Below are 66,131 nucleotides of genomic sequence, written 5' to 3' on the forward strand. Positions count from 1 at the left end.
TGCCTTGCCCCACCCCCACCCCCGCGCAGACACTCACAGGCTGTAATTCCACATCTCTTTAATAATGAGAACTACTGTCCCCCAGAGCACAGACCCGCAGGCTGGGAGCAGAGGCCGCGTCTCCCCCCCAAGGCAGCAGAGCTGAGTGCAGCAGGCAGCCGCCCACCCCCCACTCCCAGTGACGGGTTGCCATGGGGAAGGCTGCTAGCTGCCCCAGGCCAGCCACCCCACACTCCCCAGGAGAAGCACTTTGGGAGGGGGAGGGGGCGCTGGGCAGGAATAATCTGATTCGTGCAATTCCACCGAAACCCAGTCCCAGTGGGAACTCTACGGGGGGAGGGGAAGTGCCCGGGCAGGGCAGCGCTACACATGGTACCCAACAAATGACAGCAGCACGCAGAGTGAGGGACACACATCGTCTACAGAGAGTCAGTTTTGGGGGACAGCCCCCCACAAGGGCACGCTCTCCCCAGGGGCTCCATGCCAAGAGTCCACACCCCAGGGAAGGGTCAGTCAGCCACGCGGTGCCGGTGCAAATTGTCCCCGAGCCGGCACACAGGGCAGAAGCAGAGCTGGAGGCAGGGCCCTGGGACAGGAGGGGTTTGGTCGCTGGGCGGGTGGGACCCCACGCTGCAGCTGGGAGCTGCCTGCTGTCCTGCCCGCCAGGGAGGGGAAAAGCCCACGCAGGGCGCTGGTGAGCATGGAGCCCCAACGCTGCCAGCCACAATCACTCAGGAGAGGGAAGGGCCCAGAGGCAGCTGCCCTGGCCCCAGCTCCCCCCCCCACTGCCCAGCATGTGGGGCAGGAAGAGGCCAGGGCACTGCCTCTCGAGGTACAGGAAGAGCCTCTACACACCCCACACCACAGGGCAGGAGTGCCAGGCAGCCCACCAGGCGGGATGTGCCCCACCCAAACAGGGTAAGGGCATGGGACAGCCTTCAGAGACCTCTGCCCCTCAGCCAGGAGCACAGAGGTGGGGGCTGCCAGGCAGGGAAAGGGAGCTGGGGTCACAGGGCAGGAAGTGGGGAGCTGCCGTCTGGGGCAGCCCCCAGCTCAGGGCTCAGACAGGCAGGACAGGCGAGCCAGGCTCCTCACTGCCCCCTTCGCTCTGGAGCCCACAGAGGCTCTTGCGCTCTGAGAGCTGGGGGGACTCGGGCCCCGCCTTGCTGAGCAGGTGCGTCTCCTCCTCACTGTCCTCCCCGCCCTCCTCCTCCTGGCAGCGCCCCACCTCAATGCCCGAATCGCCCGTCAGGCGCCGGTGCCGGAAGTGCTCACTGCTGTCCCCCTGGGCTGCGCCCTCCTCCTCCCCCATGCACTCCTCCTCCTCCTCCTCCTCGATGTCTGAGCAGCGGTGGTAGTCGGCCTCGAAGAAATCCACGTTGGAGGAGAAGAGGGTCTGCTTGGGTGGGGCCTCGCAGGGGGCTGGCTCCTCGGGCAGCTCCCAGCTGGCGCCGGTGCCCGTGCTGCTGCTGCCGCCTTCCTCGCTGGGCGTGCTGGCCTGGCTGCGCTCCGTCTCATCCGTGATCTGCACCGACAGCGATGTGCTGCTAGGGGAGGTGAGGCAGCTCGACTCGCACGAGCAGCTGGTGAAATTCTCCGAGCTGGGAGACAGGGTCAGGGGACTGGAGCCCAGGCGGCTATGCGGCCCGCCCAGCTGGGCTAGGATGGTGCTGTAGGGGGGAGGAGGGGTGCTGGGACGGTGAGCCACCTCCTCATAGGCGGGCAGCTTAAAGGAAGCCAGCATCCCTGGAGGGGAGAGAGAGAGTCACCTGGGAACCCAAAGGGAGCCAGCCACAACCACAGACCCCAGCCCCTCCTCCCCAGGCAACCCCACCTGCTTCCCGCCCTGTGAGCCCAGCTCCCCTCCAGGCCTCTGGAGCTGCCCCTCCTGTCAGCCCCTCAGCTGTGTGCTCCTGGCATTGCCCCCTCTGCCCCAGACACAGCCTGCCCGCCACCCTGCCCTCACTGTGCTTCCCAGGCTGACCGCCCCGTGGGGTCCAGAGCCACGCCACAGACGTTACACCTGAGCTGGTGAGGACGCAGCCTCAAACCAGGGCGCTCCCCCCTCCCCTCCCCAGTGGAGGATCTAGTTCCATGCACGACTTTCCAGCAACAGCGGGGTAAGACCTAGGCTGGCTTTCCAGCTCAGGGGTCTGAGAGCCTGTCTGGGTGGGGATGGCCAGCGCCATGCACACATGGCCAGACTGCCCGAGCTGAGCTCACAGAGGCTGTGCGACACTCACTGAGATCCATCATGGAGGTGGGGTAGTTGCAGGCACCGTGGTAGGCGATGAGGTTGATCTCACGCTGCCGCTGCTGCTGCTGCAGACGCAGTTTGGCGCGGCGGTGCCTGTAGGCGCAGCAGCAGCTGAAGAGGATGAGAATAGTCCAAAGGAGCCAGAACCCTACAGACAGGAGAACACTGGAGAACAACCCTCCTCCAGGAGCCCCCAGTACACCCCCACCTGGAAGAGGCTGGGACTGGAGCAGCCAGGAACTCCCCCCAATCAGTGCCCCTGCTGGACCAGGCCAGGGCTGGAGCAGCTGGGAACTCCCCCCACAGCCAGCACCCCAGCCCTGCTCCCTGCCAGGAGAGGCTGAGAGCTCCTCCCATCGCAGTAAGGATCCCGGAGAGGCAGGTGCTGGCCCCAACCCCCGGCAGCCTAGTGCCGCGCCATCACCTCCCCACTCACACCAGAGCTCGTAGTAGTAGGTGCAGCATCCAGTCTCTCCGCAGCAGTGGCCCGTCTCACACACGTAGGGCTGGTTCTTCACCCCTGGGCAGTATTCCCGAGCCTGCAGGGAGAGAACCTGGCATTACACTCCACAGCCACCCCACCAGTCCCCTCCCACCGCACTGGCACCGCATATGGGGCACAGCCCTGCCGGGACGTCTGCAGGAGAGCCTGGGAGCTCCCTACGTTGCGGGCTGGTTGGCAGCAGGCTCAGACAGACCCTGCCGCGCTCCCATGGCTGAGGGTCTCCTAGCTGCACGATGCCCCGCAGCAGCGCTCCAGGACAGAGGCCGGGCGTCCACGGAGTCTCTGGTGGAGGCGCCTCATGCAACTACGGGCAGGGCCAGGCCAAGTCCCCTGAAGCGCACAGAGGGCTCAGGCTGACGCAGGTGAACCCACCCCACCAGTCCCTCACCCCCAACACACACACTCCTCTATGGAGCCAGGGCTGCAGGTTAGCACGAACCCGCTTCAGCACCAGCTGCCACGGAGGGTGAAGTGTCCCCACCTGGCTAAAGGGATCCCACCCGGCTAAAGGGATCCCACCCGCTCCTCTCTACCCAAGCCTGGAGCCGGGCACTCTCCCGGGGCCCCTCTCTTCAGCATCCCTGAAGGGCTGTCCGGGTCTCGAAGCCGGGGTCACGGCGGTCTCCCTCCCTTCCCTGCACGGAGCCTGCTCAAGGCCTGGGCCCCGTCTACACAGACCTGCTCCGGGTTGATCTGAGGTGCGATGTTAAACCGCTGCAGGCCCGGTCTCATGAGCGAGCTGCGCCGGATTTCGCCCGGCCCGTGTGATGCTCTAGGGGGTTTACCTGGGGGTTGCCGTGGCAGACACCGGAGCGCCCTGGGCTGGTTTCAAACCCCAGCGCAGCCCGGGGCGTGTGACACGGGGCCGGTCCCGGCTACGCGAGGGCAGGTTTAGCCGCACGGGGGCAAACCCTGCCCGGGCAGCGGCTCCCCCAGGCCCGTGCTGCGGGACACGAGCCGGCAGCGCTCCCGCGCCGGGCTCGGCCCGCGGCCACACACCGCACACGGCCCGGGGGGGGGGGGGGGAGGGAGAGCGTGTGACCGACGCGCTCGTGCGGACACGGGGGGGGGGTCGGTGCAGGCCGGGCCCAGCCCCCCCCCGGACTCAGCCCGGCCCCGCTGCCCCCGGGGCCCCGCCGCCCCCGGGGCCCCGCCCCGCGGTACCTGCTGCTGCTGCCGGCCCAGCAGCGCGGCCCAGGCCCCCTCGGAGCCGCCGCCCCCGGGCCGCTCCATGGCGCCGCCTACAGCCCCCCGCGGCCCCGCTCCAGCGCCGCCGCCCCGGCCCCCGCCGCCCGCAGCAGCAGCCGCTCCCCCGGCCCCGGGGCCGCCGCCTCCATCCCGGCCGCCCGGCCCGTCTCCTCAGCCCGGGCCGCAGCCTCCGCCGCCGCCATCACGCCCGGGCCGCAACGCCCGCCCCCCGCCGCCCCCTTCGGCCAATCCGCTCCCGAGCTGCGGCCAGCCGCCAATCAGCGCCGCTACCCCACCCTGCCTCAGCCAATCAGCGGCAACCTTCCTGCACCCTCACGCCCAACAACAGGAGACAAAGAGACCGAGACCCGGCCCCGACGATGACTGACAGGAAGCTTGGCCAATTGAGATCGCATTCCCGCCTCTCCAAGACTGACTGCCAGTAGGTCTGGCCAAAGGCAGGGCTGAGCTCGGTCTCGGTGATAGACTGATAGTTACGAAAACCAATAGAAGATGGACACCCGCCCTCTGGGTGGAACTTAACAAGTACCTGCCCAATGGAAAGCGAGATCCACCCCTAGGTTATTACTGACAGGCGCTGTGACCAATGGAAACCACACACTGTCCACTGAGAACGTGACTGACAAGGGAGTCAGCCAACGGATCCACCGGGCAACCCTCTCGGGCACTAATTGCTACAGTCCGCCCTCTGCCGGCTGTTCCCGGGTGCTGTGGGCAGGGCTGGGCAGGGCAAGGCAGGGTGGGGGTCTGGGTGCTGTGGGCAGGGCGGGGCAGGGTGGGGGTCTGGGTGCTGTGGGCAGAGCAAGGCAGGGCGGGGGTCTGGGTGCTGTGGGCAGGGCGGGGGTCTGGGTGCTGTGGGCAGGGCAAGGCAGGGTGGGGGTCTGGGTGCTGTGGGCAGGGCGGGGGTCTGGGTGCTGTGGGCAGGGCGGGGGTCTGGGTGCTGTGGGCAGAGCAAGGCAGGGCGGGGGTCTGGGTGCTGTGCGCAGGGCGGGGCAGGACTGGGGTCTGGGTGCTGTGGGCAGGGTGGGGGTCTGGGTGCTGTGGGCAGAGCAAGGCAGGGTGGGGGTCTGGGTGCTGTGGGCAGGTCAAGGCAAGGCAGTGGTGCTGCACAAGGACTCAGGGCATGTTTCTGATTGCCCAGGCTGCTCCATGCACAGGGCAGAGCAGAGGGTGGCCAGGGCCCCATGTCTGGGGCAGAGGGTGGGGATGTCCCTTGGTGTTAGCACTTGGCCCAGTGCCCTCTGTACAGGCACCAGGCTGCTGCAAGTGGAGTCACTCAGACATCCAACCACTTCCAAGCCAGCAGGGTCTGGCTACAGGCTAGTCCCTATTTCCTCTTCTGGGGCCTTAGGGCAGGCACCCAAGCTTAGATCTCTTCTCTGACCCCCTTCCCTGGGATGTGGGGCCCAGCAGCCCTTGACCCCATACTCAGTGTCTCACACCTCCTTGTGTCACTTCCAGAGGCTCTCCCCACGTTCCCTCCAACTTGGGGTGTAACAATGCTGCCCGTGGGAGCCAGCTGAGGTCACTCAGTCAGGGTGAACTGCAAACAAAACGGGGCAGAGAAACCCCAAACACTGGTGGATATTCCAATACTGAGATTTACCAACCAGCACAAAACAGCCTGTGTATTACCTCACTGGTTACTCAGAAGTCCAAACAACGCAGTTCCCTTAAAGTACCCAGCCTCAGGCCTCCGTCCAGACACGCGTCAAATATAGGATGATAAATTCTGAAAATCGTATTTCATCATATCAAATAAAAGGTTCTCCCAATCCCAAAGGATCAGCCACACACCCAGGTCAAATGATACCTTAGATCTTACCCAAAATACACGCTTATAGTCAATTCTTATTAACGAAGCTAAAATTTATTAAAAAATAAAAGAGAGAGCGTTGGTTAAAAGATCAATATACATACAGACTTGAGTTCAATTTCTTGAGGTCCAGTTACATAGCAGAAATGGTGAGTCTGTAGTTGCCAAAAGTCCTTTTAGAAATAGTCCATAGGTTATAGTCCAATGTCCATATTCAGGGTGACTCCAGTCAGTGACTGGGGATCTCACTTCTTATGGCTTAAGGTTTCCCCCTCTTGAAACCCAAAGCAGATCCGAGATACAGAAGGATCGTGTCCCAGGGTTTTTATACATTTCCAGCAGCCTCTTGGCCTGAGACGACAATAGGCTCAACTTTCCTCTCCCAAATATCATGGCAATTAGCACAGGGTAATTTATCCATTAAACAGTTCAGCTACAGGTTACCACAACCTTCAAAGAGACATAGAGACAATAATACTATTTCACTCAAGTGTCTTCCTAAACATTACTATTCCTTTTTTGATCCTTGAATCAAATCTATAGCAATACACAAGACTTGTTTGCTTACATCACAAGACCTGAGCAAACATCTATCCTATCTCTGCATTTCCAAGCTCTATTCATTTACAGATCTTCCTAACCAGTCTCTAAAGTTCGGCCATGGATCAGGTCAGTCTGTGAGGTAATTAACTCTTTCTGGCCCTGTCACCTTTCAATGAGATATTATATTACACTCCTAACGTCACAGGGGGCACCTAGTTTGACCCCGGGAAAGCAAGGCACACAGCCTCAGCAAAGGGATTTCTTTACCCGGCAGCTTTACCCAGAAAGCCCTGGAATATTGAAAACAACAGAAGGCCTGAGACATCCGCCCCTCCTGCAGAGCTCACCCTCCTGGCTCATGAGTGAGTCCCACTAGGCAGAGAGTCCCTTCTGCCCTCTCGCATGAGGCGGCCCCAGCCTGCCAGCAGAACCCCACTCTTAACAGGGCCACCAGCTCTGTGCCGTGTGCTCCCACGCTGAAGTTCCCTCTCCCTTCTGGGCCCTTGTATGGGCCCCTGTTGTTCCATGGGGGTGGGCCACTGGTTGAGAGTTATAGAGAGTGGATGCCCCCCCCCCCATGCATTCTTCAGGAGGGCTCTTACTGCTGGTCCCTCGAAGGTGTTAAATACCTTTCCCAGGCAGGGCAGCCATCTAGACTGCAACCCAACAGGCTGGGCAGGTCTGAAGTAGTGACAGTGCCAATAGTTCAGCCCTGGCACAGAACACTTCACAAGTTGATACAGACATATCCCCCGCTGCTGTCTGGGGATGTTCATGGCACAGGATTGGCCCCAGGAACAGATGAGCTTTACCCTTATTGTAGAGAGGCCCATTGTGCCAGTGGAGTAGAGTTCTCCTCCTCCCAGAGACGTAAGGGATCTCTTCCCATCCTGTGCCCAGATCATTGAGTACCTTGAAGACAAGGATTGAAACCTTGAACTTGATTCGCAGACTATGGGAAGCCAGTGCAGAGAGCCAAGGACAGACCTGCTGGGCTCGCAGTGCTGGGGAGATGCTTTGCAGTCTTCCGTAGCAGCTGGAGTTTCCTAAAGTGGTGGCTTCACGTCCAGTGATGTTGTGTTGCTGTAGTCCCCTGGGAGGTGACGCAGGCTTGTCTAACCAGGCCCAGGTCACTGGCGTCTCCTAGCCAGAGCGGGTAAAAAGCTTTATTTGTGAGTGCTGTTATGTGAGAGTTCAGCTCCAAAGAGGAATCTAGGGGCCCCCTAAACTACAGACTGAACCAACCAATTGTGGGCATGAACTTTCCACTAACGGGGACTATACCATGGCTGCAAACTCTTCAAAGTGCTTTCCTCTGCCCGCCAGCGGCACCTCCGTCTCGCTGGGTTTCAGCTTCCGCCAGCAGTTCCTCGGCCCTGAGCCCAACTCATCCATGCCTGGCGCTAGTGTTGTGGTCGTGCATGACGATGGGTAAATAACAGAGGTGTCTTACCTGCATATTGCTGTAACCAGCTCACCTCCCATCCCCCTGGGCCCCTCTGCAGCATTCGACACCGTCGCCCGTGGGATACTGCTGTGGTGGCAGGGCCCAGGGTAAGGCACTAAAATGGTTTGAGGCCTTCCTGAGGAGAGAGGGGAATCTGCACCTCCACCGATGGACCCCTCCTCTGGGGAGTCGCACAGGGATCAATTCTCTTCCTGCTCCTATTAACATCTACCTGCAGCCAGGTGAACGGGTCGGACGACACCAAGTCACTGCCAGTGATATGCAGGTGACAGCTCTATTTACCCGTCCTCATGCACGACCACAGCACGTGCCCAGCTGGGCCCACTGCCTGGGTGAGATCAGCTCCTGGCCAAGGAACCGCTGGTGGGAGCTGAAACCAGGTTCTCTTGGCCTGGAATACAGCCTCAGCCATGGGCGGCAGGTATCACAGGCCAGGGGAGGCTGATTGAGTCTCAAACAGCCGCGTGGCCCCGCCCATGCTCCACCCTCAGGTCCCCTCCTTCTGCCTGTCTTCCCCCGTGGCTGGGCTGGGGGCTTGTGGCCCAGGTAGATGGGGTCGGTGCTCACGCCGCCCAGTGCTCTGGGCTGGAGGTGCTCGGGTGGCCCGGGGCTGGGGAACCGGCAGCTGCGGGGGGCTAGCCTCCCCGAGTTCACACGCCACCCATAGTCTCAGCAGAGGCTTGGAGGGATTTGGTGAAGTCTTTGTGGTGAGTCATGGCTCTCGTTGCTGGGGAGCTGGGAGAGTGCTGGCCGTACCTTAGTGAGGGGATGGTCAGGGCAGTGGCTGGGCTGTGATGTCCTCGACACTGACAGCGGAACCGCAGAGCAGGGCCCAGGCGTGAGCAGCTGGTGGGTGGGAGCAGAGGCGACCTGCGAGAGTCCAAGGGAGAGGGGAGAGACGGGGGCTTTGCATCTGTGACCTTGTCACCATGCACGGTGACATGTCCTGGGACAGGTCTCGGCGAGCGCTAGTGGGAAGCCTTTGCTCTGTGGTGGTCTTAACGAGCATAAAATCTGTTCGCATTGGCTCTGGTTTCTGAGCTTAGATGACTTTGGTTTACCTGAGGTGCCTCTGTTGGATCTGATGTTTGCCACCTGCTGCCTTGTCCTGTCTGGGTCTGCAATGGGCCAAGCAGCCTGAAGGGGCGAGGTGGGCATGCTGCCACCCAGCCGGGCTCGGAGCCAGGTCCCTGGAGCGCACCCCCCCCAACACGCACACAGGCAGCTTGGGCCCAGCCCCGGGCTACAGCAGCCAGAAACGGCAGGGGAAGCAGCCCTTTATTTAGAAAAGTTTCTGTCCTTCCTCTTTGCAACCCACATCAACTGCCGGAAGGGCCAGGCAGCCGGGCCACCCGCTTGTGGTAGGAGGCTGTAGGACAGAGAAGCCCATGAGGAACTTCAGAGCCAGCTAGGAGAAGAGGCAGCACCTGGGATTCAGGGCTGAGAGATGCCAAGTAAGGTCCACTGGAGGGTTTAATCTGACCCCCTCATGCCCTTTCTGGGGGCTCAGTTCTCGGGGGCAGGACCTGCTGGCACCACAGGCAGCTCAGCTCAGAGTGCTGCAGCCAACGAGCTGTCGGGGTGCAGAGAGAATGGGGGGGGGGGGAGAACAGGCAAACCGGGCTAGTGGCGTTCGATAAACTGGTGGGCCGCCCTGCCCTGGGGTCCAGTTCTGGTCAGGCCAGCTTGGGGAAAGGACAGAGCAGAAGCCAAGGGGGTTCCCGCTGGGGCCAGAGAGACCCCTGACTGAGGAGAGATGACAATGCAAATCACTCCAAGGAAACACACATCCCCCCGTTGTCCTGGGGAACACCCTGCCCCAGGGTGCCACTGAAATCAGGAGCTCTGCAGGAAACAGGCAAGAAGGAATGGCCGTGTCTATAGGCACAGAGCCGCTCCCCTACTACTCCCGAGGGGATGAGGTGGGTTAGGAAGGACAGGCAGATGGCAGCCGGGGGGGTTGTACAGACTGGGGAGGAGGCTGAGCTCAAGGTTAGCTCACGAACGTTAAGGGTGTTGACCTACATCTGCACTAGGGACAGGGTGGGGGCTGGGGTCAGCTCAGCCCGAGCCATCCCTGACCACTTTGAGCCCCTAACTGCGGGACAGGGGGGCGCTTCTCCTTTGAACAGCTTGGTCCATAACAGTCCAATGGGGGTGGGGGACCCTCTCGCATCTTCCTGCGAAGAGCTGGCCTGGCGCCCCAAAGCCCCTGATCCCCCCCACAGTGGTGCAGGCGGCCGTACGTGGGGAAGGGAAGCCTGCTACGCTGGAGGGTAAAACCATTGGTTCGGAATGCTGCACACAGCTGTGTTATTGTAGGGTCCCCATTAGCACCAGGGCTGCCAGCCCTAAGCCCAAAAGCTACACTCCAGAAGTCGCTGGGTGCAGGGGAGGTGCTGCCAGCCCTGGGCTTCCCACACCGAGTGCTCTGCAGAGGGTTGCTGGGCCCGGCGAGGGGGCAGAGGTGCTGCCAGCCCAGGCGCAGGACGAGGGGAAGAGTGAGGAATTGCAGCTCTAGGACGATACTTCATGTGCACCCAAGAGTGCGACTCTCCTGGGACACAGCCCCAGCAGAGGGAGCTCGGAGCACGAGGTGGGAATCCCAGCCTGGGCCACGGGCCAGGTCAAGCCCTGCGGCAGAAGCCAGGAGGCGAGTGGATGACACTGGGCGAGCTCAGAGGGGAGCGACCCTTGGCTACATCTCGGCTCTGGGATCAGGCCCCACAGCCTGGGCCTTAGCAACAAGACTTACTGCCCCAGCTGCTCCCCCGGGGACCTGATGATGAAATCAGGGGGCTCTGGAAGTGTCCCCTGGGGCCTGGTACAAGGGGCTCTGGAAGTGGGGTGGCCGAGGTCACAGGCTGGGTGCATGGAGCAGAGACCAGCCTGCCTTCCCCAACAGAATCTGAGAGCCCAGGCCTCCCCACCACGACCCACCAGCCCAGCCCCGAGATCAAAGAGAGGCTCCCACCGGAGCAACAGATCTTCCCTCTGTACTGTGGGGTTTAATGAATGTTACAGGTAACGAGCGTCCCTGGGCCCAAAGCCCCGGCCCCCAGGAGAGCAGAGGGGGAGGGCACGAAGGGGCCTGCAGCATCTCACCTTCCCACGCACACACGCTGTGGTCTGGAGAGCTACAGTGACACAGCTCGGCCAGGAGGAAGCAGCGAGCCAGGCCCAGGCAGCCCTGACCTCCTCCATCCGCTTTGACCCCACTCAACTGCCTCCCCACATCAATAGCTACTGAGCGTGAGTGGCAGCAGGGGGACCACCCACATCCCCGAGGGCCTCCCGCGGCCCCACAACACCTGCCCTGGGGGGAGGGGCTCTCTGAGCACATCCAGCAGAGACTTTCGCCCCAGCCAATGGGGCTGGCTGATTCACCTCTCCTAGACTGGGACGGAGGAGAGCTAACAGCTCCGCCGTGTAGGGGCCCAGCCAGTCCTTCCACTGACAGCTGGAAGAAGCTCCTCCTTCCCCCAAGCACAGCAGAGCTCAGCCGTGCAGGCAGGCACTGAAGGGCGGGATACGCCTCCTCGTGGCAGGGCCTGGAGACACCATGCGGCTGAGCCCAGGCCCAGCTTGGGCTGTTTCCCATCCCTCCCAGTCACCTGGGAGGGTGGGAGAGACACGGGGAGGCCAGGCTGCATGGAGCCATGTATGCTGCACTGGGGACCCCAGGCCAGCCTGGGGCAGACTCTGGGCTCAGACATGACTCAGCTCTCAGGGAATGAGCCAGTCCCAGTAGGGGTCCCGGACGCCAGGGTCCTCAGCTCACAGTCACAAGGGCAGCAGCTGCGTCCTGAGCTGATGGAGAGTGAACGTTCCCCCTATGGCCTCCCCAGAAGGACGCAGCGATCTTCAGCCAAGCCCTCGAAGAGGTGGCACCTGGCCAGGGTCGGCGCCAGGACCCCTAGCCGACCGCCTCCTGCCGCTGCAGGTTCTTCTGGTAGCAGGCGAAGCTGCAGAGGGGCACGCCGGTGCGCGAGCAGGAGTACCGCTTGCGGTTGGGGCAGCCGCTGACCCCGCAGGTGGTGGGTGCAGGCACGAGCGGGGGCGCGCAGAGCGGCAGGGGCAGCATGATCCCGGGCGGGAAGGACACGGTGATCCGGTCCGCGGCGTTGCAGTAGCGAATCATGGGGCACGGGGCCTGCTTGGCCTTGCGCTCCCGCAGCGTCTTCACCTTGGCCTTGTTGGTCTTGGTGAGGCGCTCGATGGTCTGGTTCTTGTTCTCCTCCGCCTTCTTGGCCGCCTGCAGGCGCCGCTTGCGGGCTCGCTCCTCCCGCTTCACCAGCATCTCCTCCGTCATCTCCTTCGCCTTGTAGCCCATGGGCAGCTCCAGGAGCGGCTGGCTCTGCTGCTTGTGCAGGAGGGCTTTCTGCGGGGGGGCACAGAGCACGAGGGACGGTCAGACCCAATGCACGGGCTGAGGGAGGGGCTCCAATCCTGCCCCAGCTGGGGAGAGATCGGCTGGCTCTGGGGAGTGTGTGTGTGTCAGGGCCTCCCTGTGCAGTGAAGGCAGGGAGCCAGGCAGGACACGGGCTCTGAAGCCCCACGCATGGGAGAGTTTTGGGCACAGGGGATTCTGTGCTACCCCGGCTCCTCTCTGCACCAAGCAGGCCGCTGCAGCCACAACCCCTGCACATCGCAGCCACCGCCCTGTGCACGTGGGCTGCAGGCACCTGCCTGGGAGGGAGGGACTGACCCCTACAGGGCTCCCAGACCCCCTCACCTGTCTGGCCGTGAGCAGCGACTCATCCACCTCCTTCTTGAGCTCGCCGTTGTCGTCCAGCTCGCCCTTCTCCAGCGCATCCAGCCAGCGCTCCTCCTCCTCGTCCTCGCGGGCGGGGAAGCAGCTCTCCGAGTCCAGGTCCGGCAGGGGCGATGGGTCCAGGTTACTGTCTTCATCTGCGCAGCCCCAGCAGGGAGACAGTGTGTTACCACCTCTCCTGGGCCCCCTGGAACGCCCAGTGGCTGGCCTGCTCCCAAGGGACTGTTCTCTCCAGGGGTGGACGCCCCAACAGACCCCGACTAGGACCTGGCTGCACACTTCCTCTGTCTCTCGCTCCCACCAGGGGAAACCCCAGAGCACAGCAGAGCTCAGCCCTGGCTCCCCGGGCAGCACCCACAGCCTCACCAGCCAAGCCGGAACAGAGCCAAGGGAACAGCCTCCGGCCTTCTAGAGCCAGACAGTTGGGGCAGCCCAGCACGGGGGAGAAGCTGGGGTCCCCCAAAGCTGTTTACAGCTATTTTGTTACTGCCTATGGGAGGGAAACGAGAGCACTTAGAGCTTGGCCGGGTGAATGTGGGATCGCCTGATACCTCCCTGCCCCAGGGGCCTCACCCCAGCCATGCGGCTGCCCCGGGGGCCCCTCCCAACCCTTATTCAGGGGCTGGGCTTCCTTGACTGCTGTTTGGGAATGCTGCGGAGCTGCAGAGCGAGGATCTCCTCCTTTAGCACTCACCCAGCCAGGCCCGATACTGCTCAATGGGGACCCCCTCCATGGGCTCGTCCTCGTCGTCCACGACCATCAGAGGGGAAGGCGAGCGCGGCACCTCGGGGATCACCGTGAAGGTCGGCACGCTGGAGAGACAGCCCACAAACCCTGCACGTTAGGGTGCAGCAGAGCCTGCACGTCCACAGAGCCGCACTAGGACCTGTGGGTGTGCGTCTTCCGGCACAACACCAGCATGGCCACTGTACAGCTCCAGGGCAGGGGGCCCACTGGTCTATTCTGGGGAGTGGGAGTCAGGGTGGGAACACAGGGCGAGGGGGGCCTGCTGATCCGATAGGGCCTGGAGGGAGAGACCAGGCTGGTCTGATCCAGGCATGGATCCTGGCCATGGTCTCGCCAGTACGGCGACTCCTATTTTGAAATATAAGTCTTGGCTCCGAAAATGTCGCACATCCCTCCCAGCGCCCCCGTCACCCAGAGCAGACGCTGGGGCCCCCCTTACCTCTTGGTGCCCAGAATCTGCCCCCCCAGCTTGATTTTGAGCTTGAGCTGGGGCTTGGGGAGCAAGGGGCTGGACTCCAGGGTCTCGGAGGAGAAGCTGGGGCCCACGTTCTCATGGTGATGCCTCTTCTTGTGCTTCTTCTTGTGCTTCTTGTGCTTCTTCTTGTGGGAACCGTGCCCGCTGGACTCGTCCTGGTCCCCTGGGGACACGCGCAGACGCTCATGTCACCTCGCTGCCCACGGGCGGCACAGGGGCACCGGGGCTGGGGCGTTCCCGGGGGGGACGAGCCGCCCTGATTCCCCAGGGGAGGGGATGAGACCCAACAGCCCCGCCAGCTCCTATGCCCCCTGTTCCGCTCCCACCCCAGCTCTGCTTAGCCGGGGGCTGGGGCCCCAGGGCTGGGGAGCAAGTGCAGGGCATATATAACCCCCGGGGCCCGCCCCCCCAGCAGCTCCCACCGGCCCCCCGGCAGCTCCCACCCCCCACCGGGCCCGGGCCCCCGCCCCTTCCCCCCCCACCGGGCCCGGGCCCCCGCCCCTTTCCCCCAGCGGGCCCCCTCCCCCCGGCAGCTCCCGCTCCCCCCCCGGCCGGTCCCAGCGGCCCCCCAGCAGCTCCCACCGGGCCCCCCGGCAGCTCCCACCCCCCACCGGGCCCGGGCCCCTGCCCCTTCCCCCCCACCGGCAGCTCCCGCCCCCCAGCGGGCCCCCACCCCTTCCCCCCAGCGGGCCCCCTCCCCCCGGCAGCTCCCGGGCCCCCGCCCCTTCCCCCCAGCGGGCCCCCTCCCCCCGGCAGCTTCCGCCCCCCAGCGGGCCCGGGCCCCCGCCCCCGCCCCTTCCCCCCAGCGGGCCCCCTCCCCCCGGCAGCTCCCGCTCCCCCCCCGGCCGGTCCCAGCGGCCCGAGACGTTCCTGGGAGGGGGGGGACCCCGGGCCCCAGGTGTCGGCAGCGGCCGGGGGGAGGAGGGGGGCTGGGGACCGCGCTCGCTCCTCACCCGCCTCGGCCCCCTCCATCCTGCCGCCGGGGGCGCCCCCTCTCCGCCACGCCTTGCTCATCGGGCCCAGGCTCAGCTACGGGCCGGCAGCCCGGGGAGGGCTATTCCGGACGGACCCGTTCTCCGCTTCCGCCCCGCACGGCGCTCAGTCACTGAACATTCCCCCGTGGCTGGCGGCCATCTTTGTTCGGGGCGCAGTCCCCTCCTAAAGGGCTCCCTCTAGAAACACGCCTCTGGGCACTTTGTGACCGGGATAGAGTAAAGGTCCTACAGCCCCCAACCGCAGCCAGGCTCTGAGCCACTGGCAGCCAGTACAGAATTCCCCCTTCCACCCTGTCCCAGCCAGCAGGACCCTCCCCCATCCCTGGCTTGACCCATTCCCATTGGGACGGGCAGAGCCTGCTTCCAACACAGCCTGCTGCTGGCGCTACTCCAGGGCATGTGGGTTTGGTGCAAGGGGGCTGGGTGGCTGCCTCCTGCACATGGAGAGCCACCAAGCTGGTGAAAGGGAGAAGGAGAGTCTAGATTGTCAGCTGTTCGGGGCAGACACCATCTTTATTTGTTCTATGTTTGTACAGTGCCTGGCGCGAGGGAGCCCTGCTCCGTGATGGGGCCCACACGCCACTGCAGTGCAAATAACAGGTAATGCTAAAAGGGCACTGGACGGGGACAAGGGATCAGGTGGGATCCCCACCCTGGGACTTAGGAGTTCAATTCCTGGCTCTGTCCAAGACTCCCTGTGTGACTTCGGCCAAGTCCCTTAGACTCACTGTGCCCCAGTCCCCACCTGCACAAGGAGGGTAGCCCTGGCCTGGCTCCATTGCGAGGCGCGTACCATGGTGATAGGGCCTGGGGAAGTGCTTACATAGAGAGAAGGGCAGCAGAAGGCACAAGTCTCCCCACCCCGCAGGCAGAAGCCCTAGGAATAGGGTGAGCAGATTTGCAAAGAGGATTGTAGTGGGGGAGGAGGGGCATGGAGGGCAGCCAGTGCAGTGAGCACTTTCACTGGGGGAGACCTCGTGCGAGGGCCAGTGGTTTCTCCAGCATTGGAAGGAGTGGTGGCAACGCAACGCACAGAAGCGTCTGATTTCACTGCCTTAAGCAGCTAATGACATGAGGGGAAGGATGGTCCAGGGCTTTGGGCATTAGCCTGTGAGGCCTGGGGTCAAGTTCCTGCTCTGCACCAAACTCCCTGTGACTTTGGTACGTCCCTTGGTCTCCCTGGGGCTCAGTTCCCACCTGTAAATGGGGGGACTAGCCCTGCCTGCGTGTGCGTGAGGATGTATTTGCTAAGAAGGTTCCAGGGTGGCCAGCTGCCCGGTAATGGGAATGAGGGGCATTCATTCACCCTGCCCGTGAACCCAGGGGCTCCCTTGGCCACACGCTGTCCCCACGTCTGCTTGGTGCAGTGTTGTCGGAACGGAGCTGGGCAAAGGGACCCGGCATTTCTGTGGGTGTTGACACTTCGGCCTTCCTGGGGCAATGCGTCTGCACTGGGCACAGGCCCTCACGTGCGAGGGTCAGTCTCCTGCCCCTTCGCTGCAGACTTGCTGCTGATCATTGGTCCTTCCCCCAGGCCTTGTATTGCCTGATTACATCCATCCCAGAGGGTCCAAAGTCTCCCCACGCACCCTCCTAGCTCTCTCCCTCGCCTCCCATTCAACACAGGCAAAGTCCCCAGCGCTCCCTCGGTGTGTCCCATGTGTGACGCTGCCAGGCCAGATGCCAGGTCTTGCCCAGGCTGCAGGCGTTAGCTAAGAACTGGCAGTATCATAGCCGGAGCCCAGACCAGGTCACCCGTATGTTAATCTTGCTCCAACCAGGTGTTAGTCTTCCAAGGATGTATTTAGTGTTTAGACTAGGAAATGCTTGCATGCTGCTGCCTGCGTTCCTCTCACTTTGATCTGTGGGTTCCAGGCTATAAGAAAATATGTAAGTTTTACTTTAGAACTTTGAAAATGTTTGCTCTGAATTTGTGAACTCAGGCATGGGAATCGGTTCCCCTCCCCACCACCCATCCAGAAGGCCTATCAAACTCAGATGGGGCATCAAGGAATATCCCAATACAAAGGATTGGTTAATGGCCCTATCTCACCTGGGAAATGCTACCTGCAAGGAAGCTCCACCCTCCTCTGGACTTGGAAGCTGAATGAAGGAAATAAAACCAAGTCACAGGACAATTTCCCATCTCTCTTGGCTGGGTCAGAGACTCTCAACTGAGACCCCCAGGGGTCTGCCCTGAAAGATACTTCGAACTGACAAATCACTACCACTTGGTCACTCTTCGGATGTAGATGGTAACTCATTTGTGTGCAGATGGTTGCTGGCTTTACCCTGTAAATAACGCGCTCATTCCTTTTTCCTAGTTAATAAACCTTGAGATGGTTTATTACAGGATTGGCTACTGGCATTGTCTTCAGTGTAAGATCTAGGCCAGGTACTGGCTGATCTGGGGTACGTGACTGGTCTCTTGAGACTGGAATGTGGTGTGAGTTTTGGTGTAAGTGACCGTTTATCACCGAGTCCATTTGTCTGGGTGGCAGGACAGACTGGAGAGTCTGAGGGGACTGTCTGTGACTCCAGGGTAAGATTGTTATAATGCTCCAGGAATTCACGTTTCACAAGCTTGGTGACACACACCAGCATGGGGTATCTGCAGAGGCAGATTAAGCTTTAGAGGGGCCCTGGGCCACAGCAAGTGGGGGCCCCTCCTCACCCCTTCCTCCTGCAGCCCCGCCCTGCTCCCCCCGCTCCTGCCAGGGAAATGGGGTTGGGGCGTGGGGGCTTTCCCCCGTGCCCCGACACTGCTCCCTGGCAGGAGCGCCAGGCGGGCAGAGTGGGTCAGGGCACAGGGATGCCCATTATTCCAGGGCTCCCCAATTGTCTGGGGACCCTGGGCACGGGCCCCATTGGCTAATCTGCTACTGGGTGGCTGCCCTGTTTCTCACGGTCTGCCCTGAAGTCGGTACTCACAGTCGTGAGCAGCTCCAGACCGCGGGACACCACGCAGGGGCTTTGGGACAGGGAACCTGGTGCTTGCTGGGCACAGCCCCACCAGCTGGATAGCACTAGGCGTGTTCCCAGTATTGCAGAAATGCCCACACGTACAATTGTGTTAATTTACAGGTGCGGCTGCTCGGGGGATTTTCCATCAAGGCACTGAGATCGGACCCATTAGCCTCCAAGCCAGCCTCTGCCCCCCCACCCGCCAGGAATTCCCAGCCCTTCACTCTGATGGTGAAAATCTCCCAAATTAGGCACAATTCGTTACCGGTGCAGGTGCTTAACCACTCCAACAAACACCCAAGGGAGGTTGGGGATTCTCCATCTTTGGATGGCTTCAAAGCCAGACTAAATACCTGTCGCAGATCCTACTGCACCCCCAGCCTGGCCACCCACTAGGACTGCTGTGAGAGGAATCCAGATCTCTGTGCTCTGGATCCCCTGGGGGTGTTAATGGCGTCCCGCCACTGCCCCAGTCTCAGGATCCCTCGGCACATTCTCCGGCCGGGTGCAGACCCTGAGTATTGAAACCTGCTGTTAAGCACTTCTGGGTGCAGCCCCGAGTCCGACCCTTCAGACTCCCCAGTACTTAAACACACCCTTCTGGTCAGTTTCACTCTCAGGGGCAAGCAGTAGTTGTGAAGCAGGCAACACACACCACACTTTGCACCGTCTAACACATTCATTCTCTTTTATACTTAATCGTGTAAAGCACAGGAGAGCACAGATCCTACAAAGCAATAAACACTCAATGCATGTCCCTGCCTCAGTTTCCTCACCACTCCAGGGCGTTCTCTGGGCTAGGGCATGAGTCCCTGGGGTTGTCCGGGATCACTGGGGCCATCTGGGCTCAGGAAAAGCTGCACGCCTCTGCTGCCCCAGGAAGCTGCTCCTGCTGGGTGAACTCTCCCTCCTGGACTGAAGAAAAGGCCCCCGGCGTGTTCCTGACTGTCTGTTTCTTGATTTAAACTCCCCTTGGTCACCTGGTCTCTTTTGTTCTCACCTGGAAAGTTTCCACTGCTCCTCCCTTCCCCCTCCCTCCAGAGGAATCAGCTGAACTAGTTTTCCTAAGGATGCTGCTGCTTTGGGGACTAACCCTTGTGAGGTCTAAGTGCTGTATTCACGTTGTTTCCCTTTGTGTCTCTCTGGGGCGTCCATGCGTCAGGCCCTGCTAGCGGTGGTGGAGCCACACACCGACCTTACTCCTGAGTCCTGACCCAGCAGATTTTCGTCATACAGCTTCACACCTTGTCCGTCTTTAGCCAGGCCCTCACCGGGCCCTTCCGGAAGGTGCTTCAGTGCGGCCCAAGTTCCTGGGCTCCCTGCGAGGGCAGCTGGGGGACAGGCGATGGCCTGTGCCACACAGGAGGCCCGACGGTCCCCAAATCGCTCCGAGCAGCTGTGTCAGGCTGAGTCACAGCGACTCATGAGCAAACGGAGATCGCAGGGCGAGTGGGAGCATTTTTCAATCAAACCAGCCCATGACTCAAGAGATGACAGAGCCAGCCAGCCAGACGGACGGGGCAGCACAAGGCAAGGCGGGCCGGGCACTGCGCTCAGCTCAGGCTTGTCAAGTTTTGTATGAGCACCAGGGCAAAGGCGAGTTGAATGGGGGGACTCAGAGGACAGAGCGCCCCTCCCTCACCTCACTCCCTGTAGCACAGCCCACCCCCCAGCACTGTGCCTGGGAGGGGAGAGCCCCCTACTGGACCCCCCACCCCACCTTGCCTGAAGCACCTTGGATTTTCCCTGGAAGTCGCCCATCCAGGCACTGACCCAGCCTAGCTGGTGAGATCTGAGACGCTCACAGCCCAAGGCAGCCTGGCTGCTAATACAGCTCCGAAGCGAGCTGCTGTCTGTGTAATGGTGCAGCCTCTGCCTGCCCTGCCCCATGCAGGGGGTTGTGAAATGCAGGGGGTGGGAGCGGAGCAGGGCTAGCAGTGTGTGTGTGTGTGTGTGTGTGTGTGTGTGTGTGTGTGTGTGTGTGTGTGTGTGTGTGTGTGTGTTTTCTGCTTCTCCCACCCCAGGATGCTGGATTTTCCCCTCCAGGCTGGTATCACATGGGGTATATTCGGGGAGAGTTTTTTCCCCATGTGGGTTTCACCGCTTTGTGGAGCTGCTGTGTGGCCCCATCCCGGAGCCGTGGGCAGGAGGCAAAGGAAGGGAATAGTCCCTGAGGCTGGAATTTCTAAAGATGCCCTAATTCACCATGCTCCTTCCTGTCCCTGGCAGAGCTAAGCTCATGCCTGGGAGCCCTGGCATGGCTGATCCTGACAATTGCTGCCCTGGAGCATCCAATCTTCTTGGAACCCCATTAAGCTCTTTGTTTTAGAGAGAGCCTGTGGCAGTGAGTTCCACAGGTTAATGAATAATCTCTGTGAGCTGCTGCAACCAACCATCACTCAGGGAGCTGCCCCCCGCAGGGGCCTCCCAGGCTTCCAGAGGGCTCAACCCTCCCCAACCCTGCCCCACTGCCATGACTGTTTCTGTTGCAGTGGGTGCCCGGGCCAGAGCCAGGGTCAGGCCGTGTTGTGCAGGGGGCCCTGCCCCAGAGAGCTCCCAGTCGAACTAGAGTAAAGGCCAGAAATGGATGGAGCAAAGGATGGCCGGGCGGGGGGCCCAGCTGCATGCAGCCCAGAGTTCCTCTCCGTGCAGCTCGGGGAGAGCCTGCCCAGGCTGGTGTGCTGCCCCAGGCCCCTCAGCCCCCAGAGAGGGAGGAAGTGCAGGGAGCTCAGAGAAGCGCCACAGAGCTGCCGAGGTTGGGTCACTGCCCGAGGACAGATTAAAGGAGCTAAATCCGTCTGGCTTGGCACAGAGGGGACATGATAAGAGTCAGCAAATATGTGAAGGGTGTGGGTGGAAATAGGAATTGTGGTGTGTGCCTTTCACGTGTGCAAACATGGGGTGTGTGCAAAGCTGTGTGTGTGTGTGTGTGCGCGCGCGCAAGGGTGTTACACATGGGTATGTCCAAGCATGCGGCTGCACACACACACGGGGCGTGTCTGGCACCGCAGGGAGGAGGAGTGTGATGGGGGCCCCGACCGAGCAGCTCCAGCCATTTCAGGAGGGGGGACAGGGGCACAGCGTTGTGCAGCCTTGGGCAGAGCCAACCCAGGAATCAGCCAGCACCTTTGGGGTCACAGTGTCTGATCCAATTCCATACACGAGTGTGCAGGGGGACAGTCACCAACAGACACGCGCTGGTGTACACACATGCATGGGCGTGTGCAGGCATCCATCTATGTGCATAGGCTCGCACGTACACACGGGCCCACATCCTGGCGTGCCACCCTGCACTCACATGGGCACACAACCAGGTACCCGCCCAGGTACCCCTGGCACACACACGTACGTCCCCCTCACAATGACACACCCACCCCTCATGCACTCACATGGGCACACTCCCAGGGACACGCCCAGGTACCCCTGGCACACACACGTACGTCCCCCTCACAATGACACACTCACCCCCCATGCACTCACATGGGCACACACCCAGGTACCCGCCCAGGTACCCCTGGCACACACATGTACGTCCCCCTCACAATGACACACTCACCCCCCCATGCACTCACATGGGCACACACCCAGGGACACGCCCAGGTACCACTGGCACACACACGTACGTCCCCCTCACAGTGACACACTCACCCCCCATTCACTCACATGGGCACACACCCAGGTACCCGCCCAGGTACCCCTGGCACACACATGTACGTCCCCCTCACAATGACACACTCACCCCCCCCCATGCACTCACATGGGCACTCACATGGGCACACACTCAGATACCCCTGGCACACACACGTACATCCCCTCACAATGACACACTCACCCCCCCACACACACACACGCTCCCATGTGCTGTCTCACACTGTCCCATTGTCCCCTCTGCAGGCCTGGCAGTGCCACAGGGCTCCTGCCAACTCTCTGCATGGGCTCCTCGGTGCCTGCTGCTGCCTAGCTCCGCAGGCCCCCGCCCCAGGGGATCCTGACCCAGATCCCCACCCTAGGGAACCAGCACCCCGGGGCCAGCCCACAGCAGCTGGCTTCATGATTCTCTGTGCCCGCCCAGGGAGGCCCTGGATGGTTCTGTATAAAAGCAGCCTGCTCCTTACTACCCACGTGTGCGGGACTGCAGCGCTGCTCGCCCCCGCCAGGTGCCGCCCGGGCCCGGTTCGGTTCGGGGCTGCAGCGCTGCCCGCCCCCGCCAGGTGCCGCCCGGGGGCGGAGTTTGACTCGAAGTTTGGAGACTTCCCTTGGGAATCGGGAGCGGGACTGGGACCGGGACTGAGCGCGCAGGTCTGGACCGGGGCACGGGGGCAGCGAGCTCGGAACCGAACCCGTGGGGACCGGGCCGGGGTGATCGGAACCGGGACCGCAGGCTCCCCGCCCCGGTGGGTTGCAGCCCGGACCACTGCGGCTCCGATCCCCCGTAGACGTTTGGATCGGGCCGGTCCCGGCTGCGCCAGGATGTTCTGCCGGAACCACCGGAGCCGAGTGACCGTGGCGCGGGGCTCAGCCCTGGAGATGGAGATCCGGAGGGGCCACTTCAGGCTTAGCCTCCTCGGGGACACCCCGCAGGTAGGAACCTCCCCCCCATGCAGCGCCCCCGCCCCCGGCCAGCCCCGAACCCCCGCTGCCGCCAACACCCCGCGGCGGCCGGGGTCCCCCGCGCTTCCCCCTGCGCCTCGCCCGGCTCCGGCTCCTCCTCCTCCGGGTCACTCTCACCTGCGTCCGGGGCCCGCCCCCGGCCCCAGGTGCTGCCCCTGCCGGCCTGGGCGGCTCCCTGGGCTGGGCAGTGTTGGGTCCGGGAACTTTGAGTGACCCTCTGTGGGCTTTTGGGGCTCCCCGAACAGACGTTGTTACAGCCCCCTTCCCCACAGCCCCCTAACGGGAGCATTGGGGTCAGCACTGCCAGGGGAGAGCACCCCTATGGAGCCCCCTGCCCCACAGCCCCCTAATGGGAGCATTGGGGTCAGTACTGGCAGGGGAGAGCACCCCCTTCCCCACAGCCCCCTAACGGGAGCATTGGGGTCAGCACTGCCAGGGGAGAGCACCCCTATGGAGCCCCCTGCCCCACAGCCCCCTAATGGGAGCATTGGGGTCAGTACTGGCAGGGGAGAGCACCCCCTGCCCCACAGCCCCCTAATGGGAGCATTGGGGTCAGTACTGGCAGGGGAGAGCACCCCCTGCCCCACAGCCCCCTAATGGGAGCATTGGGGTCAGTACTGGCAGGGGAGAGCACCCCCTATGGAGCCCTCTGCCCCACAGCCCCCTAACGGGAGCATTGGGGGTCAGCACTGCCAGGGGGGAGTGCCCCTATGGAGCCCCGTGCCCCTATGGAGCCCCCTGCCCCACAGCTCCCTAATGCGGGGTCAGCACTGCCAGGGGAGAGCTCCCCATCCTTGCAGCACAGTCCTTCCCTGTGCTGGGTTGCAGGGGTCAGCCAGGTCTGTAGAGCACCGCTTAAAGTGGGGGGACAGAATCCCCCCGCCTGACCCTCCTCTTTCCATCCGAGGCAGCCCTGGCCCAGGAGCCCCTAGCCCACCCTCCCCAGGTCTGAGCGAGTAGCCTGGCGCCTGGGGTCACAGCGTGTGGCGAGACTGTGAGGAGACAGCCCCCCTGCTGGCCCCCCATCCCGCAGCGCCTTGCTGGAGCATTGGGGTCAGCACTGAGGGGAGAGCAGAGCGCCCCCTCCGGAGCCCCCACCCTGCAGCACCTGGGGACTTCCAGGCCTTCCACCCTCCCGCTGGCCAAGCCAGACCCTGCTGAGATCATGCTCAGGCGGCTGCCGGCCACGGGACCGGAAAACGGGGTTTCTCGCTGACTTCAAGGCCATTTAACTTGTTTTAACTGGGCAACAAGCCAGCAGGGGATTGGCAGGGGGCTGCCCCCCAGCGAGGGGTGTCACTGGCCTGCCACCTGGGGTCCCCGCTGGGGGGCAGCTGTGCTGCTGTGGTGGCAGTGCCCCCGTCCGCAGCCGGGGGGAGTGGAAGGAGGTGGCTGCCCGCCTGCCCCCCAGGCACAGTGCTCGGCCGCCTGTAGGGCGGGGTGCTGCCATTGCCCCTTCTCAGACAGTGAGGGGTGAAGCTGAGCGGCTGTTGAGGCGGGCTAGGAGGGAGAGGGTGGGACTGGGAGTCAGGACTCCGGGGTTTTCCTCCTGGCTGTGTGACCCTGGGCGAGCCCCTTCTCTCTGCTGGAGCCAGGCTGAGCTGGGCCAGGCCTCCCGTCTCTCCCTGGGACTTGTGGGATTTCCAACCCGCCTCCTCCCTGCCGGGCCTGGTCAGTGACTCTGGGGGTGAGTGGGGGGCCAGGGTTCTTGGGGGCAGCTGGGGGTGGCCTCTGGCTGGTGGGGTTCCCGGCCTGTCGGTGTCACACAGGGGCACTCAGCCGCTGCAGACTCGGAGCAAGCTGCAAGCAGCATGGTGCTGGGCCCAGCGTGCCCAGCATCGGGGGCGAGATCTAGGACTGAAACCTGGGCCCCAGTGGGGGGCCCAGGCCTGGCTCTGCACCCCCCCCCCGCTCCCCGCGTGGCAGCACAGGGCACTGCCCCCTGGGGCATGGGGCTCGCCTGCCCCACCCAGCACAGCTCCTGGGGAAGCCAGGCCTGGACTGGTTATGGCTGGGGGGCCGTGGGTGGCTCAGAGCTGAGTCCTGCCTGTGAGTCATGCTGAGAAATCTGCCCCCAGGTGGCAGGCTCTGGTCCCACAGGGAGACTCTGGCAATGTCCCTAGCCCGGGTTCCTGCCCTGCATCCCTGCTGAGTCTCTCCAGTGCTGCTTGTGGGCCAGCAGATGAGGAGTTTGTGCCCACCCTGTGCCCTGCTGCAGCGCGTCCGCGTTCCCTCTGAGGCTAGGTCTACACTACCCGCCTGAATCGGCGGGTAGAAATCGACCTCTCGGGGATCGGATTATCGCGTCTCGTCGGGACGCGACAATCGATCCCCGAATCGACGCTCTTACTCCACCAGCGGAGGTGGGAGTAAGCGCCGTCGACTGGGAGCCGCGGAGGTCGATTTTGCCGCCGTCCTTACAGCGGGGTAAGTCGGCTGCGATACGTCGAATTCAGCTACGCTATTCGCATAGCTGAATTTGCGTATCTTAAATCGACCCCCCCGTAGTGAAGTGTGTGTGTGTGTGTGTGTGTGTGTGTGTGTGTGTGTGTGTGTGTGTGTGTGTGTGTGTGTGTGTGTGTGTGTGTGTGTGTGTGTGTGTGTGTGTGTGTGTGTGTGTGTGTGTGTGTGTGTGTGTGTGTGTGTGTGTGTGTGTGTGTGTTGGGGGGAGGGATAGCTCAGTTGTTTGAGCATTGGCCTGCTAAACCCAGGGTTGTGAGTTCAATCCTTGAGGGGGCCACTTAGAGATCTGGGGCAAAATCAGTACTTGGTCCTGCTAGTGAAGGCAGGGGGCTGGACTCGATGACCTTTCAAGGTCCCTTCCAGTTCTAGGAGATGGGATATCTCCTTTAATTTAATTTATTTATGTGTGTGTGTGCAGGGTCATTGCGTTACAGCTGGGGGGAACCCTCTGCCCTCCTCCTTCCCATCCCTCTTAGCAAAAGTATGTACCCCAGGAAGTGCCTGTGGGGCCCCCACCACAAGCCTCCGCAGACTCCTCTAGCTCCCAGCTGGGCCGTGGGCACCGAGCGTCTGACTGTCTGCTCCCCGCATGCCAGGGCACTGCTGCCTCTGCTGCCTCACCTTGAGGAGGGTCCAGGGGTGGCCGGGCAGCTTACAGGGCCCACTCGTCTCCCAGCCCCCGTCTGTGCTCTGGGATGGGAGCAGCTGTCTGCCAGCACCGGGCACCGAGGCCTGGTCCACCCTTAAGATGCTGCAGCACGTCAGTGTGGCGCTGCCTGCCCCGTGGGGAAGGAGGGGCTCTCCTGTGGGCGCAGTTAATCCACCGCTGGCCAAGTTCTTCCATCCACTCAGGACTGGCCACCCAGGGACTCAGGTTGGCCGAATTATGCTGCTTGGGGATTTCCCCACCCCTCTGTGATGGAGTTAAACCGACCTAATTTCCTACTGTAGACCAGGCCTGAGTCACCTGCTCACCCCCCGGCGGGGGGGGGGGGGGGCAGGAGAGAGATGAGGGACTTGCTGCATCCCCTGGGCCATGGTGCTGGGTCCCCAGACAGTCTAGCACATGCCCAGCCCTGTGCATGGAAAGGGTTAACTCCAGCTCCTCCTCTTCTCCCAGGGGAGCTGTACCTGGCGGAACAAAGGCCCGATTATCTCCTGGAGCTGGGAATTCCCACCCTGCTGCCTAGGGAAGGCTGGGACTGGCACTTCTGAAGGCTAATGCGCCCCCCCCCCCCCGGACTAGATGTCCCGATTTTCATAGAATGTCAGGGTTGGAAGGGACCTCAGGAGGTATCTAGTCCAACCCCCTGCTCAAAGCAGGACCAATCCCCAGACAGATTTTTTGCCCCAGATCCCTAAATGGCCCCCACAAGGACTGAACTTGCAACCCTGGGTTTAGCAGGCCAATGCTCAAACCATTGAGCTATCCCTCCCCCTTATAGGGACAGTTCTGATTTTTGGGTCTTTTTCTTATATAGGTTCCTATTACCCCCCCCCCCCCCATCCCCATTTTTCACATTTGCTGTCTGGTCATCCTACCCCCCCAGCTGCAGCCTTGCTCTCACCTGACCCCAGCAGTCCCCTGCTGATGTCACTACCCTTGCCTTGTTCCCCGCCAGCCAACCCTAGCCTGCCCCCTGTACCAGGGGCCCACCTTGACCCTGCACCCACCCTCTAAAAACACTTGTATTATTTCCACAAACCAGAAAACAGCCCAGCCCAACACTCCCGCTCAGCCCACCCCATTGAGAGATCATTAAATGTCCACGGTCAATCAGACAAACTGTATTTTGGGGGTAACACTAAATCAGGCCCCCCTCATACAAATGGCTATACTGGATCAGACCAATGGTCCATCTAGCCCAGTATCCTGTCTACCGACAGTGGCTGGTGCCCCAGAGGGAATGAGCAGAACAGGGAATCATCAAGTGATCCATCCCCTGTCGCCCATTCCCAGCGTCTGGCAAACAGAGGCTTGGGACACCATCCCTGCCCATCCTGGCTAGTAGCCATTGGTGGACCTATCCTCCATGAATTTATCTAGTTCTTTTTTGAACCCTGTTATAGTCTTGGCCTTCACAACATCCTCTGGCAAGGAGTTCCACAGGTTGACTGTGCGTTATGTGAAGAAATACTTCCTTTTGTTTGTTTTAAACCTGCTGCCTATTAATTTCATTTGGTGACCCCTAGTTCTTGTGTTCTGCCACGGAGTAAATAACACTTCCTTATTTATTTTCTCCACACCAATCATGATTTTATAGACCTCTATCATATCCCCCCATAGCAGTCTCTTTTCCAAACTGAAAAGTCCAAGTCTTATTAATCTCTCCTCTAATCGTTCCATACCCCTAATAATTTTTGTTGCCTTTTTCTGAACCTTTTCCAATTCCAATATATCTTTTTTTGAGATGGGGTGACCAGATCTGCAGGCAGTATTCAAGATCTGGGCGTACCATGGATTTATATAGAGGCAACATGATATTTTCTGTCTTATTATCGATCCCTTTCTTAATTATTCCCAACATTCTGTTCGCTTTTTTGACTGCCACTGTACATTGAGTGGATGTTTTCAGACAACTATCCACAATGACTCTAAGATCTTTCTTGGGTGGTAACAGCTAATTTAGACCCCATAATTTTATATGTATAGTTGGGATTATGCTTTCCAATGTGCATTACTTTGCATTTATCAACATTGAATTTCATCTGCCATTTCGTTGCCCAGTCACCCAGTTCTGAGAGATCCTTTTGTAGCTCTTCGCAGTCTGCCTGGGTCTTAACTATCTTGAGTAATTTTGTATCCTCGTCAAATTTTGCCACCTCACTGTTTACTCCTTTTTCCAGATCATTTATGAATATGTTGCATAGGACTGGTCCCAGTACAGACCCCTGGGGGATACCACTATTTACCTCTCTCCATTCTGAAAACTGACCATTTATTCCTACCCTTTGTTTCCTATCTTTTATCCAGTTACCAATCCATGAGAGCACCTTCCCTCTTATCCCGTGGCAGCTTACTTTGCTTAAGAGCCTTTGGTGAGGGACCTTGTCTTTCTGAAAATCTAAATACACTATATTCACTGGATCCCCCTTGGTCCACATGCTTGTTGACCTCCTCAAAGAATTCTAGTAGATTGGTGAGGCATGATTTCCCTTTACAAAAACCATGTTGACTCTTCCCCAACAAATTATGTTCATCTATGTGTCTGACAATTCTGTTCTTTACTATAGCTTCAACCAGTTTGCCGGGTACTGAAGTCAGGTTTACTGGCCTGTAATTGCTGGGATCACCTCTGGAGCCCTTTTAAAAATTGGTGTCACATTAGCTGTCCTCCAGTCATTTGGTACAGAAGCTGATTTAAATGATAGGTTACAAACCACAGTTAGTAGTCCTGCAATTTCACCTTTGACTTCCTTCAGGGTCATACCATCTGGTCCCGGTGACTTATTACTGTTTAGTTTATCAATTTGTTCCAGAATCTCCTCTAATGACACCTCAATCTGGGACAGTTCCTCAGATTTGTCACCTAAAAAGAAGGGCTCAGGTTTGGGAATCTCCCTCACATCCTCAGCCGTGAAGACCGAGGTAAAGAAGTCATTTAGTTTCTCTGCAATGGCCTTATTGTCCTTGAGTGCTCCTTTAGATCTCAATCGTCCAGTGGCCCCACTGATTGTTTAGCAGGCTTCCTGCTTCTGATGTAATTAAAAAAAAAAAAAATGTTGGTATTACTTTTTGAGTCTTTGGTTAGCTGTTCTTCAAATTCTTTTTTGGCCTTCCTAATTGTATTTTTACCCTTCACTTGCCAGAGTTTATGCTCCTTTCTATTTTCCTCACTAGGATTTAACTTCCACTTTTTAAAGGATGCCTTTTTGCCTCTCACTGCTTCTTTTACTTTGTTGTTTAGCCACGGTGGCTCTTTTGGTTCTCTCTGTTTTTTAATTTGGGGAAATACATTTATGTTGAGCCTCTATTATGGTGTCTTTAAAAAGTTTCCACGCAGCTTGCAGAGATTTCACTTTTGGTGCTGTACCTTTTAATTTCTGTTTAACTAACTTCCTCATTTTTGTGTAGTTCCCCTTTCTGAAATTAAAAGCTACCGTGTTGGGCCACTGTGGTGGCTTTCCTGCCACAAGGATGTTAAATTTAATTATATTATGGTCACTATTACCAAGCGGTCCAGCTATATAGGGGGGAGGGACAGCTCAGTGGTTTGAGCATTGGCCAGCTAAACCCAGGGTTGTGAGTTCAATCCTTGAGGGGGCCACTTAGGGATCTGGGGCAAAATCAGTACTTGGTCCTGCTAGTGAAGGCAGGGGGCTGGACTCAATGACCTTTCAAGGTCCCTTCCAGTTCTATGAAATAGGTATCTCTCCATATATTAAATTCTTATTATAGTCATCTCTTGGACCAGATCCTGTGCTCCACTTAGGACTAAATCGAGAATTGTCTGTCCTCTTGTGGGTTCCAGGACTGGCTGCTCCAAGAAGCAATCATTTAAGGTGTCAAGAAACTTTATCTCTGCATCCCATCCTGAGGTGACGTACCCAGTCAATATGGGGATAGTTGAAATCCCCCATTATTATTGAGTTTTTTATTTTAATAGCCTCTCTAAGCTCTCTGAGCATTTGACAGTCGCTATCACCATCCTGGTTAGGTGGTATATATCCCTACTGCTATATTCTTATTATTAGAGCATGGAATTACTATCCATAGAGAAAAGCAACAGAGGGTCCTGTGGCACCTTTAAGACTAACAGAAGTATTGGGAGCATAAGCTTTCGTGGGTAAGAACCTCACTTCTTCAGATGCAGATGCATCTGAAGAAGTGAGGTTCTTACCCACGAAAGCTTATGCTCCCAATACTTCTGTTAGTCTTAAAGGTGCCACAGGACCCTCTGTTGCTTTTTACATATTCAGACTAACATGGCTACCCCTCTGATACTATCCATAGAGATTCTATGGTACAGTTTGGTTCATTTAAGGTTTTTACTTCATTTGATTCTACGCTCTCTTTCAGGTATAGTGTCCCCCCCCCAGCACGACCTGTTCTGTCCTTTCGATATATTTTGTCCCCTGGTATTACTGTGTCTATTGATTATCCTCATTCCACCAAGTTTCTGTGATACCCGTTATATCAATATCCTCACTTAATACGAGGCACTCTAGTTCACCCCTCTTGTTATTTAGACTCCTAGCATTGGTATATAAGCACTTTAAAAACTTGTCACTTTTTAGCTGTCTGCCATTACATGATGTAATTGAACGGGACTTTCTTTCATTTTTCATGCATCCGACGAAGTGGGCATTCACCCACGAAAGCTTATGCTCCAGTACATCTGTTTAGTCTTAAAGGTGCCACAGGACTCTCTGTTGCTTTTTACAGATACAGACTAACACGGCTACCCCCTGATACTTTCATTTGACTGTTTCTCATCAGATTCTACCTGTATTTTATCATCTTCCCTCCTCTCCTCCCTACTAGGACATAGAGAATCTCCATTAATAGATCCTCCCCTAAGGGATGTCTCTGTCTGAACCACGTGCTCCTCCGTACCGGTCGGTTTCCCCCCAGCCCTTAACATTAAAAAGACCATAGAGCAGTTTTTAAACTAAGTGCCAGCAATCTGGTTCCATTTTGGTTTAGGTGGAGCCCATCCTTCCTGTATAGGCTCCCCCTTTCCCAAAAGTTTCCCCAGTTCCTAATAAATCTAAACCCCTCCTCCCTACACCATTGTCTCATCCACGCATTGAGACTCTGCAGTTCTGCCTGTCTAACTGGCCCTGCATGTGGAACTGGAAGCATTTAAGAGAATGCCACCATGGAGGTCCTGGACGTCAATCTCTTACCTAGCAGCCTAAATTTGGCCTCTAGGCCCTCTCTCCTACCCTTCCCTATGTGATTGGTACCTACATATACCTCGACCACATGTATCTCGATTGTTTCCCTCTGTTCTTGTTGGATGTTCTCCTTCCCTGAGACTTTCATCCTCCTCAACAGCGCACAGGCTGTCAGACCAGGGGTGGGACCATTCTACGGTGTCCCAGAAAGTCTAATCTATGTACCTCTCTGTCTCCCTTAGCTTTCAGTTTAGCCACTCTGGTCTCCAAAGCCCGTACACGGTCGCTGAGGGCCAATAGCTCCTTGCACCGAACGCACACACATGCCACCCGCCCATAGGGCAGGTAATCAGACATGCTGCATTGGGTGCAATACACTGGGTAGCCCCCACTCTGTTGCTGGACTTCTGCCTGCATTCTCTTTTTACTCCGGCAGCTCTTTGCTTTGTTTTGTTTGTATCGGGGTGGTTTTGGCTTTACGTTTAAAGAATGGTAAGTTGTACCTATCCCCCGCCACGCTGCTCCTCTTAACTCCTTTGCAAAACTCCTGTTAGCTGCTCCTGTTCGCTAGCCTTCGAGCTGCTCGGGGCCCTAAGCAATTGCTTAGTGTGCTTATGCCTAGTGCCACCACTGCCTGTCGGCTCGTCCCAGGCCCGGCCCAGCCCCGCCCCGCCGGCTGTGTGTGTTCATAGAATCGTAGGACTGGAAAGGACCTTGAGAGGTCACCTAGTCCAGTCCCCTGCCCTCATGGCAGGACTAATTAGTTAGACCATGGGGGAGGGATAGCTCAGTGGTTTGAGCATTGGCCTGCTAAATCCAGAGTTGTGAGTTCAATCCTTGTGGGGGCCACTTAGGGATCTGGGGCAAAAATCAGTACTTGGTCCTGCTAGTGAAGGCAGCAGGTTGGACTCAATGACCTTTCAAGGTCCCTTCCAGTTCTAGGAGATAGGTATATTTAAAATTATTATTATTCCTGAGAGGTGTTTGTCCAACCGTCTCTTAAAAATCCCCAATGATGGAGATTCCACAACCTCCCTAGGCAATTTATTCCAGTGTTTAACCACCCTGACAGTTAGGAACTTTTTCCTAATGTCCAACTCCCCTGCTGCAATTTAAGCCCATTGCTCCTTGTCCTATCCTCAGAGGCTAATTGGAACAATTTTTTTATGTACTTGAAAACTGTTATGTCCCTTCTCAGTCTTCTCTTCTCCAGACTGAACAGACCCAGTGTTTTCAATCTTCCCTCCTAGGTCATGTTCTCTAGACCTTTCATCATTTTTCTCGCTCTTCTCTGGACTCTCTCCAATTTGTCCATATCTTTCCTGAAATGTGGCACCCAGAACTGTACACAATACTCCACCATACTCCTAATCAGGGAAAACCCCAGGGGAGAGGGTCAGTCGGACAAAATCGAAAGGGCTGTGCAACCTTCCCTCCATGTTCTACCGGTGCCCCCAATCCCGACCCGCAGCCCCCTGCTAGCCCAGCCCTGGCTCTCGTGGGTCCAGGCTGTTGGGGTTACAGCTGGTAGAAAATGGTCCCTTCAAATGTTTCCCCACAGCGATGGCTTTTCCCCAAAACCGACCGACCAATCCCACCCCCATGCCCATGTGCAGACATTCACCCACCTGCACCTGCTCACGCATTGTCATTCCCTCCCCCGCCCCCCCAACGAAAAGAAATGTTGGTTGGTTGAAATTTCTCACTGGAGAATGGGTTCCCGGCCAGCTGTAGTGTGTGTGCATGGCAGGGCCGCAGGACAGCACGTCCTACCTCGAGGCTGCCTGTCCCCAGACTGGCTCGCGCAGGGCCAGGACGTGCTGTGGCTTCCCTCCCTGCCTCAGTTGCCAGCTTTGCGCAGGGGCTCCAGGATCGAATCCCCATGGGGCGCTGGGACATGCCTGCTGGTCCCACCCATCCCATCCCCAGGCACCTGCCCAGGTGTCTCTCCCTGGCTCCACCTTGTAGAGGGGAGGGTGGGTTTGAGCACCCCCTGGTGTGCAGATCAGCATCAGTGCAGGTGAGAGCTCTTATGGCCACCCCAGGAGCTGTGGGATGGGACAGGTTTGGGGGTCATGCCGTGACTGCCTTACCACCTCAGAGCGCCCCTTGTGGCAACACCCAGCATTGCAGCCAGTTTGCCTTGAGAGTGCCAGGGGGGCTGGGGGCTCTCACCCCTCCAGGGTAGCCAACGTCCAGGCTCAATGCCGAGGAATGGAAACTCTTCACCTCCCTGGGCTCAGGCCCCAGCCCCCTGCGCCCCCTCCCAGGCTCTGCAGGGCTCTCTCCCCAGAGTCCCTGTTCCTGCCAGGCCGTGGACCCTCAGGGCATCTTCCCTGGAGTCCTTAGTCTGGTTCTCTCCAGGCTGGTCCTTATCCCTAGTTTACTGTCCAGGCCATTGGGGTGGGGGAGGAGGGGAAGTGTTCAGCCTTCTCACCGGCCTCCTTCACCTCTGCTGCCTTCAGGGCCTGTGCCAGGGGCAGGGAGAGGAATCGGCAAACTTCCTCTGTAGCACTCCTATCTTCTCTCGTGCCAGTTCTTCCCTCCCCAGCTGTTCATCCAAACCCTCGGCTCAGGTCCACGAACTGATGCCCCCTTAAAGGGCTCCATCACCCCCCGCCCCCCGTTGCTATCCCCAGGGGCAGGGCTGTGGGGAGATGATGCCCCTCCCCCCAAGGAGACCAGTGGGCCGTGTTGCGTGTCTGGGGACTGGCTGTGCCTAGGTGGCTCTGGCATGGACCCAGAAGGCCTGCAAAGGGCAGGGGTTAGAGGGTAGTTGGCCACAGTGGATTTTAAGGTAACCTGACAGTGGCATGGGGGGGCTACGTGCCGCGTGGTGGCCCCAGAGCCATGTGCAGGGCCGATGGGCTGGGGATTCCTGCTGCCCCCTGCTCAGTGCCATGGGGACTCCTGGCAGGCTGCCCAGGGCTGGGCGCACTCGGTCTGAGGCACCAGGAGCCTGGGGCTGGCACTCAGTGCTTGGCTCGAGAGTCTGGGTGGGGCTCTCGCTCCCAGACCCGCCTGGGGCAGCATTTGCCTCCTTGGTGACTGGAGGAGTAGGATGAGGGCCTGTGGTAGGCATGAAGCCCCGGCACGGTGGAGTGGCCTGGCATGACGGTTCCTGCCCGTAGGGAGCTCTCACATCCCTGCTGGTCCCTGGGAAGCGCCATCCCCTACCCCTGCCTGGTGGCTCTGGGCCGTGCCACGGGGGGGCCCTTGGAGTGCTTGGAACCCGCAGCCCCCACAGCGGGTGGCACCTGATGCAGCTGGGAGCCTGTTGCAGGGAGTCTGACAACTGCCCTGGCTCTGGGGGCAATTTTGGCGGGGGGGGGAGGGGCCTTTGGTCAAACAAGACCTGTCCCGCTTGGAGCCTGGCTAGAGCTGGCAGCGCCTGAGCGTTTGGGGTGGGGTGGGGGGACATGGACGCTGTCTGGATGCCAAACACTCAGCCCCGGGTGAGCGCTGAACGTTCCTGGGGGGGGGGGGGGGTGCCTTGTGTGGGCACCACGTGTCTTAGGAGGAGAGAGGGCAGGCTGGGCACAGAGCGTCATCTCGGGGTGGGGGGGGGCATCTGGGCGCTGAGCCTTTTCTGGGGCATGGGGGGCCATCAGGGGGCCGAGCGTTATTGGGGGGAGGGTTGGGGGCTGTCTGAGTGTTAAGCATTGTCTTGGGGTTTTGGGGGGCTGTCTGGGGGCTGAGCGTTATTGGGGGTTCAGGGCCTGGATGGGGGCTGAGCATTATCGGGGGGCTTGGGGCTGTCTGAGCACCCTGTCACGGCGTCTGGGCACTGAGGCGGGGGCCGTTCCCATCTGTCCCGCCCAGGGAAAGGACAGGGTGAGGGCTGGGCTCTGTGTGCAGGTTGTAGGACGGGACCTATCTCCCTGTTTCGCGTCTCCTGGCCGATGGGCTCCCGGCCTGGCCCCTCTGTGCTACCCCGGGCCGGGGCTGGGTTCGCAGCCCCCTGCCGAAGGCAGGGCCTGGAGGGGGTTGCCAGGGCCGGGCCTGGGCCAGGCACCGCTAGTGGCGCCTGAACACTTTTCTAGCGGGGGGGCTGAAAGCCCGAGCTGAGGCCGGGCAAGCCCTGGACGCGGGGCCAGCAGCCAGGCCCCCGGGGGCGCTGCACCCCTATGGGCACCGTGGGCTGGGCACAGACCCCGCCGCGGCCCTGCCCCGCCCAGGCCGGGGACTCTCCCTGCCGGGCGCCAGGCGGGGAGCCGGGTCCCCGGGGCTCCCCCCTCCGCTCTGCCACGCAGTGGCCGCGTGGCTCCGGGCGAGCCCGTCCCGGCCCGGGCCGCTCTGCACCAGAAGGGGCAGCGCCGGGCCAGGCCGAGCCGGGAGCCCCCTGCAGGGCCCGGGCGGGAACCAGGGGGCACCGGGCGCCCAGCCGCTCCCTGCCCATCCCCGTGGGCTCCGGCCGCCAGCTGGGGCCGTGCCGCGGGCCAGGCTGCCCAGGCAGGGGCTGCGCGCGGGGCCCCGGGGCGCCCAGCGGGGCCGGGCCAGAGGCCGGGGTGAGGGGCAGCGCCAGTGGCTGGAGCCGGCGCGGCTCTGGCCCGGCCCCGCGGCCCGGCGTGGAGGGGCCGCCCCTGTAACCCGAGCCGGGCGGGGCGGGGCGGGAGGGAGCCGGGCAGGGGCCGCCCGGCCGGGGCGCGGGCAGCGGGGAACCGGCGCCGGGAGGAGGCGAAGGTAACGGGGCGGGTTGAGCCGTGCGGGGCACGGAGAGGGGGTGCGCGGGGTGCTGTGGGGCCGAGCCCTGCCCTGCCATGTGCGCAGGGCTGCGGGGGCTGCCCTGCGCCCTTCCCCGGCACTGGCATGGAAGTGGGGGGCGCTGCCCTGAGGGCCCCCCCGGGCACTGGGCTGCGAGTGGGGAGCGCTGCCCTGAGCCCTGCCCCCCCCGACACTGGGCTGCGAGTGGGGGGCGCTGCCCTGGCCCCTGCCCCCCCCCCCCGGGCACTGGGCTGCGAGTGGGGGGCGCTGCCCTGGCCCCTGCCCCCCCCCGGGCACTGGGCTGCGAGTGGGGGGCCCTGCCCCCTGTTCCTCCCCTGGCACTGGGCTGCGAGTGGGGGGCCCTGCCCTGGCCCCTGCCCCCCACCCGGGCACTGGGCTGCGAGTGGGGGGCCCTGCCCTGGCCCCTGCCCCCCACCCCAGTACTGGGCTGCGAGTGGGGGGCGCTGCCCTGGCCCGTGCCCGCCCCCCCCCCCCGGCACTGGGCTGCGAGTGGGGGGCGCTGCCCTGGCCTCTGCCCCCCCCCCCCCGGTATTGGGCTGCGAGTGGGGGGCGCTGCCCTGGCCCCTGCCCGCCCCCTCCCCCCGGTACTGGGCAGCGAGTGGGAGGCGCTGCCCTGGCCCCTGCCCGCCCCCTCCCCCCGGTACTGGGCAGCGAGTGGGGGGCGCTGCCCTGGCCCCTGCCCGCCCCCCCCCCCCGGCACTGGGCTGCGAGTGGGGGGTGCTGCCCTGGGCGCTGCCCGCCCCCCCCGGCACTGGGCTGCGAGTGGGGGGCGCTGCCCTGGCCCCTGCCCGCCCCCCCCGGCACTGGGCTGCGAGTGGGGGGCGCTGCCCTGGCCCCTGCCCGCCCCCCCCCCGGCACTGGGCTGCGAGTGGGGGGCGCTGCCCTGGCCCCTGCCCCCCCCCCGGCACTGGGCTGCGAGTGGGGTGCACTGCCCTGGCTCCTGCCCCCCCCCCCCGGCACTGGGCTGCGAGTGGGGTGCGCTGCCCTGGCTCCTGCCCCCCCCCCGGCACTGGGCTGCGAGTGGGGGGCGCTGCCCTGGCTCCTGCCCCCCCCCCGGCACTGGGCTGCGAGTGGGGGGCGCTGCCCTGGCCCCTGCACACTGGCTGCTTGTTCTGTGGGAGGAAAATGTGCAGTACTGGGGCTGGGATGAATGGGCCTTTTCTCTTCACAGCTGGGCCCGTGGCTGGGAATCTGCTGACGAGACAGCCGGGGGCAGGGGGAACGCGAGGAGGCAGCGAGCCTGCCCCACGTACCCGCCTGCTCTGGGTGAGATCGGGGAGCCCTGTCCTGTGGCGCTCAGGCAGAGCGGAGCAGAGCTCGGGGCACCGCTCGCAGGCACCTTGCACCTGACCCTCCAGGCGGGGTGGCCATGGGCATTGGCTGTGGCCTGGCGAGCCTGTGCAGGGGCACTGGGGCTGCCAGGGGCTGGGCCAGGCTGGGGGTGTAGCCGGTTCCATGGACATGGCGGCGAGGGACAGGTTTGCAGAGATGCAGGACAGGCTTCGGATCCTGGAGGACCTCAACATGCTGTATATCCGGCAGATAGCGCTCAGCCTGCAGGTACGGCTCCCGCGGTGCCCCTGCCAAGCGTCCGGCAGGGCCCAGCCTGCGCTGGGGGCGGCTCCTGCATCCCACCCTGGCACTCACCATGGCAGGGCGCGGGGGGTGCCCGTCCTGGGATCCCTGTGGCCCGTCGGTGCCAAGACCACATGGTTACCCCCACGGGTGTCCAGGGAGCCAGGCTGGCTTTGCTGAGCTCCAGTCCATGTTGGGCCTTATTGCAGGGGACGAGCGAGGGCAGACCCTGGAGCTTTGGGGCTGTCGGGCATTGAAGGGGCTGCTGGGACTTTGAAGTGCTTGGGGTGCTTGGCTGGTGGTGGCGCTGCTGGGGGCAGCATCCCGCCCCCCGTGGCTGCGGGCAGCTGGTGCCTCGGGCTGGCGCTGGAGCAGAATGGTTGTGCTGAGGGATCCCAGTGAGGTGATTAACACTGGTCTGGGAGCCCGGACTCCTGGGTTCTGCCACCCCCGAGTCCCAGCACCCAGTCAGCGTGCAGCATCCATCTCCCTGTGGGCGGGGGCCCTGAGCTCAGGAATGCGTGTGGCATCCTGGCTGGGGTGGAGTAGGCTGGCATGGCTCCAGGGCGCTGCGTGGGCTCCGTGGGGCAGCGCGTGCAGCCTGGCAGGGACTCACGTCAGTGCCTGTGTGCAGGGCTGGCGGGGCGCTCGTGTGCGGATGGTGCCTTGGAGGGGGGCCCGGTGCAGGGGATGGGCCCAGACTCTGACAGCAAAGACCAGGCTGGCAGCGTGTGCCCCTGGGCAGAGCATGCGCCCGAATGCGTCTGCTCCCGTGGGGAGACCTACTGGCCTGGTTGGTGCTGGCGGGAGCGGTGCATGCTGGGAGCTGTAGTCTGGCCCTTGTTACTCTAGCCCCGGGGAGAGCACAGAGCCAAGGGGGATGGCACCCGGGTTGTGTCCGGGCATCCCTTAGCGGGGCAGCGGCACGGAGCATGCGGGCAGGTCGGGGGCTGGCCCTCACCCTCCATACTGCCGGGAAGCTGCTGCAGCAGGCTTTGCTCACCAGTTTCCTGCTCTCGGGGCAAACCCAGCCCCTGGGATCATTTTCTGTTCCTGGCTCTGGGAGGGGAGAGGGGGCTGGTGGGTTAGCGCAGGGGGGGCTGGGAGCCAGGACTCCTGGGTTCTCTCCCCAGCTCTGGGAGGGACGTGGGGACTGGTGGGTTAGAGCGGGGGGGAGGGGGGGGCTGGGAGCCAGGACTCCTCGGTTATCTCCCCGGCTCTGGGAGGGGAGTGGGGGCTGGTGGGTTGGAGCTGGGAGCCAGGACTCCTGGGTTCTCTCCCCGGCTCTGGGAGGGGAGTGGGGGCTGGTGGGTTGGAGCTGGGAGCCAGGACTCCTGGGTTCTCTCCCCGGCTCTGGGCGGGGAGTGGGGGCTGGTGGGTTGGAGCTGGGAACCAGGACTCCTGGGTTCTCTCCCTGGCTCTGGGAGGGACGTGGGGACTGGTAGGTTAGCGCAGCGGGGGCTGGGAGCCAGGACTCCTGGGTTCTCTCCCTTGCTCTGGGCGGGGAGTGGGGGCTGGTGGGTTGGAGCTGGGAACCAGGACTCCTGGGTTCTCTCCCTGGCTCTGGGAGGGACGTGGGGACTGGTAGGTTAGCGCGGGGGGGCTGGGAGCCAGGACTCCTGGGTTCTCTCCCCGGCTCTGGGAGGGGAGTGGGGGCTGGTGGGTTGGAGTTGGGAACCAGGACTCCTGGGTTCTCTCCCTGGCTCTGGGAGGGACGTGGGGACTGGTAGGTTAGCGCAGGGGGGGCTGGGAGCCAGGACTCCTGGGTTCTCTCCCTTGCTCTGGGCGGGGAGTGGGGGCTGGTGGGTTGGAGCTGGGAACCAGGACTCCTGGGTTCTCTCCCTGGCTCTGGGAGGGACGTGGGGACTGGTAGGTTAGCGTGGGGGGGCGGGGAGCCAGGACTCCTGGGTTCTCTCCCTGGCTCTGGGCGGGGAGTGGGGGCTGGTGGGTTGGAGCTGGGAGCCAGGACTCAGGGTTCATTTTCCAGATCTGCCATGACTCACTGTCACCTGGGGCTCGTCCTTTCCCCTCTGTGCCCGTTGCTGGGGGGGGGGGGGGCTGGCGCTGTGGGGACTCTGCTCTCTCCCCCTGCGGGCTGGGGGAGGGGGTCCTGGCTGCGGGCTCTCCAAGCTGCTTTTAATCAGGCGCTGTCTGCTCCTGATTTCCACGTCGGCGGTCGGTCGTGGCTGTGCCTGCGAAGGGGGCGGCTGCCGTGGGCGTGTGTGAGCCAGTGGGGTGCCCGGGGATCCAGGAGAGCGGGACGGGGGGGGCGAGCGGCGCTTGGGCAGTGGGGGTGCAGAGGAGGGAGGAGACGTGAGCCGGGTGCGCTCAGGAGCTGGGTGCCTGGGGGAGTCCCCGTTGCAGGACAAGGAGCTGGGCCCCCACTCTGCCTGCAGGGGGCGCACCGCCTCAGTCAGCGCCACGTGCCCCTGCCCCCAAAGGCGTCTCCCGGGACCCAGGGCTGAGTCGCTCCCGGCCAGGTGCTGCTCCCCCTCCCCGGGGCTGGGTCTCCCCCCTCCCCGGTGCAGCAGATTAGTGAAATGCTTCCTGTGAGCCAGAGCCCCCTAATCCTAGACCCCTCCCCGTTAGCCTCTGCTTCCCCAGCCCCCTCGACATCCAGGCCCCTCTCCCCGGCTGTGCCGCTCTGCTCCTCCCAGCTCTGCAGGGAGCGCTGGGTATAGGCCCCCCCTGCCCTGCTCTTTGGCCTCCCCCCTCTGTGCATGTCTCCTCACCCCGTCCTGGGCTCTCCATCCGCTCTGCTCTTCCCTTCCTGGGGCGCTGGGGATCCCCAGGACAGGGGCGTAGAGTAGGGAGCCCCTCCCTGGCCAGCAGCCAGGGGCTGGGTGTTACCTCCCGTGTCCCTGCCTTTGGGGAGCCCCAGGGTGCCCTTGGCCGGGCACTCACTCCAGGCCTGCGATTTGGTGTCCGTGTCCTGCCCCAGCCCTGGGGGGGGGTCGGTTCTGAGTCAGGATCCAGACAGGGGAGATTTGAACCTGTGACCATCCAGCCCTGCAGGGGGAGGGGGAGAGCCCCCTCTGCTGAGCTGAGCTGTCCTGCCGGGGAGGGGGTGGAATTGGTGAGACTCTGGCCAGGGGGAAACCCAGTGTCTGTCCAGCTCTACCCCTCCGCCCCCCGCAGGATTAACCGAGCAATCCTATTAGCAAATCGGCTGTTAATCACCTCTAGGTCCCAGGCAGCATGAGACCAAACACAACTGGCTTAGCCAGCGCCAAGGGGTGGGGACCATGCCCCCCCATAGCTGGGGGAGACCCACCCCTGCCCTGCCCTCCAGTACCCCTCCCCACACCGTCACCTGGCCATCCCTCCCGGAGTAGGGGCAGACTGTCCCGCCCACCCTGCCCTGCCTCTCGGGGTGGGGGGGAGCCGTTCCCCGGACACCCTGTGTTTGTCTTGGGGCCCCACCTCCAAGGCGAGCCCATCCGGTGGGTGCTCCCTGTGACCGGGGGGGGGGTGGGGAGTGCCTCCTGCCAGGGGTCCCTCTGCCCATGCCCCTTGGGGTGCCTCAGCCCCCCCATCACTTTCTCCCGAGCTGGGGGTGGGAGGCAGCTGCTCCCCCTCTTGGCTTCACCCTGGTGGCTGCAGCTGTGCCCCCCCCCCCACCTGGGAAAGGAGGCAGCTGTCCATCCCCCTCGCCAGTGCAGCTGTCTGCCCCCCCCCCCATGCTATTTATAGCCAGCTGGTGATGTCACCGTTTCCTCCGTGCTCTCCATGGTGTGAATTGCTGGAGCTGCCGGCTCAGCCTTGGCGCTGCCGGGAAACAGCTCCTGCTGCTCCCCCTTCCCCTGCCGGCTCCCCGGTCCCCTCCCTCCCCTGCGCCCAGCGCCGGCTCCACAGGGAGCTTGGCATCGCACTGCTCAGCTCTCCCTCACCCTTCGTCAGCCGCCAGGCCAGCACTGCAGAGCTCCCGGAGCCGTGCGCAGGCTGGGGGCGATGGGCCGGGGCGCTGGCATGCTGGGGGCACGCGGCTAGGAGGGGGAGCCTGCAGGCAGTTGGGAGCTCCCAGCATGGACCGCTGCAGGATCGGCAAAGTGAGTGCCAGGGAGACCTGGGGGCGCCCGCGGAGACGCTGCAGGGAGGGAGCTGGGCTGATGGGCTCGGGGGGCAGGCTGGGGGGGGATGAGAGAGCCAGACCAGGTTGGCGAGGGGATGGGGCAAGGCCAGGGAGACACGGGACACAGGCACAAACCCACCTACAGGCTCCATGGGGTGGGGGTGGGGGATGCTGCTCCGCCCCCAGCCACGCTGCAAGCCTGAAGGAGTGTCTGCCAGGCCCTGCGCCTGCCCCAGCGTGGAGGGCTCAGCACCTCAAGGGTGGGGAGCAGATCTGCCCTGGCTGGGGCTGGATCCCAGGGCCTGTTCCTGACGTGGGACCATCCCTGCATCTCCTCCAGGGGCCTGCTCAGCCTGTGCCCATCCCTGGCAGTCTGGGAATCACCCCTGGCTGGAGGCCGGGCACCTCCCCGGGCCAGGGCTGGGTTGGGCCCTGGGCAGGGGCGGGGCTGGGCTGGGCTGGGTCCCGGGCATCTCCCCAGGCCAGGGCTGGAGCAGGCACCTCCCCAGACCCGGCGTGTGGTGAGAGTTGGCACACCTGGCAACAGGGCGGTGCCCGCGGGCAGGGAGGGGGCCTGTCCTGCCTGCTGGCGGGCTGGGCTCCTTTCTCCCAGCGTCTGGCGCGCTGCTGCTGTAAGTGAGGGCTCGGTGCCTGGAGCGCTGCGTGGTGATGTGCACGTGTGTTTCACGGGCCTGTGCCCTGCCCCGGCCCCTCAGCTTGGCCAGACTGAGGCAGGTGGGCGCGAGTCTCTTGCCCAGCAGGAACAAATGAGGGGCAGCGTTGCCCTGCGGGGGGTTGCAGCCGTGCCCTGTGCAGCAGGGAGGAGGCTTGTGCCAATGTGCAGCCCCCCCCACAACCCCCCCGGGGCAGGCACCATGTCCGGGGGCGACAGGGCTCCACGCTGGGGCTGATTTTCTCCTCCCCTCTTCGACAGAGATGGGGGGACTTAAATCTAGGAGCTTGAATTCCTCATCCCCCCACCGAAAACTGTGAGAGCAGCCGGCGGCCCCATGGCCCCCACTCTATCCAGCACTGTGCCCCATAGGGGAGCTGGGCGGTCACGGAAGGGTTTGATACTGGACATGCTCACATGGGTGCAGAGTGAACACCCTGGGGAGGGGAATGGGGCAGCTCGGGCAGACGTCGCTGCATCGTGCCGTGCCGGGCGTGTCTGGGCTGGTTTCTCAGGGCAGCGCACCCTCTGGGGAGCGATTGTGCAGCCGTTCTCTGCAGGCCTGGCTCACGGGGTGCACTGGGGGGAGTGTCCATCTGGGGGGGGTGCTTTGGGGACTCTGGTCTTCAATCCGTGGGACTTGTGAAGTTTCAGGGGGCAGCTGGTGTTACCCCGTAGGGACTGGGGCTGCTGTGGGGTGCTGGGTCACGGGGTGGGGAGCGCTCAGTGACCTGGAACTGGGGAGTGTCTAGACTCACTTCCAGCCCTACAGACTCCCCCCACCCCAGTGACTTATGAAACGGGAGAGAGGCAGATGGGACCTCCGGCCCCGATCCTTTCTCTGGCCCTGGGTTGCTGCATTTCCCAGCTGCCCTGGGGGCTGGCAGGGGCCTGGGGAATGTGGGGCAGATGGATAGTGGCTTAGCAACCAGTGCTTATTTCCTGACGGCAGCACAAGATTTGTGAAGAAGGAAATCGCCCCCACCCCCAACTCCGCTGGCGGGGGCAGGGTTTGGTGCTGGCGCGGGTGGGGGCTTGGGGCCTGCGGCCGGCTGTGTTTTCGTGTTTTCTGCCACCACTAGAGCTTGGCGCTGGGGTGCCAGGACCTAGTGGGCTTGGGGTGAGTGTGTGTGTGTTGGGGGGGGGGGGCACTGTGTCTTGGCGGGGGAGGGGGGGTTCTGTGTCTCGGCCGGGCGCTGGGTCGGTCGCACGCGCCTCCCCGGGTCGGGTCCTGTCCCGTGAGATTGCAGGTGTGGGCAGGGTCTGGTTGCCTGCCTGGCACAGGGCAAGGTCTGGGCCATGTCGCTTCCAGGGGAAGGCGGGTGTCTGCCAGGCCCCACCTGCGGCCGTAGGGCCATGGGGGCTGTGCAGGTGGCTTCCCCCATTGCCACGTATGGGGCTGGGCGGGGCATGTGCAGGAACATCAGCCCAGTGGGCTCTCCTAGTCTCGCCCCTGTGATGGGACCAATGGGCCCCCCCTGCCTCGGCCCAAGCCCAGCATGCCCTGCTGCTTGGGGCAGGGGACCCCTGCTGCACTGTGCCCGGACCCAGCTCTGTGCGGCCGGGGCCCCGCCCTGCTGTAGTGCTCCCGGGGTCAGGTCATGAGGCGACCGCTGCTGCAGGCCTGCGCCCCCAGTTCGAGAAGGAGGTTGAGACATTGGGGAGGGGTCAGAGAAGAGCCCCGGGAATGACTGTAGGGTTAGACACCTGCCGGATAGTGAGAGACTCCGGGAGCTCAGTGGAGTTGGCGTCACGGAGAGCAGGCTCAGGGGTGACCTGATCCCAGTCTGTAGGTACCTGCCTGGGGACACATCTCAGCAGAGGAGGGTTGAACACGCTGCAATGGCTGGGAGTTGAAGCCAGACAAATTCAGCCTGGCAAGAAGGGGTCCATTTGCAATGAGCCCTTGCTCCCGTATCCCCAGGGGTCTGGGGGAGTCTCCATCCCAGGCCATTTCTCTGTCCAGACCGGCCGATTTTCTAAGCGCTCTGCTGCAAGGCTGAATGGGGGCAGGTCTCAGGCCTGGGCTGTCTGTGGGGTCAGACTGGTGAGCACGAGGGTCCCTCCTGGCCTTGGAAACTGTGTCACGGACTCACAGGTCGAGCCCACTCTTGGCCCCATGCGGTCCGTGGGGGGAACCTCCTTCAGTGCGACAGCCCTTCTTGGGGGTCCACTCTCTCTCGGGGTCAGGCCCCTCCACCTCCTGGAGCCGCACCTCTCTGAGCCTTAGCACGTCTGTCTCTGCCGTGGGCCCCCTCAGGGAGTCCCCTCACTCTGGGCTCCCAGGGCCTCCACTCCCAGAGGGAATAATCCCCCCCCACCCCCCCTGTTCTCTAGCCTGGAGCGACTCTCAGCCAGCATAAAACAGGAGGATTTATTGAGAGTTGAACACAGCACAGGAAACTCCCTGGGCCTCAGGCCTGGCCTCCCTCAGCACAGCACATCCCAGTCTCCCCTGCATCCAGGTGGGCTCTGCCTGCTCCCCCTCTCCAGCCCAGAGCCCCCCTGCTCCCCAGCTGGGCATCTGAGATCCCCGGCCCCAAGCCCCGCCTCTGTCCATTGTCTTCTCTCCAGGTAAACAGGGTCGTAAACCAGGTCGCCTGGGCCTCCTCTGGCCCCCTCTGGCTGGAACCGCCTGGTCAGGTCACTGGGGTCCTCTCTTCGCAGCCCATTGTCCTCCCACTGGCCAGAACCGGCTGGGCCTCCGGGTCACCAGTTGCTGGGGTCTCCATTCTCCAGGCCATTGGCTGGGGTCCCGAGTTCCCTCGCTGGTCCTCTGTAACCACAAACTCCCTCTCCCCTCCCTTGTTAAACCAGTAACACCCGGGGCACTGAGTCCCACCCGCTCTGCATGCAAACCATTGGAAAACCAAGAAAATCTCCCACTTCGTCACACTATGCTGCCGGTTGCTGCTCAGCTCTGGCCCTGCCATGGCACCTAGGCCAGATCCCTACCAGGTAACAAGTCCCAGGGTCGCCCCCTCAGGCCACTCCTCAGCCCTGCCCTGGGCTCAGCAGTCCTTGGGTTGGGGTTTCTACCAGTGTTTTCCCCAGGAATTGAAATGGGGGGGGGTGTTTCAATTTGGGGGGGGGGGGGAGGTCAGGGCTGATGAGAGGTGAGACCGTGAGGGTGAAGGTGGGCTGTATGGCACCATAGTAAAAACTGAAATGTTTCATGACCATTTTAGTAGATTTAACTCATGTTTTAAAATCATCACACAAATTAAAGTTGGCTACTCAGGCCTTCTATGAAGCACTACGTCTACATCCTTCTTGGTTTCTTGTTATAATTTTGCACAACTCTGTTAATGAACTTCCTGAATGCAACGCGTTCATCTTCGGTGGCTTCTCGTGTGTCCAGTACTTCCATTCCTTCAGTTGATCTGCTCATCAGTTCATTCACATGATCAGGCAGAAGGCGACTTCTTTCAGAACACAAAATTCTATTCAGTGAGGCAAAAGAACGCTCAACTGTAGCTGTCGTGACTGGGAGTAGCGAGAGATGAATTCCTACTTCTTTCATCCCAGGAAACAGAACACAAAGATCAGGTCGAGCCACTAGTGATGATAAAAAAGAAGTTGAAGTCCAATCTTCATTCATTCATGGTATGATATTCCACTCTGTGTTCAAATTCTCTATTCTGTCCTGAGCACATGGCAGCCCCATTGCTGGTAGTGCCTCACTCCACTCAACTGTCGGTGTTTTATAGGACAGGGATCTGTAAAAGCTACGCAGAGGTTGAGTAGAATCTAGAAGTCGCAGTTGTAGATTTTTAAGAATCAAGTCTGTGTACTTTTTCAGTTGTCTTAACAAACACTTCTTGTCCTCTTCACTTAAGGATTCAATATAAATGCCTTCATTAGTCAACTTCTGGACTGAAGTCTTTGCTTCTTCCAGTACTTTTTCAATGGATAGCTCTCTGATTGATCCAAATGTAGCTTCTATTGCTGGACAAAGATCTACTCCTGTTGTAGCAGATGCCTGGATGGTATTGTTTAATGACCCACGTGGTTTCAATAGTAGACTTCATAGAATATCAGGGTTGAAAGGGACCTCAGGAGGTATCTAGTCCAACCCCCTGCTCAAAGCAGGACCAATCCCCAGACAGGTTTTTGCCCCAGATCCCTAAGTGGCCCCCTCAAGGATTGAATTTACAACCCTGGGTTTAGCAGGCCAATGCTCAAACCACTGAGCTATCCTTCCCCCCCCCTTATGAGAGAGAGAATGGCAATAGTCTTCTCTGAACATAGTAGCAAAAGTAATCCACCAGCCTCACTACTTCGATTCATCCCATCTTGGTAGATACTTTCCAAAGCCAGTAATAACGGCTGGAGTAATTTTAAGACAACAACCAAGGATCACTCATGAGAAAGCCAGAGGGTTTTCCCAGGTTGGACTAATTTGAACTTCAGTCCCAGTGTATCTTCTATATTTTCCAAGATATTCAGTCTTTTTGGACTCTTGCTGAAAAAAGAATAAAATGAAGACATTAAATTAATAGCTTTTTTAATGTCTTTTGAAGAGTCTGCAGCTCGTACTAGCGCTAGTTGGAGTAGATGGCCTCTGCAGTGTGTATAGGAGAGATTAGGGTTACACTTTTCTCTGAGCAAAGCTTGTGCTCCACCATGTCTTCCAGAGAAGTTTGCAGCTCCATCAAATGCACAAGCAGCCATCTGTTTGGGGTCCAATTGACAAGCATTTAACTCTTCTAAGAGGTGGGTTGTCACAGATGCAGCCGATGTGACTTCTATAACTTGAACATCTAGAAATGCATCTACTGGCCTACCGCTGACATCAAGATAATGTACGCAATGACTTAATACTTGATGCCCATTTGCATCGGTGCATTCAGCAGCCATGTATGCACATTTTTTGAATGTGGTGAGAGAGTTCTTCACTTTTTCAACTGTTGAGTCTTTCACTGTTGCACCGCATGCTTCTAGCCAGTCAGTTGAGTTTCTTGCAGAAAGATAGTGAGCATTTGCTGGTCTTGTTCGGAACCAGTGTTCAACTTCAGGATGAACAAGTGACAATGCCCTTAACACTGGCCTCCAGTTTGTAGTGTGTGGTATCTCTTGCTTAAATAGAAAGTATGTTGCCACAGCCATGTTTGTTCGCATGAACTGTGTTGTGTCTCCAGCATTCTTAAAAGCCTCATTAACACTCACCGGTGCTGTCCTTAGTCTGTAGAGACTCAGAGTTCAGAGGTGCTTTCACATGAGTTCACCTCCCAGGTGGGGGGCAAGAAGGCACTTTGCTCGTTCCTCCAGCTGCTCACTGTTCGCTCTGGCCACTGATGTTCGTTGTGCCACCGTTCATTCCATCGCTCTGTTGCCAATGGCCTGCACAGTCACCTTTTGCTGCCACCTGCCACTGTGACCTCTGCGAGTTGGTCTCTTGAGGTTCCACCAGCTCTCAGTGATTTCAGCTGAGCTCTCAGTGGGGGAACCTCGCTGCTAGTGCAGACTGGGCCGTCTCTTCCACAGAAACACTGTCCCACAGCAGGTCTAAGCACTTAGACCTGATTATCAGTGATTTCAGCTGTAACAAAACAAAAGGCTATCTGTGGAGTCTAATCAGCTCTGTCTTTAAACAGTGGAGAGGAGCAGGTCAAATAGCACTTGTGACTCAGGCAGACCGTCAAGCAAAACAGCTGTCCCCACCCTCTCTCTTGATGCCCTCAGTCAGCACAGGCTAAGTACAGTTCTACTGCCCTTTACTCAGACAATAAGAACAACATTTCATTACCCCCCAGACGAATGTAAATACAATCTGGTCCTGAAGCCTTTCCCCCCAGCTCATCACTAGCTGTCAGGGAGAGCTCATTTAGACTTCGCTTATAAATCATAGTTTGAAATGATTAGGTTGGTCAACATCACTGAAATGAATACACCGACATTGTCATAAAAACAACAGCCGTATAAGGAAGCTAGTCTATGTTCATACTTTTCAAATCTATGATACCTTTTCAGATACACGTATTTTATCATACCCTGTATATGCTTTTAAAGTGTGTATTAATGTTTCATTTTCAATTCAGATTTCCAAACAATCACTACATTGGCAGCACTACATGTAACTAGTTCACAAAACTGGGGTTGGGGAAATTCAGGGGGGGGGGGTAGGAAAATCCCTGGTTTCTACGCCACCCTCCTGCTGAGAGGGGGCCCAGGCCCACCCCCTGCTCCGGGTTTGGCCCAGGCAGCCTGGGCTCAGCAGCCAAGGCGGCTCCTGGAGCCGCTTCCCACCTCCCAGCCCTTGTGCTGGTTCCCAGGAGCCTGTGGCTTCCCCCGGGACCTGCCAGCTCCGCCCTCGGACGCTGGGCCCTGCCCCTTCCCTGTGGCTGTCTTCAGGCTGCCTTCCCTGGGATCTCCTTGCCTCCTCTCCAATGGGAGTTTAGCTGCTACCTGGCCAGCCGGCCTGGGAGAAAGGGTGGATTCCTTCCTGACCTCAGGGCCCTCCCCTGGTGCCCTGGAGCCTGGGTGTGGATTCCCCCTCGCTCTGACATGGCTGCAGCTCCAGACCCTCTGTGCCCTCCCCACACCTGTCCCTGTGACTGGGGTGCCCCAGGCTGGCTCCCCGGGTGGCCAAGGACCTGTTGTGTGCCCGGGTGGCCCGGGGCTGGGCCTGTCGCTCAGCTCCTCATGGGGCAGCAGCTGGTGGGGGCCAGGGGGCACTGTACAGCTGTCTCTGTGTGGGCGGGGTCTGTGCCCTCCTGAGTCCCCCGAGGCGCCCCGTTGTGCCAGCCATGCCCCTGTCTCCGTGCACAGCCCCTCCCTGAGCTGATCTGCCACGGGGCAGCTCTGGCTGACGTCCCACCCCAAGCCCCCCGCACACCCCACAGCAGGGCCTGGGCTTTGTCCTGGCCCATGGGCGGGGTGACCCGTACCCCTCGGGCCTTGCAGCTCCCCAGGGCTGGGTGTCCCAGCCCCTCCCATGGGGGATGCCACCCCAGCTCGGGGGTTCTGGGATTCAGCCCCAGGCACCCCCAGAATCCTCCCTATCCTTTGTGGGGCTGGCCCCCCAGGTGCTGCATGGCCCAGCTCTGCATGTTTACTCCCCTAAATGCTTCTCCCCAACCCCTTCCCCTCCCCATGGTGCCCACAGCTGCCCTACCCCTCCCTTGGCCACTCATGGCCCAAACCCCCGGTGCCTACAGCCCTACTGCCCCTGTCCCCAGTGCCCACTGACCCCATTAGCCCTGGCCCCGCCCCGGTGCCCACAGCCCTGCTGGCTCCACTCCCAGTGCCCACAGCCCCACTGGCCCCATCCCCCAGTACCCCAGGCTCCCTGGCCCTGCCCCACCTCTCCCGGTGCCCCCAGCCCCATTGGCCATGCCCCCTGGTGCCCCCAGCCCCACTGACCCCTCCCGTCTCCCCAGGACACTGACATCCAGAAGAAGATTGACCATGAGCTCCGGATGCGCGAAGGTGCCTGCAAGCTGCTGGCAGCCTGCACACAGCGGGAGCAGGCTCTGGAGGCAACCAAGAGCCTTCTGGTCTGCAACAGCCGCATCATGGCCTACATGTCCGAGCTGCAGCGCCTGAAGGAGGCGCAGGTGGTGCAGAGGACGGCCCGGCGGTGAGGACCCCGTGACCGGGCAGAGGGACCTGGGGCTGGGGGCTGGGGGGAGCTGGGATGCGGGAGTGGGGCAGATGTGCGGCACCGGATGCTGGTCACAGCTCTGTGCTTCCCCTGCAGCCCCTCGGACGCTGGCCCCATGGACGAACGCTTACCCTGCAGGGGGAAGGTCTGCGTGTCAGGTAAGCGGGTGGGCTGTGCCCACGGCTGGGGGGCGGGGGCGGCAGGTCTGCAAGGAGGAGAGACCAAACTTCCTCATAGAGTGATGAGTGCCAGAGCTGGGGAGGTGCCGGCTCCTGGAGCTCCGCTGGGGGCCCCGACCTGGGACATCTGCTGGGGACCACTGGGCCTGTGGGACTGTGCAGATCGAGGCTGCGGCTGAGCCCGGCAGTGAGGGCGTCCTGGTCCAATCTCGCCATGGCCTGGTGCCCCCGCTCTGCCCGCCCCGGCCCTGCAGGCCGGCTCCCGCTCTCTGCCAGCCCCGGCCCTGCAGGCCGGCACCCGCTCTCTGCCTGCCCCACGGCTGCGCCCCGGCCCTGCAGACCGGCGCCCGCGCTCTGCCCGCCCCGGCCCTGCAGACTGGCGCCCGCTCTCTGCCTGCCCCACGGCTGCGCCCCGGCCCTGCAGACGGGCGCCCGCTCTCTGCCCACCCCGGCCCTGCAGACGGGCGCCCGCTCTCTGCCCGCCCCGGCCCTGCAGGCCGGCTCCCGCTCTCTGCCAGCCCCGGCCCTGCAGGCCGGCACCCGCTCTCTGCCTGCCCCACGGCTGCGCCCCGGCCCTGCAGACGGGCGCCCGCGCTCTGCCAGCCCCGGCCCTGCAGGCCGGCCCCCGCTCTCTGCCCGCCCCGGCCCTGCAGACGGGCGCCCGCTCTCTGCCCGCCCCGGCCCTGCAGACGGGCGCCCGCTCTCTGCCAGCCCCGGCCCTGCAGGCTGGCACCCGCTCTCTGCCTGCCCCACGGCTGCGCCCCGGCCCTGCAGACCGGCGCCCGCGCTCTGCCCGCCCCGGCCCTGCAGACTGGCGCCCGCTCTCTGCCTGCCCCACGGCTGCGCCCCGGCCCTGCAGACGGGCGCCCGCTCTCTGCCCGCCCCGGCCCTGCAGACGGGCGCCCGCTCTCTGCCCGCCCCGGCCCTGCAGGCCGGCTCCCGCTCTCTGCCAGCCCCGGCCCTGCAGGCCGGCACCCGCTCTCTGCCTGCCCCACGGCTGCGCCCCGGCCCTGCAGACGGGCGCCCGTGCTCTGCCAGCCCCGGCCCTGCAGGCCGGCCCCCGCTCTCTGCCCGCCCCGGCCCTGCAGAGGGGCGCCCGCTCTCTGCCCACCCCGGCCCTGCAGGCCGGCGCCCGCTCTCTGCCTGCCCCACGGCTGCGCCCTGGGGCTGCAGATGGGCGCCCGCGCTCTGCCCGCCCCGGCCCTGCAGACCGGTGCCCGCGCTCTGCCCGCCCCAGCCCTGCAGACCGACGCCCGCTCTCTGCCTGCCCCACGGCTGCGCCCCGGCCCTGCAGACGGGCGCCCGCGCTCTGCCCGCCCCGGCCCTGCAGACGGGCGCCCGCTCTCTGCCAGCCCCGGCCCTGCAGGCCGTCTCCCGCTCTCTGCCCGCCCCGGCCCTGCAGGCCGGCGCCCGCTCTCTGCCTGCCCCACGGCTGCGCCCTGGCCCTGCAGACGGGCGCCCGCGCTCTGCCCGCCCCGGCCCTGCAGACCGACGCCCGCTCTCTGCCTGCCCCACGGCTGCGCCCCGGCCCTGCAGACGGGCGCCCGCGCTCTGCCAGCCCCGGCCCTGCAGGCCGGCCCCCGCTCTCTGCCCGCCCCGGCCCTGCAGACGGGCGCCCGCTCTCTGCCCGCCCCGGCCCTGCAGACGGGCGCCCGCTCTCTGCCAGCCCCGGCCCTGCAGGCCGGCACCCGCTCTCTGCCTGCCCCACGGCTGCGCCCCGGCCCTGCAGACCGGCGCCCGCGCTCTGCCCGCCCCGGCCCTGCAGACTGGCGCCCGCTCTCTGCCTCCCCCACGGCTGCGCCCCGGCCCTGCAGACGGGCGCCCGCTCTCTGCCCGCCCCGGCCCTGCAGGCCGGCTCCCGCTCTCTGCCAGCCCCGGCCCTGCAGGCCGGCACCCGCTCTCTGCCTGCCCCACGGCTGCGCCCCGGCCCTGCAGACGGGCGCCCGCGCTCTGCCAGCCCCGGCCCTGCAGGCCGGCCCCCGCTCTCTGCCCGCCCCGGCCCTGCAGAGGGGCGCCCGCTCTCTGCCCACCCCGGCCCTGCAGACGGGCGCCCGCTCTCTGCCAGCCCTGGCCCTGCAGGCCGGCGCCCGCTCTCTGCCTGCCCCACGGCTGCGCCCTGGGGCTGCAGATGGGCGCCCGCGCTCTGCCCGCCCCGGCCCTGCAGACCGGTGCCCGCGCTCTGCCCGCCCCAGCCCTGCAGACCGACGCCCGCTCTCTGCCTGCCCCACGGCTGCGCCCCGGCCCTGCAGACGGGCGCCCGCGCTCTGCCCGCCCCGGCCCTGCAGACGGGCGCCCGCTCTCTGCCCGCCCCGGCCCTGCAGGCCGTCTCCCGCTCTCTGCCCGCCCCGGCCCTGCAGGCCGGCGCCCGCTCTCTGCCTGCCCCACGGCTGCGCCCCGGCCCTGCAGACGGGCGCCCGCGCTCTGCCCGCCCCGGCCATGCAGATAGGCGCCCGCTCTCTGCCAGCCCCGGCCCTGCAGGCCGCCTCCCGCTCTCTGCCCGCCCCGGCCCTGCAGGCCGGCGCCCGCTCTCTGCCTGCCCCACGGCTGCGCCCTGGCCCTGCAGACGGGCGCCCGCGCTCTGCCCGCCCCGGCCCTGCAGACGGGCGCCCGCGCTCTGCCCGCCCCGTCCCTGCAGACGGGCGCCCGCTCTCTGCCCTCCCCGGCCCTGCAGACGGGCGCCCGCTCTTTGCCCGCCCCGGCCCTGCAGACGGGCGCCCGCGCTCTGCCCGCCCCGGCCCTGCAGGCCGGCTCCCGCTCTCTGCCCGCCCCGGCCCTGCAGACGGGCGCCCGCTCTCTGCCCGCCCCGGCCCTGCAGGCCGGCGCCTGCTCTCTGCCTGCCCCACGGCTGCGCCCCGGCCCTGCAGACGGGCGCCCGCGCTCTGCCCCCCCCCCCGGCCCTGCAGACAGGCGCCCGCGCTCTGCCCGCCCCGGCCCTGCAGACGGGCGCCCGCGCTCTGCCCGCCCCGGCCCTGCAGACGGGCGCCCGCGCTCTGCCCGCCCCGGCCCTGCAGACGGGCGCCCGCGCTCTGCCCGCCCCGGCCCTGCAGACGGGCGCCCGCGCTCTGCCCGCCCCGGCCCTGCAGACGGGCGCCCGCGCTCTGCCCGCCCCGGCCCTGCAGACGGGCGCCCGCTCTCTGCCCGCCCCGGCCCTGCAGACCGGCGCCCGCTCTCTGCCCGCCCCGGCCCTGCAGACCGGCGCCCGCTCTCTGCCCGCCCCGGCCCTGCAGACCGGCGCCCGCTCTCTGCCCGCCCCACGGCCGCGTCCCGGCCCTGCAGACCGGCGCCCGCTCTCTGCCCGCCCCACGGCCGCGTCCCGGCCCTGCAGACCGGCGCCCGCTCTCTGCCCGCCCCACGGCCGCGTCCCGGCCCTGCAGACCGGCGCCCGCTCTCTGCCCGCCCCACGGCCGCGTCCCGGCCCTGCAGACCGGCGCCCGCTCTCTGCCCGCCCCACGGCCGCGTCCCGGCCCTGCAGACCGGGGCCCGCTCTCTGCCCGCCCCACGGCCGCGTCCCGGCCCTGCAGACCGGCGCCCGCTCTCTGCCCGCCCCACGGCCGCGTCCCGGCCCTGCAGACCGGCGCCCGCTCTCTGCCCGCCCCACGGCCGCGTCCCGGCCCTGCAGACCGGCGCCCGCTCTCTGCCCGCCCCACGGCCGCGTCCCGGCCCTGCAGACCGGCGCCCGCTCTCTGCCCGCCCCACGGCCGCGTCCCGGCTCTGCAGACCGGCGCCCGCTCTCTGCCTGCCCTCATCAGTTTGCTCATCCCTGCTCTAGGGTGCTCGCTCACCTTGGGTGCCAGCTTGCCTGGGAGACTGGGAGAGGGGCACCCAGCTATGGCAGGTTGCAGTGTCAGTTCCAGCCCAGCTGGGAGAGCCGGGCAAGGTGACTTCCAAGCGGGCAGCATCTCTGGGGGGCATTTAGCTTTGGTCTGGAGAGCAGCAGAGGACAGGGAAAGAGGAGGAAGCTGCTGACCGTGAGGGGCAGGGGGAGCTGCCCCCTAGGTCAGCCTGGGGGTTGGGGGTCACTCAGAGGCCCAGCGAATCTGTATTGTGATTCAGACCTGCCCTGTGCCCCCCAGTGCCCACCCCATGCACACTCTGTGCCTCTTCCCCCCCACTGGTTGCCGCCCCCAGCTGTCTGGCATCTCTCCTCCCTCCCCAGATCTCCGGATCCCCTTGATGTGGAAGGACACGGAGTATTTCAAAAACAAGGGAGGTGAGTGTGAGGGGTGGGGCTGGGCCCTGGCGGAGGGCTCGGCACGGGGTGGGGTTCTCTCTGACGCTGGCATGTTCCCTCCTGCCCAGACCTGCACCGCTGTGCCGTGTTCTGCCTGCTGCAGCTCGGCGTGGAGATCTATGACACCGAGATGGTGCTGGTGGACCGGACACTCACCGACATCTGCTTCGAAAACGGGGTCCTCTTGTGAGTAACTGGCCCCAGGGCCTCCCTGTGCAGCAGCTACCCCTCCCCAGGGGGCATGTTCCCAGAGACCCCCACAGCCAGCACCCTCCCGCTGCATCTTACAGCGCCCCCTGCTGGGAGAGGTCGGGGTAGCCGGGAGCTCCCCCCCCACAGCCAGGGACCCTGCCCCACTCCCCACAGTGCCCCCTGTTGGGAGAGGTGGGACTGGAGTAAGTGGGAGCCCCCCCCACCAGCGATCCTGCCCCCCTGCCGGGAGAGGCCGGGGTGGACTGGCCTGGCGCTCCCCCGTGGTAGCCGGGCTGTGATGGCTCTCTCCCCGGCAGCACGGAGGCGGGCCCGGACTTCGAGCTGAAGGTGGAGCTGTACAGCGCGGGGCTGGAGGAGGACTCTGCGCTCGGTAGCACCCCGAAGAAGCTGGCCAGCAAACTGAGCAGCTCGCTGGGACGCTCCTCCGGGAAGCGGCTGCGCACGGCGTTGGACGGGGCCCCGGGGAGCCCCGTGAGTAATGGGGGGAGCAGCCCCCTCCTGCTGCCGGCCCCCAGCGTGGCGTGAGTACCCGTCGCCCTTGCATTGCCGTGCGCCCCAGGGCCCGCTGGACCCTAACCCTCTCTCCCCCCTTTCAGGGGCCCCAAGTACCACCTGCTGGCCCACACCGTGCTCTCCCTGGCCGAGGTTCAGGACAGCTTCCGCACCCACGACTTGGCCATCACCAGCAATGGTAAGGGGCAGGGATGGGAGGGGGAGGAGCAGGGAGGCCGGGCATGGGATTGGCAGGGCTGGTGATACCAGCAGAGAGTTCTGCTGGCTGCTTGGCCCCCGCTGCACCCACAGACCCCTGCGTAACCCCGGTGACGCCCTGTCTCTCCCCCTCAGAGGAGAGCTCCTTCTGGCTGCCCCTCTATGGCAGCATGTGCTGTCGCCTGGCTGCCCAGCCCTACTGCATGGCCCAGCAGATGATGTGCGGCTTCTTGAAATTGCAGGTAAGTTTGCATCCCAGCTTGGAGAGCCTGTGCTGGGGAGGGCATGGGACACGGGGCCTCTCTCTGCTGGGGGTGTCAGGCCTGATCTGGCTCCCAGGTGGGGACTGGGTGGCTTGGGGGGTGAGGAATGGGACACGGAGCCTCTCTCCGCTGGGGGGCGCCGGGCCTGATCCGGCTCCCGGCCGGGGACAGGCTGGCTGGCGGGAGGGGAATGGGACACGGGGCCTCTCTCCGCTGGGGGGCGCTGGGCCTGATCCGGCTCCTGGCTGGGGACAGGCTGGCTGGCGGGAGGGGAATGGGACACGGGGCCTCTCTCCGCTGGGGGGCGCCGGGCCTGATCCGGCTCCTGGCCGGGGACAGGCTGGCTGGCGGGAGGGGAATGTGACACGGGGCCTCTCTCCGCTGGGGGGCGCTGGGCCTGATCCGGCTCCTGGCTGGGGACAGGCTGGCTGGCGGGAGGGGAATGGGACACGGGGCCTCTCTCCGCTGGGGGGCGCCGGGCCTGATCCGGCTCCCGGCCGGGGACAGGCTGGCTGGCGGGAGGGGAATGGGACACGGGGCCTCTCTCCGCTGGGGGGCGCTGGGCCTGATCCGGCTCCTGGCTGGGGACAGGCTGGCTGGCGGGAGGGGAATGGGACACGGGGCCTCTCTCCGCTGGGGGGCGCCGGGCCTGATCCGGCTCCTGGCTGGGACGGGCTGGCTCAGAGAATGGGACACGGGGTCTCTCCCCTCCGAGTTCCCCATTCCAGCCTCATGTTACCCAGGGCCCTGGTGGATTGTCCCATCACTTGGATCTGTACGTCCAGCCTGGCGGTCTGTTTCTCCCGGCTCTCCAGCCAGCCCAGCGGCCCTGGCTGGGGCTCACGCGGGATCCGCTGGTGCCTTGGAAGCTCGGCGTTTCTGAGGTGACCAGAGCTCGTTCCCGGCCCTGGGGGCCTGAGTTTGCTGGGTCTCAGCGCAGTCTCTAGTGCGAAGGTCTCCACGTCCCAGGAACCCGGGGCCACGTGGGCAGCGACGGTGCGGGGAGGCTGGGAGCCGTCAGGCTGGGCCCTGCCCACTGAGGCTGGACGTGGGGTGGGAATGAGCCCGTTTCCCCCTTGGGGGCGCGTCCCCTGCCCGGCAGTAACCTGGGCCTGGCCTGTCGGCTGCAGCAGCAGGTGGGTGAGCAGCAGAGCTGGGCGCGGCTGTTCTGCGTGCTGCGGGGCTCCAACCTCCTCTGCTACCGCCGGCCCCAGGACGCCGAGGCCCCGGTGGAGCCGGCGCTCACCATCGCCATCAACAAGGTGAGGAGGGGGCGGGGGCAGCAGGGCCGCTGGGCACTGAGGGTGGATCGGGGCAGGGCTGGTCCCTACAGCCTCTCCGCAGCCTCCCACCCTGTCCCCGGTCCCAGCCCCTTCCTGTGGAGCCTGGCGCCCTAGCTGGGGGGCTGGGTACAGTGCTGCCCCTCGGGGTCCCAGCCTCACTCCATGGCCTGGCGCCCGGCAACTGGGGGCTCCTGCCCTGGGCTGCTGCTTAGACGCTTGGGGTTGGATTCCCTGCTGGGCTGGGCTCAGTGGGGGAGCTGTCGGGCCTGGGGCTGGGCTGTGTCGGGGGGGAAGCTGGGGGCTGGGCTGGGGGATCTCTGTGGGGGGGGGAAGGGGGCTGGGCTCAGGGCTGAGGGGTCTCTGTTGGGGAAGGTGTCAGGGCTGGGGCTGGGCTGTGTCGGGGGGGAAGCTGGGGGCTGGGCTGGGGGGTCTCTGTGGGGGGAGGAAGGGGGCTGGGGGGTCTCTGTGTGGGGAGGAAGAGGGCTGGGCTCCGGGCTGGGGGGTCTCTGCGGGGGGGGGGAGAAGGGGGCTGGGCTCCGGGCTGGGGGGTCTTGGGGGGGGGGCTGGGCTCCGGGCTGGGGGGTCTCTGCGGGGGGGGGGGGGAGAAGGGGGCTGGGCTCCGGGCTGAGGGTCTCTGCTGTGGCAGGAGACGCGGATCCGGGCCACGGAGAAGGACGCCAGGAACAAGCTGCAGAGCATGTCGGTGACCAACCGCTATGGGGGTGAGGAGGTGACGCACACGCTGCTGGCGGAGAGCCGGCCCGACACGCAGCGCTGGATGGAGGCCTTCTGGCAGCACTTCTACGACTTGAGTGAGGAGGGCAGAGCTGGAGCCTGGGGGGAGCGGGCTGGGGGGGCACAGCTGGAGCCTGGGGGGGAGCGGGCTGGGGGGGTACAGCTTGAGGCCGGGGGGGCACAGCTGGAGCCTGGGGGGAGCTGGCTGGGGGGGTACAGCCTGAGGCTGGGGGGGCACAGCTGGAGCCTGGGGGGAGCTGGCTGGGGGGGCACAGCCTGAGGCCGGGGGGAGCTGGCTGGGGGGGTACAGCCTGAGGCCGGGGGGGGCACTCTGGGCCTGGGAATAGGGCCAGACCCCAGGAGCCAATGGGAGCCCAGGCCCACGGGGGGGCAGAGCCAGGCCGACGCAGAGTGGGGCTGCCCCAGAAGCCAGGGCAGAGGGGGGATGAGGCACCAAGTGCAGCTGGTGTCAATACACAAAGCAGCCACATGGGGGCAGTGCACGTCCGTCCTTCCTGGCTGGCATGTCCAGGGCACAGACGCCCCCGGGCCTGGCCCCCCCCCGGCTGCTTGGGGGGCTGTGGAGTGACCCTGCCCCTCCCCTCCCTGCAGGCCAGTGGAAGCAGTGCTGCGACGAGCTCATGAAGATCGAAGTGCCGTCCCCACGCAAGCCCCCAGCCCTTCTGGCCAAGCAGGGCTCCCTGTACCATGAGATGGGTAAGGGGCTCCCCCGGGATCCCTGTCCTGGGGATGGGCGCAGAGGGCCCAGCAGTGGGGGGCAGGCTGTCTCTGGCACAGGGGAGATGGGGGGGCCTGGGCACAGGGTCTGTGCACTCTCAGTCTGTCTTGGCTTCCTGTCTGCAGGGCCCTTGCCCGCTCTCTGCTAACCCAGCTGCTGGGGGGGTGACCCCCCACTCGCTGCCCCTGTCTGACTCACACCCCTGGGTGTATGTTTCTGTAACCACTCCCCTTTCTCTCCCCTCCTGGCGCTGCCCTCCCTCCCCTTCTTCTGCCTCTGTCCCTCCCCCGGCTGCCCCCGGGCACCAGCTCTGCCGGGCCCTGCGGTGCCGCCCGCGGCCTGCGAGGGGCTCCTGCTCCAGGATAACGCCGTCTCCGCTGAGATTCGGGCGCTTCTCTCCTCCTATTACAGTGACAGGTGACGTACGGGCGGGGGGCGCATGGAGCTGGCCTGGCACAGGCAGGCCCAGACCCTAGCAGGGCCCTTGCTCCAAGTGGCCTTTATCTGCAGTACCCCCCTCCGCAAACACAGGACCAAACTGGCCCCCACATGCCTGTTGCCCCAGGGACCCCCCCCCCCCGTCTCTCCCCGGGGCAGTGACCAGCCAGGGTCACGTCTAGGGAGCAGGGCAGGAGCGCTGTTGGGGGGGGGCTACTGCAGCCCCAGCATCTCCCAGCAGGGGGCGCTATGGGGGGGAGCGGGGCAGGAGCACTGGCTGTGGGGGGAGCTCTCGGCTACTGCAGCCCCAGCATCTCCCAGCAGGGGGCGCTGTGGGGGGGAGCGGGGCAGGAGCACTGGCTGTGGGGGGAGCTCTCGGCTACTGCAGCCCCAGCATCTCCTAGCAGGGGGCGCTGTGGGGGGGGGGGAGCGGGGCAGGAGCACTGGCTGTGGGGGAGCACCCAGCTACTGCAGCCCCAGCATCTCCCAGCAGGGGGCGCTATGGGGGGGAGCGGGGCAGGAGCACTGGCTGTGGGGGGGGCCTCTGGGCTACTGCAGCCCCAGCATCTCCCAGCAGGGGGCGCTATGGGGGGGAGTGGGGCAGGAGCACTGGCTGTGGGGGGGAGCTCTCGGCTACTGCAGCCCCAGCATCTCCCAGCAGGGGGCACTGGCTGTGGGGGGGAGCTCTCGGCTACTGCAGCCCCAGCATCTCCCAGCAGGGGGCACTGGCTGTGGGGGGAGCTCTCGGCTACTCCAGCCCAGGCCTTCCCCAGCTGGTGGCGCTGTGGGGAGCGGGGCAGGGGTGAGCTGGTGGTTCTGGGAGACGTTTCTCCTGACCCCCACCTCCTTGCCCCATAGCTATTGAGCCTGTGGACGACATTGAGGCCGTGACGGACATCCTGGCACGGCGGGTGACGGCCCTGGAGCTGCGGACGGACCTGGGCTGCCCCCCATGGCTGTCTCTCTTCGAGGGGCCCCTGCTCAGCGCCTCCCATGCCAGCATCACTTCTGACACCGCCAGCGCCAGCCCCGCTCACTCACGCCAGTCGTGGGGCCGGCCCCGCACGCTCTCCCTGGACGCCAGGCTCAGCACGCTCAAGGGGCGTGCTGGGAAGGGCCCTGCCACCGCCCTGCGCCCGCTGGCCGGCCCCCCCCACTCCAGCTCCTCCAGCAGCGGCAGCACCACCCCCGAATCGGAGCGCCAGGGCCGCCGCCCCACCCGCTCCACCCTGGATCCCCGCAGCGGTTTGCAGTCCCAGGTCTGAGCAGCAGGGGGCGCCAGCGCCTGCACCCTGACCAGGACAGGAGGTGACAGGGGAGATGCCCTGGGCAGGGGCCCCCTCACGGCCCAGCCAGCCTCACGGCCTCCTGCTCAGGCAGCAGCCTTGGCTGGGTCGCGGTGTCAGTTCTCCGTCCTGAGCAGCGGCACCTCCCCACCCCATCCTCCTGCTGAGCCCCCGCCCTGGGGACCTCGCTCACGCAGGGCCAAGGGACCCCACCGGGGCCTGGCTTGTGGGGAGACCAGAGCAGGGCCCGTGCCCCTCGTCCCCACCCGAGCTCCCTGGCATCCGCTGGGGAGGGCTGTTAGGAACAACCGTCCCTGCCCCCAGCCTGGGGCACGGGGTCCGCTCGCTCCCCCAGCTGGGCTGAGCCCTGGGCCAAGGGCCTGCCCCACAGGTGCTGAGCTCACCCCCTCCCCCAGGCCCCGCTGAGCAGAGCGGGAGCTGCCCCCGGCCCCAGCCAGACGCCCGGGGAGCAGGGCAGCCTGTGGGCTGGGGAGGGGGGGCTGAGCTGTCCTCAGCCTGGCTTCAGACCAAAGGCCGAACCCGGGGGGGCTTCAGGACAAAAAACTGGAATGAGGTTGGCCCAAGTGATGGGGAGCGGGAGGGGCCTGTGGATTCCCTAACGGCTTCTCCTCACTAACCAGCCCCTGGGGCTGGAATTTGCTCCATGCCCCCCCCCTTGCAGCTGCAGCCCCCCTAAAACAGACCAGCTCCTCTGCAGAGGTGTGCATAGCCCCTCCCCGTATGGGGCTGGCTGGCTGCGGGAGGGAACGGAGGCTGGAGCCACCTCATTAATATGCATTAAAATGTATTTAATGTTCCCAGTCTCTGATTTGGAGAATGGTGATGGGCGGGGGGGTGGAGTGGGGCGGGACCGGCCCTGCTGGGGGGACCAGATGTCCTTATTTTATAGGGACAGTCCTGCTATTTGGGGCTTTGTCTTGCATAGGCGCCTATTACCCCCCACCCCCGTCCCGCTTTGTCACCCTTGCTGGCTGGTCCCCCTAGGCCCTGCCGGGCTGGGCCCAGCCGCCATCACCCACCCCATGAGCTCGGGCCCTGCAGGCGGCTGTGATGTCACAAGCAGCGCGTGGCCCAGGGGACCTGGAGCCGCTTGGAGCCCCCCACCCCCAGCCCAACCTGCCCTCCCTGGGGGAGCCCTCTCCCCTCCCCCCCAAGCAGGTTGGGGGGTTGGGCCACTCTCTGCTGTTGGGGGTGGGGCACGCAGCACCCCCCTGCTCAGCACCCCGCAGCCTCCAGCCACCAACCCGGGTACTTGGCCTCCCATGCCTCGACCCTGGCCCACACCCCCATCCCCCTGCCCTGGCGAGAATGGACGTGTGGGGGGCTGCTGGGGGCTTAGGGGCGAGCGGTGTCCCCAGCAGGAGGGCTGGGCCATGCCCACCCTGCCCCCCGTGACTTGCTGATGAGCCGGGGTGGCTCAGTGACCTTGGGCCCCATGGTGGGGATGAGTCCAGGCACCCCAGCCCCACGGGCAGAGAAGCCAGACCCACGGCCAGTTCCCACAGCTCCTTTATTAGGCCTTGGAGGCCGCCGCCCAGGTTACAGGGTAACATGGTGGGTTGGGGGCTCACCCAGCGAGCAGAGACCGGGACGCCGGGGGTTCAGAGCGCAGGGGCTGGGCCCACAGGCACCTCCAGAGTGTGTGTGTGGGGAATTGCTGGTTCTTAGAAGGGCCCGGGGGGGCGGGGGGGGGACAAGCGGAGCAGTCCCCCAGCGAGTCGCAGTCATAAAGCCGAGCCCACGCTGGGGTCCGGCAGCCCCTGCTGTCTACGCAGTGCGGGGGGAGGGGCCCTCGACGGCCTCCCCCCCCTCCAGCGCCGCCCGCCTGGCACCGCCTTGCAGAGAGACCCAGGCTGTGTCCCCTGCGGAGAGACAGGCACCTCCGTTACAGGAGCCACTGCTGGGGAGTCGCCCCCAGCCCCCCCGCTGCAGGGCATCCCGGCCAGGCCGCCTCTTCCCCCACCAACCCCGTTCCTGGGGAATCCCAGCCAGGGCAACCCCCTCCCCGCTCCCTGGGGGAAGCCCGAAGTGGGGGTGGCACAGGGCAGCCGCGGTACCTGCTGGGGGATCCCACGCTGCTTGCAGCTGGAGCTTGGTACTGCCGCTCAGGGTGCCCTGCGGAACGAGAGGGGCACTGAGGGGGGGCAGGGCACTCCCACTGGCCCCCCTTGGGGCAGATACTCTGGCCTCCAGGGCCTGAGCAGCCTGGTGCAGGTGGTGGTGGGTGTGTGGGGGGGGAGGGCTGCAATGGGGCCACCTGCCCATGGGGGCCTGCAGAGGGAGCCTGAGCTGACGCCACATGGGAACTACTGACATGGGCCTCAGTCGGAGCCGGTTCCCCCCTAGAGGGGAAAGGCCCCATTCTCCCCCCCCCCCCCATTCCAGCCACTCCTCTGCCCTGGGGCAGATCGGAGCCAGCGTCCCCTAGAGGGGAAAGGCCCCATTCCCCACCCCCACCCCCCACCCCGATCCAGCCAGTCCCCTGCCTTGGGGCAGAGTGGAGCCAGTGCTCCCTAGAGGGGAAAGACCCTGTGTCCCATTCCCCACCCCCCTAACCAGCCAGCCCCCAGCCCTCGGGCAGAGTGGAGTTGGCGCCTCCTGGAGGGGAAAGGCCCCGTGTCCTGAACTTGCCAGCCCCTGACATTAAAGTTCCTTATAGGTTTTGGCTCTGTTACCTTCTCTCCTGGCTCCGGCTCCAGCTCCCTGAGCTCCGGCCACCTCCCGACCTCCTGCCCTGCTATGCCGTTGTGTCCTGACTCCGGGAGGAGCTCGTCCGGGCTGGCCTCTGGCGCCAGGAGGGGCCCGTGGGAGGGCTCCAGCAGTGCCTCTCCACCTGTGGGGAGACGGGTGAGGGCTGAGCGCCTGGCACTCACTCTGCGGGATGGCAAGCTGGCTGCTGGGCTCCGTCACGCACCACGCTCTGCCAGTCTGGCTGATGGCAATAATCCCGCCGCCTCTCCCCAGAGCAGAATGCCCCCGCGTGACAGCCCGGCCAAGCAGCATTGCATGGTCCCCTCCCCGGGGGTTTGCTGCTGGGGGGCCGTGCCGAGCAGTGGGGACAGAGCCCCCAAGGGCTTTCCTGCTGGGGGCCGTGCTGGGGGGGGCAGACCCGCTGGGAGGTTTCCTGCTGGGGGCCGTGCCAAGGGGGGGACAGACCCGCTGGGGGACGTGCTGGGGCTGGGGGGGGGGGCAGACCCGCTGGCCCAGGTGACCCCAGTGCTGGCTCAGCCCGGCAGCTCCCTGTGTGTGCGACGGCACCGTTCTGCCCCGAACACCCACCTGCCACGGGGTCCTCGCCAGGCCTGGGGGCTGCAGCCGTGGAGGGGCCGGGATGCCAGGGCCACAGGGGCGCGGACTGAGGCAGAGGTTCCAGGGAGCAGGCCCCGGCGCTGGAGAGAACTGGGCAGCTTTGAGCAGGCTCCCCCCCGGCCAGTGATGGGTTAGTGGGGTCAGCAAGGGCCCCGGTCGGCACATCTGGGAGACTGCCATGGGGCCCCTCCATGGGCACCAGCTCTGCCACCAGGGAGCTCTCAGAGGGGCCCTGGAGTGATCTGGGAGCCATGCAAGGGGCATCCTCCTCCGTGGGCAGAAATGTAGCTGGGGGCTGGCTCAGAGACACTGGGGCAGGGGGTAGAGAGAGAAGAGGTGGAGAGTCAGCTCTGGGGGGGGTGGCAGGGGATGGAGATCTGGCTCTGGGAGGGGGTGGGGGGCTGACAGGGGGTGGAGACCCAGCTCTGGGGGGGGTGGCAGGGGATGGAGATCTGGCTCTGGGAGGGGGTGGGGGGCTGACAGGGGGTGGAGACCCAGCTCTGGGGGGGGTGGCAGGGGATGGAGATCTGGCTCTGGGAGGGGGTGGGGGGCTGACAGGGGGTGGAGACCCAGCTCTGGGGGGGGTGGCAGGGGATGGAGATCTGGCTCTGGGAGGGGGTGGGGGGCTGACAGGGGGTGGAGTCCCGGCTCTGGGAGGGGGTGAGGGGCTGGCAGGGGGTGGAGACCCAGCTCTGGGAGGGGATGGAGACCCAGCTCTGGCAGAGGGGGCAGTGGGTGGAGACCCAGCTCTGGCATGGGGGGCAGGGGCTGGAGACCCGGGTTCAGCCAGGCTGATGGGAGGCAGAGTCATGGTTCCATCTGGGCTGATGTGGAACAAATCTTTGGTCCTGGGATGAATAGCTGGGGGCAGGGGCCCTGTCCCGTGCGGGCTGGTGGGGGACGAGGGTTTGGCCCCGTGCAGGCTGGTGGGGGGCAGGGGCCCTGTCCCGTGCAGGCTGGTGGGGGGCAGGGGTTTGGCCCCAGGCGGGCTGATGGGGGGCAGGGGCCCTGTCCGGCATGGGCTGGTGGGGGATGGGGGTTTGGCCCCAGGCGGGCTGATGGGGGGCAGGGGCCCTGTCCCGCGTGGGCTGGTGGGGGACAGGGGTTTGGCCCCGTGCAGGCTGGTGGGGGACAGGGATTTGGCCCCGGGCAGGCTGGTGGGGGACAGGGGTTTGGCCCCGGGCAGGCTGGTGGGGGACAGGGGTGTGGGTCTGCGTGGACTGGCGGGAGGGGCAGCCCTGCTGGAGCTGGACTCAGAGGGGCGAGGGCTGGAGGGGGCCGGGAGGAAGTCCCCCGGCGAAGCGGGGGGCTCTGGCCGGCGGAAGATGTAGGCAGACTCCGTCAGGCTGCGCTGGTAGCGCAGGTAGGGCCTGTGGGGTGCTCCTGGGGGGAAAGCACAGAGAAGACTGTCAGTCAGTAGCTGCTTCTGCTGCCCCTCCCACACCATCACCCACCACTGCCATGCAGCCACCTCTGGGGGCAACACGGCAGCTGCTTAACCCATAGGCCCCTAATAGCTCCCTCATGCCCCCAGCAAATGGCAGGCTCGGGTTGCAGGTGGCAGCACCAGCCTGATTGAGGGCTCCCAGCCAGGCAGCATTTCGGGATAGGAAGTGAAGCCGAATCCCGCACCAGGGCTGACACTCACCTGGCCTGACCCCCAGGGGCGAGGGGGGCGACTGGGCACCCGAAGTGGAGCTGGAGCGTTCCCGCTGCCTGAAGAACTCCCGGGGGTTCTGTGAGCGCTGGGAGACCAGCGTGGCCGCCTCCTGCAACGCACAGAGAGTGAGGGGGGCCCCGAGGGGGCGGGCAGGGGGCTCTGCATCCCAGCCTGAGTGAAGAGGAGGCTAGGATGGGCCCGGCCCAGCAGTGGGCGGCCGGGCGGGGGGGCAGGAGGCTAGGACGGGCCCGGCCCAGCAGGGGGCGTCCCGGCTGGTCGGGGGGGCAGGAGGCTAGGATGGGCCCGGCCCAGCAGGGGGCATCCTGGCCAGTCGGGGGGGGCAGGAGGCTAGGACGGGCCCAGCCCAGCAGGGGGCGTCCCGGCCGGGCGGGGGGGGCAGGAGGCTAGGACGGGCCCGGCCCAGCAGGGGGCGTCCCGGCCGGGCGGGGGGCAGGAGGCTAGGACAGGCCCGGCCCAGCAGGGGGTGCTCTCTCTAGGCTCCCCCCACTTACCACGGCCTTCTCGATGGACTCGCTGCGCCGGAACCGGTCCCGCATGGCCTCCTCGTGCTCCCGCTGCTGCTGCTCCTGGGACGGGATGGAGGAGAGACCCTCAGAGAGCTGGGGCAGCTCGAGGGGGCTGGGCCCCCATGTCCTCTCCCCCCAAGCTTCTTGCCCGCTGCCTGCCTTGGTTCATGCTCCTTCCTGGGGGCCGGATCCCCCCGCCCTGCCGGCTCCCAGCCGCAAGACGCACTGTGCCACCTCCTGCGCCTCCGTACTCAGCCTGTGCCCACCCCGGCTCCGGCACTGCCCCCAGCCCCTCTCAGCGTCTGCCTGGCAGCCCCCAGCCCTTCCCTGGGAGGAGGCTCCCCTGCTCGGCCCCAGCCCAGTGCTGGCTGCCGGCTCCCTGACGTAGGGGCAGGGCGGGCGCTGCTTCCACTCACCCATCGGGCTTTCTCCTTCCTCCGCTCCTCAGCCTCCAGCCGGGCCTGCTCCTTCCTGCAGAGAGAGCCAGGGACCCCGGGTCAGCCTAGGAGCTGGTGAGCCCCGGCTGGGCCCAGGTGCAGGGCTCCCAGGCAGGTCTGCGGGAGGGGGTGGGGGCGCCAGGCCTGGCAGCCCCATGGCACAGGCTGGGGGACTCACCTCTGCTCCTCGATCAGCCTCTCCTTCTCCTTGAACTTGCGCTCTCGCTCGGCCGCCTCTCTCTTCTCCTCCTCCATGCGCTCGCGTTCCCAGCGCTTGCGCTCCTCCAGCAGCCGCCGGCGCTCCTCCTCCTTCCGCTGCTCCTCTTCCCTCTGGGCACAGCACAGGGCGCTGGGGACCCCAAACAGCCTCCAGCACCGAGGCCAGGTGCAGAGCTCCCACCAACACCCAGCAGCCTGGCCCAGCCCCCCTGGCCAGACACTGCCCCCCCTTCTGCGTTTCCAACCAGCCCTGCTCCCAAAGCAGGGGCCTAAGGCGTCTCCCCAAGGGCAGTACTGCGGGGACGCACCAGGGGGCAGCATATACAGCAGCTTCATGGGGCCACATTCCCACAGGGAACCTGCCTGAGACCCCCCTTCACTGGAACCTTTGGGGGACTCAGGGGGGCAGGGCAGGATCAGAGCCCAGAACCCCGCAGGGATCAGGCTGAGGCTGGGAACCCAGAGCCCGGCCCCGGGACCAAGGAGCACAGATGGGTTCCTCCAGAGGCTCTCGAACCGTGGTGGTGGTGGTCCGCGAGCTCCATTCAGGTGGTCCGCGG

At 63.9% G+C, this 66,131-nt stretch overlaps 4 protein-coding genes across 5 annotated transcripts in view; 1 reads left to right on the forward strand and 3 right to left on the reverse strand.

Annotated features, from left to right (window-relative positions):
- Nucleotides 1–43: 43 nt before the first annotated feature.
- On the reverse strand, nt 44–3,995 carry WBP1 (WW domain binding protein 1). Its single transcript, XM_065405154.1, has 4 exons — nt 3,927–3,995; nt 2,694–2,796; nt 2,244–2,405; nt 44–1,746 (listed from the first exon to the last, which is right to left on the reverse strand). Exons 1-4 carry the CDS (start codon nt 3,993–3,995, stop codon nt 1,061–1,063), a joined length of 1,020 nt encoding a protein of 339 aa, XP_065261226.1. The 3' UTR covers nt 44–1,060.
- A 6,800-nt stretch (nt 3,996–10,795) lies between these two features.
- On the reverse strand, nt 10,796–14,809 carry INO80B (INO80 complex subunit B). The gene is made up of 5 exons (XM_065405339.1): nt 14,749–14,809; nt 13,760–13,958; nt 13,267–13,385; nt 12,534–12,709; nt 10,796–12,179 (listed from the first exon to the last, which is right to left on the reverse strand). The coding sequence occupies exons 1-5, from the start codon at nt 14,807–14,809 to the stop codon at nt 11,715–11,717; spliced, it is 1,020 nt and encodes a 339-aa protein (XP_065261411.1). The 3' UTR covers nt 10,796–11,714.
- Nucleotides 14,810–22,224: 7,415 nt separating this feature from the next.
- RTKN (rhotekin) lies at nt 22,225–58,095 on the forward strand. 2 transcript variants are annotated; one of them, XM_065405392.1, is made up of 12 exons: nt 22,225–22,335; nt 49,097–49,296; nt 49,417–49,478; nt 53,656–53,709; nt 53,799–53,916; nt 54,240–54,464; nt 54,540–54,634; nt 54,790–54,896; nt 56,051–56,179; nt 56,847–57,012; nt 57,548–57,652; nt 57,983–58,095. In XM_065405392.1, the coding sequence occupies exons 1-12, from the start codon at nt 22,225–22,227 to the stop codon at nt 58,093–58,095; spliced, it is 1,485 nt and encodes a 494-aa protein (XP_065261464.1). The 2 variants fall into 2 exon arrangements, with proteins under 2 accessions (XP_065261464.1, XP_065261465.1); XM_065405393.1 differs by lacking the exons at nt 22,225–22,335; nt 54,240–54,464; nt 54,540–54,634; ... (3 more) ...; nt 57,548–57,652; nt 57,983–58,095 and having other exon boundaries at nt 49,088–49,293; nt 53,799–53,920.
- A 3,091-nt stretch (nt 58,096–61,186) lies between these two features.
- LOC135879716 (drebrin-like) overlaps nt 61,187–66,131 on the reverse strand; it is an 18,073-nt gene continuing 13,128 nt past the window's right edge. The window contains exons 7-15 of the mRNA XM_065405768.1: nt 65,531–65,682; nt 65,332–65,386; nt 64,901–64,975; nt 64,377–64,497; nt 63,971–64,111; nt 62,699–63,037; nt 62,095–62,252; nt 61,477–61,534; nt 61,187–61,281 (exon numbers count right to left, since the gene is read on the reverse strand). Of these exons, the coding sequence (XP_065261840.1) occupies nt 61,187–61,281; nt 61,477–61,534; nt 62,095–62,252; nt 62,699–63,037; nt 63,971–64,111; nt 64,377–64,497; nt 64,901–64,975; nt 65,332–65,386; nt 65,531–65,682 (1,194 nt within the window). The remainder of the gene's footprint in view (nt 61,282–61,476; nt 61,535–62,094; nt 62,253–62,698; nt 63,038–63,970; nt 64,112–64,376; nt 64,498–64,900; nt 64,976–65,331; nt 65,387–65,530; nt 65,683–66,131) is intronic.

Source organism: Emys orbicularis, chromosome 5 (genome assembly GCF_028017835.1).
Source record: "Emys orbicularis isolate rEmyOrb1 chromosome 5, rEmyOrb1.hap1, whole genome shotgun sequence".
Lineage (NCBI taxonomy): Eukaryota > Metazoa > Chordata > Testudines > Emydidae > Emys > Emys orbicularis.

What these genes read in the sequence shown, in the direction of transcription:
- WBP1 (XM_065405154.1), bottom strand. Translation starts at nt 3,995, where the DNA reads ATGGAGCGGCCCGGGGGCGGCGGCTCCGAGGGGGCCTGGGCCGCGCTG. An exon ending in TGGGCCGGCAGCAGCAGCAG is followed by an intron (nt 2,797 to 3,926) that starts GTACCGCGGGGC and finishes CTCTCCCTGCAG; the next exon opens with GCTCGGGAATACTGCCCAGG. An exon ending in CACCTCCATGATGGATCTCA is followed by an intron (nt 1,747 to 2,243) that starts GTGAGTGTCGCA and finishes TCTCCCCTCCAG; the next exon opens with GGATGCTGGCTTCCTTTAAG.
- INO80B (XM_065405339.1), bottom strand. Translation starts at nt 14,809, where the DNA reads ATGAGCAAGGCGTGGCGGAGAGGGGGCGCCCCCGGCGGCAGGATGGAG. An exon ending in GATGGAGGGGGCCGAGGCGG is followed by an intron (nt 13,959 to 14,748) that starts GTGAGGAGCGAG and finishes GCGTGTCCCCAG; the next exon opens with GGGACCAGGACGAGTCCAGC. An exon ending in CAGATTCTGGGCACCAAGAG is followed by an intron (nt 13,386 to 13,759) that starts GTAAGGGGGGCC and finishes CTGTCTCTCCAG; the next exon opens with CGTGCCGACCTTCACGGTGA.
- RTKN (XM_065405392.1), top strand. Translation starts at nt 22,225, where the DNA reads ATGTTCTGCCGGAACCACCGGAGCCGAGTGACCGTGGCGCGGGGCTCA. An exon ending in GTGCAGAGGACGGCCCGGCG is followed by an intron (nt 49,297 to 49,416) that starts GTGAGGACCCCG and finishes CTTCCCCTGCAG; the next exon opens with CCCCTCGGACGCTGGCCCCA. An exon ending in CTTGGCCATCACCAGCAATG is followed by an intron (nt 54,635 to 54,789) that starts GTAAGGGGCAGG and finishes TCTCCCCCTCAG; the next exon opens with AGGAGAGCTCCTTCTGGCTG.